The 65971-nt window shown below is 36.7% G+C and overlaps 1 protein-coding gene across 1 annotated transcript; it reads left to right on the top strand.

Moving 5' to 3' along the window:
• Window positions 1-5313: 5313 nt before the first annotated feature.
• On the top strand, window positions 5314-45842 carry mtnr1bb (melatonin receptor 1Bb). Its single transcript, XM_056467588.1, has 3 exons — window positions 5314-5579; window positions 5668-5909; window positions 44759-45842. Exons 2-3 carry the CDS (start codon window positions 5714-5716, stop codon window positions 45604-45606), a joined length of 1044 nt encoding a protein of 347 aa, XP_056323563.1. The 5' UTR covers window positions 5314-5579; window positions 5668-5713; the 3' UTR covers window positions 45607-45842.
• Window positions 45843-65971: the final 20129 nt, after the last annotated feature.

Genomic DNA, 65971 nt, shown 5'->3' with positions numbered 1-65971 from the left:
AAATCGACCTGCAACCACCCCCACCCCGGTCTTTAATAACAGTTGCAAATACAACCTCCCCCTTCAATATCAGTCAATAATACATGGTGCTTATATTTGCTTAGGGCCCCGGGTAGCCAAGAATCGCCACTGCAAATGCCGGCAGCTAGCTCTCCGCAACTCTAAGGAAGTGCTGCGCGTGGTCAGAACCTGAATGGGAGACCACATGGGAAAGCTAGGTTGCTGCCAGAAGTAGTTTTAGTGAGGCCAGCAGGGGGCACTCAGCCTGCGGTCAGTGTGGGTCCTAATGCCCCAGTATAGTGACGGGGACTCTATACTGCTCAGTGAGCGCCATCCTTCAGATGAGACATTAAACCGATTCTCTGTTAAAAATCCCCGGATGTCCTTTAAAAAAGAGTAGGGTTTTAACCCCGACATCCTGGCCAAATTTGCCCACTGGTCTCTGTCCAACATTGGCCTTATCACTCTGTCTCGTCTCCACCTATCAGGTGGTGTGCGGTCTGGCACAATATGGCTGCCGTCACATCACCCAGGTGGATAATCCAAGTGCACACTGGTGGTGGAGCCCCCCCCCAACCAAAAAAATAAATGCAAAGCACTTTAAGTGTCCATAAAAGCTCTATATAAATGTACAGAATTGTTATAATAATAATAATTATTATTATTGATATTATTATTATTATTATTATTATTATTATTATCAATTTAGTGTACATTTTCAAAACCTTTTAAAATTCCTTAAAAAATGTTAAGGAAAATTTAATGTTTTCAGCACAGTTTGGTTGCGTAAACATACAAAAACACAAGACTCAACATAGTGTAAAATACACTGATGTCTACAGATACTTTGTAACCCTCTAGTAATGCTCCTTTTTAATTAAAAATATTAGCTTGTGAATGTTTAAAAATCTTTATTTGTAATAAACTCAAGTTTTTTTTCCACCTGCCATGTGAACACATCTATAAACACAAAAAACTATGGATATAATTAGAAAAAATTAAAAGGTCAACATTGAAAATCTAAATTTGTATACTGTAGTTTTATAGCTTGAGTTTTTGCAATTAAAATATGTTTCTTTATTTCTCCCACTTCAACAATAATCTGCCAAGTACCTTTCTCAAAAAGAGATTAACAATATATTGAACAGTTTCCTTTTCTGACCTATGCTCAAAAAGTAGTTAAAGGGTCATAAATGGTTTATAACTACTACATGAATACAATTTATTACCATAACCCCCCTAAAACCCCTCTTACTGAACTTAAATATGGCACATTCATTTAATTGAAGTTGAGTTTGTTTTATGATGTGGTCAGTCATACCATTTCAGCTAGTATGTGTTTTACAGAGAAAAGCAGCCTACTAGGTAAAAACACAAGACATGGGGTGAAGTTTAATAAAAAGAGCTGGAGTATTTCTTTTAAGAAGCAAAGCATTTTCAGAACAATCTTAGAATAAAGAAGTAGAATAAAGGGTAACAGTTGAATTTCCTTTGAATTTCACTACACGATTTTAGAAAATTTCCGCACGGCGGTCAGACCCATTCACCTAAAGCCTGTTTACTTGAGCAACAACAGAAAATTATCAGAGCAACAATTCAACAATTACAAACAAGCCTCAAGCCTTTTGCATGGTGTGATGCATTAAATTGCTGTCGTAAGAGGTTCACCATGCATTTGGAAAATACTTTTTTTTTTTGTTTAAATGGGATCACAGCACCATGTTCTCTGTTCTTGTGTTTAAGACCTCTACAGATAGCAGTCTTCTCATTAAACCGATCTCCTGCAGTGACGGAGATTCATATGCCAGTGTGATTCAACTTGAGAACACTAAGCCCAACCATCCCTATTATCCAGTGCCGTTTCTTCAACCTCTAGGGGTTGTGCTTATAAACAATTGATGATTATGCCGAAAAAACATACGTAGCGCAGCCAGCCCTTGATGTTTATTGGATAAAATGCTTAATTAATGCCTTAAATTGTGAAAAGTCTCCAACAGATTCTTGTGGGGAGATTAAAAGGCACGGCACAGCAGAAACGTAGCTGCTTCAAATATTGCGCCTGCTTTCTCTTATATGTAGGAACTACCTTATGTTCTTCATTTCAACAACTTAAAGAGACTGAAACATAGAGCACAGTGCAGTCACATCTCTTCTGCTCCTTCAGTTTTTCTTGTCGAGCCGTCTCAGTTCGGAGTCTTTATGCTACTTTGTAGTGGGAATGAAAAAAAAAGCCCTGAGGATATTTTCAACACACCCGAGGGTTCACGGGTGAGAAGACTTAGATCAGTGTAGAGTAATTACATGTTTCCGTCCGGTATCACTGGAAAACAGAGGAAAATAATATTCTCGCACCCTGTCAGACTGCATGTCATGCTTGTCGGTCATAGTCTAGACACTCTTAATCAAATATGATTCAAGCTAAAGATGCTTTAAATAGTGGCTGCTTGGCTTGCTTTGATGCAGGACCCCTGGAAATAGACAAGCTGGACTGCAGATTATAGCACGTTAGTCATGTGACTGATCGATGTCAAAAGCAGACAAGGAAAAAACTAATTTCACACTTTTAGGAGGCCTAAAAACATTTTGTCAACATGCTAGACGTTGCTTTTCAATGGCGATCAGTGTTGAAACATATTGTTTAATTTTATTGTTTAAAAAAGCAAGCATTTTTTGTTTTTAAAAGATGTCTAATAGATGTCTAATAAACATCTAAACAGTCGTTTTGGTTAAAACAAGGCTAAATTTGGGCTGTCAGTGAAAATCTAATAGACGTCTAAGAATAGGCCAAAATTTGACTTGTCATCAAATAAACAGAAATGAATGACTACACATGTGAAGTCTGTCTAATCTGTCAGTTTGATGACTAGTTTTGGGCTATTTTTAGATGTCTATTATATTTTCACTGACAGCATAAGTTTAGCTTTGTTTTAGCTGAGCTGTCTAAATTTAGATGTCTATTAGATATCTATTAAACACAGAATTGTTTAACTGGGAAACTGGGATATCATCATTTTGTTTATTACTATAATTAATATATTATCATAGTTCTGGGTGATTTGACTTTGTCAGTGGTTGCTTGTGTCAGTAAAGTCTCTAAAGAAAATTCAATTAAGCTAATAAAAATAGCATATCAATAGTTGAGTTATTTTCATAACAGTAACAGTAAAGAGAATTTTTGTGGTGTTATCTTGGATGTTTTTTGCCTGTTAATTATTAATATGGCACAGAAACCACCAGCAGGTGACAGTAAGTCCCTGTCTTAAAGAGACAGTTCACCCAAAAATAAATATTTACTCACTGATTACACACTCTCAAGTTGTTCCAAACCTTTATGATTTCTTTTTCTGCTTAGCACAAATGAAAGATATTCTGAAACATGCTGGAAACCTGCAACCAGTGACATCCTTATTAGGAAAAAACTAACACTATGGATGCAAATAGTTACTGGTTTCCAGCATTCTTCAGAATATCTTCTTTTCTGTTCAACAGAACAAAGAAACTCACATTTGGAACAAGTGAAGGGTGAGTAAATGATGGGGGATTTTAATTTTATAGGTGAACTATCCCTTTAATGAGTAATTCATTGGTTTGTTCAGAATGGCTGATTCAATTAGAAACAATTAAAGAAAAAAACACTTTGATTGATGATTGGATCATGAAATCGCTTGATTTATTCAGGAACAATGCTCTGACATGTACTAATGTCCTGCTCTGGCTTTGTTTGGAACTTTCTACTCAGTTGGTGAAACAGATTAACTCACAATGTTGAGTCTAAAATTGTAACTTAATCAAAATGTATTCGAATGGGCAAATAAAAAAATGCCAGCATAAATAAGCCAGCATGAATTAGTTCTAAGTGAACATTTTTAAATGTGATTTTTTTTATGCTAATAGCTCACAGTAGTATTTTATTTTTGTGATTTCAGCTGCAAAACCATGATATGATGAGTTTGCATGACACTTTTTCTAACAAATAAGCAAAACTTTTTATGCTTTTTGAAAATTAAACTATTATTGTTTCAGTGAAAAAAAAAAATATTTTGTGAAAATTGACAACCTGTTGCATATAAACTGTGTTCATATGAACTTACTCAAAATGAAAAAAAAGAAGTATCTACATTTGGTTTACTAATTACCATTCTCATAATTTAAAGTGGTGACACGGTCCCTCAGTGGTTAGCACTGTCACCTCACAGCAAGAAGGTTGCGAGTCCCAGCTGGGTCAGTTGGCATTTCTTTGTGGAGTTTACACGTTCACGTGGGTTTCCTCCAGGTGCTCTGGTGTTCTGTCGATTTGTCCTACCATGTCAGATTGTCGTACTTCCCGTTCAATAAGTAACACATTTTGATGACACAATATGCTACCCATTAGATTTTGCTACCAGTGTAAATTATAACGTGGAGTAGTGTAATAGGAAATTGTAATATTGCCCTAACCTACCTAATCCCTAACCCCAACCTCAGAACCATTCAAATACAGTGTTGCTAGCATAATCTGATGGGTAGGATAAAATGTCAGGACATCGGTTTCCTCCACAGTCCAAAGACATGCGCTTTAGGTGAATTGAATTAACTAAATTGGTGTATGTGTGTGAATGGAAGAGTGTATGGGTGTTTCCCAGTACTGGGTTGCAGCTGGAAGGGCATCTGCTGTGTAAAATACATATACTGGATAAATTGGCGATTCATTCTGCTGTGGCAACCCCTGATTAATAAAGGGACTAAGCCGAAGGAAAAATAAAGAATAATTTAAAGTTTTAACAGCAAGAAGGATGCACGCTGTTTGCCCCCACCTCATTTAAATTAATTTATGAATGTTAGTATAGATAATAGGTTAACTAAACAGACCAATGATTATCTTGCATCTGTAAATACATGCGTGTTTTACGTTAAAACAAGTTTAATAGGAGCCTGCCTATGCATGAGACGATTTAGTTTAGAAAGAATTTTTTGGACGACCATTCGCGCCCCAAAAAGTACCCAAACTGTTCTAAAAACATAATTGTGAACCAAATGTTTATCACCAAATGTTTGTGACAAATAAAAGCAATTCATTTAAAGTCACCACGTGAAGTGAAATTGTGGTTACCTGACAAAGGATTTTCCACATCTCCTCTTGCTGCCTCAGTCATGCCGTGCGTATCTTTACTGGAGTCGCGCGCTCACGGAGAGCAGAGGTTGTTATGACAACTCCCGCGCAAATAAGAGATGCACGGCTCTCTGCATGATTTGTCTCAGTTCAGAGCGCGAGCCAATCATCTGGCCAGATTCCCCTCTGATCACGCGCTGGATTTACAATTCCGAGCAGCTGCTTAAAAAATAACTTGGAGCGAAAGTAACGGTCGCCATGGGGCAACACGGCGCCAACACTGTCTTGTTGTTTAGTAATTTTAAGGTGAGAGAAAAGCAAGGTGAACATTCCAGCTAGAAAAACAACTGGAAATGAGTTTGAGGAGCTGAAAAGATGTTAAATCGGACTCGTATTTCTGGAGAGAGGAATGAGAGGATCAGCCACACATTCATGGCTCAACTGTTCCCAACTTCTTCTGCAAGGATGGAGGAATGACTGTCTTTTACAAGTACGGGAAAAGAAACAAAGATACTCAACTACTTTTTACCTTAGCATGCACATTCCGTTGTTAATTTTATTTTATTTTTACCTCTCAGGTTGCGTGAATAACTTTTTAAACCTCGAAGAACGAGTTGGTCCGGGATGCCAGAAAACATCGCCTTTCTGACGAACAGCACAGATTTGGGGCACGTCGGTCGCGCGTTGGGTTCGAGCGCGCGCCCCGCCTGGGCGATAGCGGTGCTGGCCAGCGTGCTGATCTTCACCACTGTGGTGGATGTTTTGGGTAACCTGTTAGTCATAATCTCGGTGTTCAGGAATCGGAAACTGAGAAATGCTGGTGAGCTTTTGTTTGTCTTTTGGTTCACGCGCACTGTACTCTGTTCTTGCTGTACTCTGATAAAGCTTGACGTGCCATTCAGCACTAGTGTGGGAATGGGGGAAACAGTTAATGAATACTGCACTGACTGAATTAATTAATAGTAATTAGTCGAGTTAAGTCCCCTTTGTTTGACAGAAATCTTCTCTGACGTGATGCCTTAAGTGTAAATTATACATGTTGAAAACGCGCGCTTCTGTTCTCTAACACAGATGTCTGCTTTGAGGGGTTTGAGTTGATTTGAATGTAGACCCTTTACCCTTATGTGTAACTACTTACCTTACTCTCGACGTATGGGCTAAAAGCACAAAAAAATCGTTTTTATGGTATATTACATTATTACACTAACCTGAAAATGCCCTGCAAGTGGCAAAACAACTTATGTAACCAGCTAAAGAGCAAAAAAATCTGTAACCTATAAGCCATCTTTTTTAAACAATTTAGTAACCTTTGAGTTTGTTTTAATGAAAATGTAGCATTCGAGCACTAAATACGCTTATGCATAACAAACTTAACTTCTACTGTAGCAGCTGTATAAATATTTTTGTCCCACATAAGTTCATTTTTGTGAAGAAACACCCTGTTTCAGCATTTTTTCAAGTCTGAGCTTTTGGGTAGTTTTAAGATCACTTCACCTTGACCATGTCATGAAAAATTTACAGCGCCTTATCGCTCTCAGCAATAAGGCTTCAAAGACTTTCGACTGTAGTTGAGCATAATTTTTTCGTGGAAATCTGGCTCCCTCCTGTGCCTAGTTAGACCTTTTCTATAATTGTAAATGGAGGCATTTGATGCTTTGAAATTGATGTTGAAACTAATTACCCACTTGAACGACCCCCTAACAGCATGAACAAATGGTTTTTTTTTTACACATATAGTAATCTTGTCTGCAAAAGAAGTGTTTTTAAGAACACCTAGGGAGTGTGTACATTTATAATAGGATTTTTTTTTTGCTTCTGTTGGTCTGCACAAAGATTCGAAGCAAAAAAACAAAACAAACAGCTCTACTGATGTCTATTTTGTGAATGAACCTAAAACGGTGCTTTGTATTGGGCTTAATTTATTGTTCTATATTCATACATATGATGGTATTTTATTTGTAGGGGACGTATGTAGAGCTTATAAGACTTGTAAAGCACTTAAAACAGCACCAGATGTTTCTCTGTCACACAAAGAAAGATCTGCTGCAAGCAGACAAGCTTCAAGTACCTGTATTAAACTGTAATTGCCAACACTGCAAAAGAAATAAAAAACACAACTCAATGCTGTTGCTCTACTATCTAAAAAATAAAGGCATGCCTAAGCATTGTCCTTTATAGAGTTGCATCTTGCAACACCACATGCTTTTTAAAATTCATTTAGATGTCTTTGTTCAGTGTTGCGTCCAAGTTTCAGTCAAATCCCAGCAGAGTTGTTGGAAGTAGACTAAGAGCTAGTCTTTCAGCAGTTTCAATGCACTTTTTTGTGTTCACCAAAGTTCAGATGGCAGCATTTAACACTTTATCAAATAAACCACAGTAAAATACTCTAAAGTTCATCTGTACTCCAGTTGAACTATGATGTCAATCTGCTGTTGGACTTTTAATGCATGACTTTCAGCTCTTTCAGCGCATGTGACAATGAATGTACATATAATGTATGCGTGTTTGTGGGGTTTTTTCACACACCACTGATACAATTGAGCGGGACTGCATTCAGAACCCCTTGATAGTTTGTGCATCTGCCGGGACATACGCACGAAGAGCACTCACACAAGAGTGTACTTCAAAGCTCATGCTTTTCGTATTGAGCAAGAGCCAGACCTGTCTGCTTCAAAGGCGCTCTCGCACTCGTATTACACCCTCTTTCTTATAGACACTCCTGACTCTCTCTCTCTCTCTCTCTCTCTCTCTCTCTCTCTCTCTCTCTCTCTCTCTCTCTCAATGCCTTCCCCCTCCAAAGCTCATGGAGGTGGCATCACCGGCTCATTAGATTGTATGAATGCTGTCAAATTTTGTGCGTGGTTTCCCCCCGATGGCCATGACCACCGCCGCTGTCTTCTCGCCTCTCGCCTGAGAGGATCCTGTGTAAAGGAGGACAATTTTTCAGCCCTTTGTCATTAGCAGAGCCAATCAGGCATCTCACACAAGCAATAACGCTGTCACTAAGACCCAAATAGACATTAAAGCACTAGGAAACGGTGCATGGAGAAACGATAGTGCGCTCTGTGTCAACTAACAACAAGGGAAAGACAGATGAGAAACAATAGAAACTGAAAGCCGCCAAACAAGTGTTCCCACCTCCCAGAATCCTGATTCTTGTTAATCACACCGTACGAACATGCACAGGCGTGAAAAATTTATGACTGGTAAAAAAATCTCAGTCTTTTACATTCTGATGAGAGTATGGGTATGAAAGAGACTGTGTAAAAGGATTCTTTCTCTCCACGACTCTGTTTATGTTATGCAGAACAGATGCTTTATTAGTCTGACTTCCATGTCGAGTTCACATTCAGGATTACTTGTACAGCTGTCAGGCACATGGCGACCAGGGCTTCTGGAGTATCACTGTCCGCTGGCCTCTCTCCCTTTCTCCGTCCCTTGTGTGGTTATGTAATCGTTTCTGGAAAGGGGGGTGAGTGCCAAGTGAAGTCCCCCTGCTGTCAGATTCCTGGCAGGCCCCTGCTCAGCCACATAAGTGTGTATGCTACAGCGGTCAGCGGGACCGTCAGCACGTGTTTGTGAGCGCTGAGGTGTGTTTGTGTGGGAAATGGCATTGTAAGCCACAGGAGACTGTGAACATGAGTGGAGACAGATGGAGTGTTTCTGTGCTGTGACTGAGTAAGTGTAGTTAGATTTTAATTGAAGTCAGAAAAAATAAAGGACGTTGCGGAGTGTACCTGCGACCGGGGTGGAGTTAAAGTAGCTGTAGGGCCAGTCAGAATCTTTGGACATTGCTATTTCTGCACAGAAAATAACCTGCGGATTTATGTGGAATGATTTTATAGTAACTAAAAACTTTACCCATGAAAAAAACATAGTTTTTAAACTTTTATGTAAATTTTAAAAAGCAAAATCCAATTCTGTTGTCACATACAAACAAAGAGATAAAGAGATGATTAGCATGAACATTATATAAATGTGACACTGGACCACTAACATTTTTTTTTTATTAAATTGAGATTTAAACATCTCATGAAAGCTGAATAAATAAGCTTTCCATTGATTTATGATTTGTTAAGACTGGCCAATATTTGACAGATACAAAATGTGTGTGTATATATATATATATATATATATATATATATATATATATATATATATATATATATATATATATATATATATATATATATATATATATATATACATACAGTTGAGGTCAGAATTATTAGCCCCCCTCTGAATTTTTTTTTTCTTTATGTCTGATAATATTTTTTTCTTCTGTTCTTCTGGAGAAAGTCGTAATTGTTTTATTTCGGCTAGAATAAAAGCAGTTTTCAATTTTTAAGAACCATTTTAAGGTCAATATTATTAGCCCCTTTATGTTACATTTTTTCGATAGTCTGCAGAACAAACCATCGTTATACAATAACTTGCCTAATTACCCTAACCTGCCTAGTTAACCTAATTAACCTAGTTAAGCCTTTAAATGTCTCTTTAAGCTGTATAAAAGTGTCTTGAAAAATATCTAGACAACTATTATTTACTGTCATCAAAGCAAAGATAAAATAAATCAGTTATTAGAAATGAGAAATTATTAAAACTATTATGTTCAGAAATGTGTTGAAAAGTCTTCTCTCCGTTAAACAGAAATTGGGGAAAAAATAAACAGGGGGGCTAATAATTCAGGGGGCTAATAATTCTGGCTTCAACTGTGTGTGTGTATATATATATATATATATATATATATATATATATATATATATATATATATATATATATATATATATATATATATATATATATATATATATGTATATATATATATATATATATATATATATGTATATATATATGTATATATATATATATATGTATATATATATATATATATATATATATATATATATATATATATATGTATATATATATATATATATATATATATATATATATATATATATATGTATATATATATATATATATATATATATATATATATATATATATATATATGTATATATATATATATATATATATATATATATATATATATATATATATATATATATATATATATATATATATATATAAACAAAATATGACAAACGAATTAAAATCTATTAATTAAAGTCAAAACAAGAGAAGGAAGGTGATTTTTTTAAATGGCACTTAAAAGTACCAAGTGGAGAGCATGACCTGATATGTAAAGGCAGACCATGCGCAGACCATGCACACCCAGGGGCTGTGACAGAAAAAGCCCTGTCTCCTTTTGATATTAACTGTGATTTTGGTTTTCCGAGATAATTGGCCTCAATGAAGTGTGCCAGTGAAGAAGCTCACCAATGTAAGTAGGTGCCAGACCATTCAAACCTTTAAAAACAAACAACAATAACTTGTATTGGATCCTAAATTGAACTGGGAGCCAGTAGGGGATGATAAAACTGGTGAGATACTAAAAAATTTTTGTCCCACTGCAGGCGTACAATTGAAGCATGCAAAACTCCTGAATACAAAGAGTTGCAGTAGTTTAATCTGCACATAATAAAAACCTTGATGATGGCTCCCAACTTAAAAGACAGAAAAGGCTGCAGTTTAGTCATTTTAACCCATCTTATGTATTTTTGGCAAGAATACACTACCGGTCAAAAGTTTGGGGTCAGTTTTTTTTCATGTCTTTTTTTTTTCAAGAAAATTATTTTGATCATCAAGGTTGCATTTATTAAATGTGAAAAAAAATTAAATGGTTAAATATTTATTAAAATTAAAAAAAAAAAAACTGCTTTCTTATTGTTACTTCAGTCATTATTGCTTTTAATACTATTACCATCAATAATAATATTAAAAATAATCATCACAATAAAAATATCAGAGTGATTTCTGAAGGGTCATGTGACTTTGAAGACTGAAGTTATGAAGCTGAAAATTCATCATTAAAATCACTGTAATAAATTATTAAATTAAATCAAAAACTACTTTTGAACAGTTATTTTATAGTGTAATAACGTTTCACAATTTAACATTTTTTACTTTAATCTTACATCTTATGAAAGCTGAATAAATAATAAGTATTTGAAAATCTGAGGGGCCGAAAAAATCTTCATACAAATAAATTCGCCTTCTGTCAATAAATAAACCCATTTTTAAGAGGATTGGGGGGGGGGGGCATAATAAGCATATCCCTTATTATGGTGGCATATCCCTAATTTTTTATGGCATATCCCTTATTTTCACATCCCAATGATGACAGGTATGATATAAACAGCCCTCTGTCATGGATTGGTCAGGCTCTCACGACCCCCACTCACGAAGATCACCATCACCTGACTTCTAATGAGCACACAGCTGCATCACATTCACGAGCACCAGATAAAAGCACAGCACTCCAGTCGCTCATTGTCCGGGCTCGTCTCGACGAAAGCGGACAACTGAGCGACCACTCAGCGTAGTCATCCTCAGCTAAAACAAACGATTTACTTACCTGTTCTCTTTGTATTCCTCCTAGTCTTCCTGGTCCTCCCGAATCGTCCTGTCTTCCAGTCCTTCCAAGTCTGTGTCATCCTCTGTCAGCTGTATCTGGTGTGTGCTGTCCATCCTCGTGTATTCCTGTTACCCAGCCACGGAGGAAAAGACCCCAACATCATTCCTGATCCTCCTGGCTATCCTTCATGTGCTCCTTGTTGTCATTTAATAAACACCCTAACGTTTCCTTACCTCTGTCTCCTGTCCGCTTCATAACAGAAGCCCGGACCTATAACGACGACAACATGAGCACCCCCGATCACCTTCAAGAGCTGGTGGACCAGTTGAAGCGGATTCTACAGCCACCAGCTCCACTTTCCAACGCACCACCAGCACCGAGCACTTCCGCCTCCACAGTTTCTTCTTCGACCCTTCCTTCCAGTCCCATGGCCCGACCAGCGCCCTACTCAGGCGGAGCGGGGGAGTGCAATGGTTTTCTGTTACAATGTTCCCTCATATTCGAAATGCAACCTTCTCTATATCCCACAGATAAGTCGAAGATCGCCTACATCGTATCTCTACTCTCTGGACCTGCACTTAAATGGGCTGAGACGATCTGGAACCAAGCCGGGCCGGTCATGAATTCCATCACTACCTTCACGGAGTATTTCAAAGAGGTGTTTGGACGTTCTGATGGGGAAGTAGCCGCTGGAGAGCAGCTGTATCATCTAAAGCAAGGTACTCTATCTACACAGGAATATGCTCTCCGGTTTCGCACTCTAGCAGCTGCAAGTGGATGGAATGAGAGATCGTTGTTGACCACGTACCGGCTCGGCTTGGAACCCACTCTCCGAATCCAACTGGCCACATTAGATGATACAATGGGTCTGGAGAGATTCATCCAACATTCTCTCCGATGTTCCGATCGTCTCCGTTCCTATCAACAGGACACCATCCCCCCCTCGTCTGCACTCCTCCAATCGCCTGAGTCAACAGCCTCTCCAGAACCAGAACCCATGATAATAGAGTCTGGAAGACTGACATCAGCGGAACGACAGAGGAGGCTGACCCGGGGTCTGTGTCTATACTGCGGTGTCAGTGGACACACCCGTATGGAGTGTCCCCTTCGTCCCATTCGGACTTCAGTGAGTGTATTCAGTACGAATATTGAACAATGTAAACCACTTACTACCACCGTACAAATAACTACTGCCTCTATTTCTCTCCTTGTCACAGCCCTCATCGACTCCGGGTCAGCAGGGAACTTCATCTCCCAATCCCTCTGTCGTCAACTCCACCTCCGTACTGAGGCGTCCTCGCATATATACCAGATACAACCGATAACCCAGTGCACTCGATCTTCGACCCGTATCCATCGACAATGCGAAGACATCCTTCTTCAAGTGGGGTTGTTACATCAAGAGAGGATTCAATTTCTGGTTCTGGAGGGTGCAAATATGGACATCATTCTAGGGCGCCCGTGGCTGGTGAAGCACGATCCCATCATCTCTTGGGGCACAGGAGAGATAAAGAAATGGGGATCTGGATGTACACCTGCCTGTTTTCCAAATCTCCCTCTTCAAGGTCGGAACCCCATTTCTTTGTTTGCAACATCGGTCGAGAGCCCTCCTGAGAAGCAGTCTATCCACATTCCTAAGGAGTACAGCTCCTTTCATGATGTCTTCTGCCCCAAGAGAGCTTCCCAGCTACCGCCGCATCGGCCATGGGACTGCGCGATCGACCTAGTTCCAGATGCCCAGTTGCCAAGAGGTAGGATCTACCCGCTCTCGCTTCCAGAGAATCAGGCAATGGAAGATTACATAAGGGAGGCTCTGAGTCAGGGGTACATACGTCACTCAAAATCACCAGCCGCCTCAAGCTTCTTCTTTGTGGCCAAGAAGGACGGAGGGCTGCGTCCATGCATCGACTACAGGGTCCTAAATAACGGTACAGTAAAATACCGATATCCCCTTCCTCTGGTACCAGCCGCTTTGGAACAGCTCCGAGAAGCTAAAGTCTTCACTAAATTGGACCTCCGCAGCGCGTATAATCTGATAAGAATACGTGAGGGGGACCAATGGAAGACAGCATTCGTGACCCCTACTGGCCACTATGAATATGAGGTCATGCCTTACGGTCTGGTCAACGCCCCCTCCGTATTCCAAAACTTCATTCATGAAGTCCTCCGGGAGTTTCTTCACCACTGTGTAATAGTGTACATAGATGACATCCTCATTTACTCCCGGAGTGAGGCCGAACATCGCCAACACGTTGCGGAGGTCCTACACACATTGAGAGAACATCACCTCTACCTCAAAGCGGAGAAATGCTCATTCCACCAGAAGTCGATTCATTTCTTGGGATACATCATTGACCAAACCGGTATACGTATGGATGGGAAGAAAATTGAGGCTGTTCTATCCTGGTCAGAACCCACTTCCATTAAGGAGCTCCAGAGGTTTCTTGGTTTGCTAACTTTTATAGACGGTTTATCAAGGACTACAGCAGGATTACATCACCTCTCACTAATCTCCTCAAGGGTAAACCCAAAGGACTGGAGTGGACCAAAGAAGCAGCCGCAGCCTTCCGCCTTCTTAAGAAGGAGTTCACAAGGGCCCCACTCCTGACTCATCCTGACCCAAATCTTCCTTTCGTGGTGGAAGTGGACGCATCCACCACCGGCGTCGGGGCAGTATTATCTCAACATCATGATACACCGCCCCGACTGCATCCCTGTGCCTATTTCTCTCGGAAGTTGAGCCCGGCGGAGCAGAATTACAGCATAGGAGACAGGGAGCTTCTAGCAATCAAGCTAGCCTTGGAGGAGTGGCGTCACTGGTTGGAGGGAGCCAAACATCCGTTCCAGGTGATCACAGATCACAAAAACCTCCAATACATCAAAGAGGCCAAGAGACTATGTCCACGTCAAGCCAGATGGTCACTTTTCTTCTCACGGTTTGATTTCTCCATTTCCTATCGTCCAGGACCCAAGAATCTAAGAGCAGACGCTCTCTCTCGTTTACACGAGCATCACGATCATGAAGAACTCCCAACGAAGATTCTTCCCGAACACATCTCCATTTGTCCGATCACCTGGAACGCTCCTCCAGTCGTTGCCACTCCGGAAGCCCCTGCTCCGCCGGGATGCCCTCCTCATCGGCAGTTCATACCACCTGAACACCGGGTAGATCTGATCCACTCCTTACATACCTCGCTAGGCACTGGACATCCAGGGATCAACAATACTCTCTCGCTAGTATCCCAACGATTCTGGTGGCCAAACATGGCAAGGGATGTGAGGCAATATGTTCAGGGCTGTAAGGACTGTGCCCAATCCAAGAGCCCACGTCATCTACCCGCTGGAAAGCTCCATCCCTTGCCGATTCCGAACCGTCCCTGGTCACACCTAGGAGTGGACTTTATCACTGACCTCCCTTCGTCAGAAGGTAATACCTGTATTCTAGTCATAGTAGATAGATTCTCAAAGTTTGTCAAACTAATCCCTCTGAAAGGTCTTCCCACAGCCTTTGAAACTGCCGACAATATCTTTAATCAAGTCTTCAGGTCATTTGGTATTCCAGAAGATATTGTGTCGGACAGAGGTCCACAGTTCATCTCACGTCTATGGAAAGCCTTCTTCAAGCTCCTAGGTGTGGCCGTCAGCCTCTCTTCTGGATATCATCCCCAAACCAACGGGCAGACAGAGAGGAAGATTCAGGAGGTGGGACGGTTCCTGAGGACCTTCTGCAGTGGTCACCAGAACTCCTGGAGCCAGTATTTGGGCTGGGCAGAATATGCCCAAAATTCACTGCGGCAACCCTCCACCGGACTCACGCCATTCCAGTGCGTCCTGGGCTTCCAACCACCGCTCTTTCCCTGGGATGGCGAACCATCTGATGTCCCCGCAGTGGATCACTGGTTCCGGGAGAGCGAGAGAGTCTGGGACGAGGCTCATCAACATCTGCAGAGGGCAGTCCGTCGAAGCAAGGTAACCGCCGATAGGAGAAGGTCTGAAGAACCCAGATACACACCCGGACAAAAGGTGTGGCTATCCACCCGGGACATACGCATGCGACTGCCCTCTCGCAAGTTAAGTCCCCGATTTGTTGGTCCCTTCACCATCGTGGAACAGGTTAACCCCGTCACCTACAAACTACAATTACCCTCTCACTACCGTATTCACCCTACATTCCACGTATCACTCCTGAAACCCTATCACGATCCTGTTCTTCCCTCCACAGAGCCTGACCACGAAGAGGAACCCCCTCCTCCACTGCTCCTAGAAGAAGGAGCCGTCTACGCAGTGAAGGAGATCTTGCGTTCCCGACGTCGTGGTGGCCAGTTGGAGTACCTGGTGGACTGGGAAGGGTACGGCCCCGAAGAAAGGACATGGGTTCCCAGAGCTGATATTCTCGATCCTAGTCTCATGGTGGAGTTTCATGAGAGCCACCCTGAGTTCCCAGCGCCTAGAGGCAGAGGGAGACCACCACGGCGTCGGAGGTGTCGGCCCTCAGGAGCGGGCCCTGGGGAGGGGGGTACTGTCATGGATTGGTCAGGCTCTCACGACCCCCACTCACGAAGATCACCATCACCTGACTTCTAATGAGCACACAGCTGCATCACATTCACGAGCACCAGATAAAAGCACAGCACTCCAGTCGCTCATTGTCCGGGCTCGTCTCGACGAAAGCGGACAACTGAGCGACCACTCAGCGTAGTCATCCTCAGCTAAAACAAACGATTTACTTACCTGTTCTCTTTGTATTCCTCCTAGTCTTCCTGGTCCTCCCGAATCGTCCTGTCTTCCAGTCCTTCCAAGTCTGTGTCATCCTCTGTCAGCTGTATCTGGTGTGTGCTGTCCATCCTCGTGTATTCCTGTTACCCAGCCACGGAGGAAAAGACCCCAACATCATTCCTGATCCTCCTGGCTATCCTTCATGTGCTCCTTGTTGTCATTTAATAAACACCCTAACGTTTCCTTACCTCTGTCTCCTGTCCGCTTCATAACACCCTCGGAGTAAGAAACTAATATATTTTTGGCAAAAAATACCTGTGCAACATGGGACTGAGTTTTGAGGAAGTTATGTGGGTTTGATATAACATAACGGTGAATGATTTTCACTTTTGGCCAGAACTATTATTACTCTGAGTATCTTCAGAGATATATATTCTGTTTGATTCTCTCCTTGTTTGCATTTGAAGGGAAATTTGTGCATCTTGCTTTTTCCACAGCCACAGGGCTATGCATGATTAAACCTAAATGAGGTCAGTGTCCATCCGCAAAGTTGTCAAAACCTTTCAGCATCAGCTGCAGTGCCTCACGTATATGGTACATCTGCTTTTTCTCCAATTGTGTGATATTGAGTTTCTCCTTCTCAGTTTCTGAGCCTTGTTGATCATGTGCTATAGCTGACCCACTATTCACGCCACCTAAAAGGGTGTTCATGTCCTTCACAAGTGTGGAAACAACTCTCTCTGTTCACGCAAACACACACACATGCTTGAACACCAATAGCAAAGCACTTGGTTGTTTGTTTGTCTGACATTTAGAATCTGGAGAGGAAGCAGGAAAGAGAGGAAGAACAGAACCCTTCAAAGAAAGACCGCCAACAGCAACATAAGCACATACACCCGCGTCTCTCATGAGGAGAATAATGTGACTCCCAATACATATGTGTGACCCAGTTCAGCACCATGGACAGATCCAAATCCCTTCTATATCAGTCTTGAATGCGTTGTGATCATTCAGGAGAAGAAACTTATGTAACTGTCATTGAGGACCCTTGGGCAATTCCGTTTGGAAGTGGGATTGGGCTGAAGAGCTGTGGATTTCATGCACATTGCATGCTGAAGATGATCTAAATAGTCTTTTGAGAGAGAGAGAGAGAGAGCACCTCCCCTGCTGTTATTTAGTGCCTGCAGATCCTCCTTACTGGGCAGTAAAACTCGTTCCAGAAGTATCAAAGTGTAACATGGCTCGGGTCAACTCTGAGGGAAGGAATGCATGGATTTTTAGCTGGTTTAAAGACATCCAGAAGAATTTTAAACACAAGGCCTTTAAGGCTTTAATGCAACAGATGATGTGCTGTTCTGTCTTATTGTGTATGTATTCCTGAGAGCGTTAACCCTGGGGTCTCTTGGTAAGAAGTTAACCTCGATGTTGTTGTACTATTTTTAAAATAGTAGGGTCACTTCTGTTATACTTTTTGAGCTTTGTAACTCTGAAAACTCTGTGTACGAGTCTTTTAGAAGCAATCTGTTTTCAAGGTCAGGCATTTAAGCAAAAGTTGTTGAAAACAGTAGCAGAAAGAAAATCCTATTTAGAAGGAAATAAAGGTCCATGTTGGATAACTTGCATGAGGATGCAGAATTTAATTACGTTTTGGTTTGGTTTGTTTTGTTATATGACCTTGCATTCCTTAACATTTATATATAAACACATTTTAGAACAGGATGTATTGTTTTGAAGTGACATAAAAAAAACTAATACCACACAATATTGCATAAATATTACATAATCTAGTGTTATTCCTTCATTTGTTATTATGTCACTTGATATTCAGTGTTATTCATTCATTTTCCTTCTACTTAGTCCCTTTATTCATCTGGGGTCGCCACAACGAAACGAACCAACTTATCCAGCATATGTTTTACACAGCGAATGCCCTTCCATCTGCAACTCAGGACTACAAAACACCCATACACTCTCGTTCACACACATACTCTATTGCCAATTTAGTTTATTTAATTCACCTATAGCGCATGGACTTTGGACTCCAGGGGAAACTGGAGCACCCGGAGGAAACCCACACCAACACAAGGAGAACATGCAAACAACACACAGAAATGCCTACTGGCCCAGTTGGGACTTGAACCAGCAACCTTCTTGCTGTGAGGCAATATTCAGTATCACTATATTAAATTAAATGTAGAGGAAATTTTAAAATATGGAAATAAATGAGGCATAATGTAAAATAACGACGTAAATACAAATTGCACATATATGTAACACATTATTCATTATAGTTCATCAAACACCACTGTCAAACTGCACGTCATGATTTGCCAAGTACAATGTGACCTGGATTAACATCTATGTTGATCCTGGAACATCATTTTTGTTCCATACTTATTTCCTACCCCTAAACCCAACCATAACTGTAAATTATTCCCAAAATCAATGGAGAATAGCAGTTGGATAACAATCATGTAGAAGTGCATAAACCTAACCGTAAGCCTAAACTTTTTTTAAAATATACTGTATAACACAGACAGGTAAAATATAGGAAAACACAACAGAGAACAACACATTAGCTACGTCCCAAATGGCACACTATACACTATGGTCTTGCACTATGTACTTATGCACTCACCCACTCAAGAGTATAGCATATGTATGTAGTGTGATATTACTAGTGTTGCCCCAAATGGAACACTAATGTTTTTTACTAAGCGTTTTCCTGATGACGTTTGACGATTCCCAAATTAGTGAAATAAATGACCAAAGTACCAAATAATACCTGCCATGAGTATAATCGAATTAAAGATCGGGAGGCGGCACTCTCAATCACTTTCGTAGGAGAATTTTGTGTTCACACTCCAAAATAAATAAAGTAATCCAACATCAGTGCCCGACAGCTCCGCTCCTTCTGATACATGAGTAAAGCACCGACTGTTGAGTTTGTGAAGTGTCCAACATTCCACACTTCATTTTAACGGTTGAATAAATGCATCCCAGTGGTAATTAAAGTGCACTTATTGTTTTTAGAGTTTTCACTGTGATTGCACTACTTACACTATTTATACTACAAAATGGTGTGGAATAGTGCATAAGAATGCGATTTGGGATGCACTTCATTTTTTTAAACCCCAAGTTCAAACTAGAACTATCCAACTTTACGTACTGTACCCACACCCACCCACAAACCCCTAGGGAGGAATGAGAATCAAATGAGAAATCCATACACTCTTTTAAATGTACACAAAATAAACAATGAGACTATATATTATTGTGTATGGTACATAAATGTAAAAAGAGGAAAGAAAACAACATAAAAACAATTCAGGCAGAATACTCACACAACTAGATGACATAGAACAACATAAAGACAAGTTTACCCCTGACAAGCTCAGTCAGAATCTAGGAGGTCAAAGAGTGCAAACAAGTTAGAAAGCAGGTCCAGGTTTTATAAAATTTGTCAGTAGAGCCCTTAATGCAATATTTCACCTTTTATGGAGAAATCGTGACCTTAGAATGATAAGGTCTGACATCTTTGTCAAAATAGAATTATTCAGATAGTCTTATTAAATGACAACTTATTTACATTTTGTGGTTTTTTATAAGTTATTTACATTTTAAGATTTTTTTTTATTTAAATAACAACAAAGGTTTTATCTACAAAGTTGAACTCTAGCTTGGCTCTAAGGTTGATTCTGTGAGCCAGTCAGCATTTCATTAAAGAATTTGCTCATTGTCTGTTTTATTTTAAAGTCTTTAAATTTGATATTAAACAGTGAAGGGCAAATATTTAATTTAATTCATTGGACATATAATTCAATAAATGTAATTCAATAAATCATATAAAGCATTTAATTCAATAAATATTGCCATATTAATTACATAAAATTAACATCTGGACAAAATATTTAGCACAGCCTTGTAGGCTTAATTTGAACAAGAAAATAATAATCCTAAAGCATTCAATAAATGTGTTAGAAAGCAAAAATGTAACTTTCTCAAACATCAAACACCAAATAAGCAGACTGATTGTATTTGGTGAAAAGTAATGCTTCAATTAATGATCTGCAGATTGAACCTTATTATTCCAGGTGGAAAATGAGTTTGTAGAAGGTTCAATCTGCATTTACCCTGTTTATTTTACCCCGATTAGCAAATTTAAGAGAATTTAAGAGATCATTTACAGTACATTCATAGTACATTTAAGGTCTCTGTCATTTTAATGTATGAAAGAGAACTTTTACACACATATGGTTTACTATATGGAATGCAAAAACTTTGAAGCTCAATATCTCAAAATCATTTAGAATGCAGAAAGAACCTTAGGCTACGAAATGTCATAAGATCCATTAACCAGCTATTAAGAGGGGGGGGGGGGGGTAGATACTTCCTATGAAGCATAATGCGTCTTCTCGTGACCAGTAAAGCAAATGCAATAACATCGGATTGTTGTTTAAAGAGAAGAGAAGGTAACAAAGACAAACCAAAGCCTAAACTTAATATAAAATGTAAACCTACTGTATTCCTTAATTCTTATTGGCTGATTGGAATGTTGTTCCAGGATCAACATAGATGTTAATCCAGGAACATGTCGGTCAAATCAGGTTGGCGGTTCAAACTTGTTTATTGTAATAAACAGGACTGGTAACCACTCATCCAGCCACCAGAGCCCTCGCCTAAATTCTGACTACCAGTTCTTCATTGGTTACTTCCTGTTGGCCATATTAATCTGGCCACACCAAACACTAAGTGTGAAGTATTGCCAATATCTACTGCCTCACTGTCCCATTGTTTTGTACTACCTTTTTGTTATGAGCTTTGTATCTGTTGTGTTGACCACTGCTTTTTTGGTTACTGCTTTTGTTCACACTTTATTTTGATGGTCCGTTTGTTAAATTTAAGTTACATTGCATCTACATGCCAACTAATTGTCATTAGATTATAAATAGACTGTTAGGCTGTGGTTAGGGTTGGGGTTAGTGTAAGTTGACATGTACTTGCAAAGTTTCTTATAGTCAGTTAAACGTCTGTTTAGCAGCAGTATCAGCAGATATTAAGCAGACAGTCTACTAAAACTCAAACTGACCATCAAAATAAAGTGTTACCCTGATTTTCCCTTGACTGCCTTGTTAGACTTATTTTTTGTTACTCTGAATCTTGCATGCTTAACCGACTACGATTTAGCCTGGTGATTTGGATTTGTTTGCTGAGAACTATTAAACTTATTGCATTTGGATCTAATCTGTCTCCATGTCATCACAACCCCCATCGTCACATTTATTTTTTAATATTTTAAAAAATGTGTAATATTTTATTTAGTAAATCAGTGACAGTTAAGACTTTTTTTTAAAGTTTCAGACAATTCCTGATTGAAAAAAGACCCTTCTGAACTAATTTAAGTAAAAATCAATAAGCTGATTTGGTGCCCCAAAAAATAAAAAAAACAGTTGTTTTGGTCAAAAAAAAATTCAGTTTTGGGGGCACCAAATCGGCATATTGCTTTAAGTTTTAACAATATAAAAATTGAAGGAGTTCTTCATTTATTAGTTATTCATTTATTCAGTTGTTATTCTATATTTGTCATAAACTAAATACAATTTTTCAATTCAGTTCAGTTTATGACATTTCAAGAACAAACAAAAGAATTTAAAAAAATTTAATTGTACTGACCTTTTGAATTGCAGTGTACTGTGCGGGACATTTAGGGACATGATCATTTTCTTCATAGTGTGAATGAGTCTGTATAATCCGAATAATTTTTTTCCCTATTCCATCTTTTGAAAAGGGCTGTTATCACTCTTCCTGAATTTGACTTGTTTTGCCTGGAGGTTTAGAAGATCCTATAATTATCAATTCATTCATCCCAGCTGAGCTAGTGGCACTAGGAGAGCCGTCACGAGTGAATTCACCAGTCTAATTGAACTCTGCTAGTGTTTTCTATTCCATCTTTCACTTCTTTTTCTTCCTTTCCAGTCTTTCCCTCACAGATGCACCCGCAAAATGTCATTGCCCAGGGAGGAATTCAAAATTTAACGGGTGGAAAAAGAAAATCTGCACCAAAACTATTTGTATTCTGGTCTTCTTTGGCTCCACCACAGGATCAAATAGGAGACTTGCCCTGGCTTTCAGGTTTGCTTGATGGTCGGTTCACAGCAGTAGTTGTTTGTCTCGGGACAGCGGCTTCTGTAAAACTTCTTCAGAGATGTTTTGGATTTCAGTGCATAAAACAAAAACATGTCCACCCTTTCTGTTTACGTCCCATTTAACACATGCATCCCTGATTCTCACTGGACCATGATGTTATCGTCTCAAGATGTTTCATTCAGCAGACACTTTAAACCAAAGGTCTTGCAGTTGTATATTTGCTCTGACAGGAACAGTTTGCTTGAGCACTTTTTTCTTAGTTGTTTTTGTTTAGTTTTTTAACCCCAGCCAAAATTATTGTCATTTTTGTGTGTGTGTAATTGCCATAAAACCTGTGTTAAAGGAGAACTATGTTGTCTCTGTTTCTGCCCAGCTTAGTTTTTAGTTTCTGGTGTCATTGTTTATATGCAGGTTTCAGTGTGTAACATTTACTTTTTTTGTTGTACTTTATTCATATTGAAACACAGTTGGATGTATTGAAGCGTTTACAATATAACTTTCTTATGTATTTACAGACAAAAAACTCAAAATATTTATATTTACAAATGTTTTTATATTTAAAAATTATACCTAGAGTGCTCCAAATTATGATGAGTTCAATAGTTTTGTATGGTGTTGTTTAGTTTTGAATACAGCTCTATTGGGTTTTGTTTGAGGTGAAGATCACAATTTAAATGATTAGTGTATAATGAGGGGGCGTCATGGTGGCGTAGTGGTTTGCACAATTGCCTTACAGCAAGAAGGACACTGGTTTGAGCTTTGGCTGGCTCAGTTGGCATTTCTGTGTGGAGTTTGCATTTTCCTCAGGGTTTCCTCCGGGTGCTTTGGTTTCCTCGACAGTCCAAAGACATGCACTATAAGCTAAATTGGCCGTAGTGTATGAGTGTGAATGCAAGAGTGTATGGGTGTTTCCCAGTGTTGGGTTGCAGCTGGAAGGGCATCCCCTGTGTAAAACTTATGCTGAAAAAAGTTGGCGGTTTATTCGGCTGTGGCGACCCCTTTTTTAATAAAGTGACTAATCAGAAAAACTAATACTTTACATTTTTCCTAGGAGGATTGTTTAAAGACAGTTTTAATAAAACAGGTTAATGTCAAAAAACATAAATTTCACTTAAGCCAATATAAAAATTTACTTTTGAATGAAAGACACGGGGCGTCATGGTGGCGCAGTGGGTAAAACAATCGCCTCACAGCAAGAAGGTCAGTGGTTTGAGTCCTGGCTGGACCAGATGCCATTTCTGTGTGGAGTTTGCATGTTCTCCCCGTGTTCACGTGGCTTTCCTTCTGGTGCTCTGGTTTCCCCCCACAGTCCAAAGACATATGCTATAAGTGAATTGGATGAACACAGTTGGCCATAGTGTGTGAGTGTGTATGAATGTGTGAGTGTATGGGTATTTCCCAGTACTGGGTTGAAGCTGGAAGGGCTTCCGCTGCGTAAAACATATGCTGGAATAGTTGCCGGTTTATTCTGCTGTGGTGACCCTTGATAAATAAGGGACTAAGCTGAAGGAAAATGAATGAATGAATGAAAGACAGTAGTTTCACTTTTTTCATTATAGTAGTCAGTGAAAATTAAATATGATGGAAACTATTTATTTTCACCAAAAAAGTCTTACATATTTCACCTTTAAATTACACTGAACAAAACTAAACAGTAAATCTTTGCCAACTTTACTTTGCACTTCAGGCAAATGATCCCATGCTGACTATACCTTGGCACAAGATAAAACAGTGAGACAGGCAGGCAGGCAGGCTGAGGCACATCACCGTGATCTTCAAACCCCTCCTTCCTGATTTCACAAAACAGAGGGCCCAGCGAAAAAGTGCTGAATGCCCAGATTTTCAAGATCCATTTATTCATGCATATACTGAGGCATGATCTGATCACTTGACTTTAATGAAATCCTTCATTTTACCCCTTGCGACCAGTGATAATAATGCAAATCTCTGGACTAAATCATTTGATCATTGGGAATTGAGGGCTGAGGCACACAATTTGAATTTCATGAATCCCAATTTAGATCTGATCAAAGATCGCACGCCTGAAACATTTTAAACCCTTTAAAACTTTACTTTTACATCAGCATGAAATAAAAATCCACGCTGATCAGAAAAAAGAGAAAAATTAAGCAGACCTGAAAAAAAAAAAGATTTCACTGCCGCTGAAGCTCTGTGACGTTTATTCTGCTGTTTGCAGTTATGTAATCTGCGGCATTTTATTTACATTACTCCGTGACTCATCTGATTCACTTTGAAGGAGTCAAAGGTCGGCGTGTTGACATTTTGACAGAGGCCTTCAATGAGGATATTGTTTTGTGTGGGGCTCTTCAGAGGGCTGAGTGACGTAATAGTGTTTGGCTGGAAGGAAGGCTGAGGTTCAGAGTGGGTTGACTGATCACGGGGTTACTGGAGCTTTGATACAGGTGGGATATTGTCTCTTTCAGTTTGTGTAGGCAGAATGACGTGAAACATTTTCAGCAACAGTCAGGGAAGAGTATGATTTGAATGTGATCAAAGCTTGGTACATATTTTGACGGCATAGGTTTTTTATATATTAATATACTTAATTTATAGTACATTCAGGTGAATGTCACAAGGAAAAGCTAGAAATGGTGGTCAGTTATGAATAAATCCATGAGCTTAGTTTGGGATCATCTGGAAAATTATATGAGAATGTACTGGTTTTAACACTTGTATGGAGTATGGAGATGAAAAGGAACTGCTTATGACCCTAAGCAGTGAAACATGGTGGTGGCCATGTATGGCTGCCAATGAAACTGCTTTTATTGTATTTATTGATGATGTGAATGTTGACAAAAGCAGCAGGATGAATTCTAAAAGTTTTGGGCAATATTGTCTGCTTATATACTGCCAAATGCTTTATAACTTGAACGGCGCTTCACAATGCAGATGGACAATGGCCCAAAGCATACTGCAAAAGCAACCAAAAAGTTTTTGAAGGGAAAGAAGTGGAATTTTGGAAATGGCCAAGTCAATCACCTGACCTGAATTCGATTAAGCATGCGTTTCAATTGCTGAAGATAAAACTGAAGGGAAAATGCCCCAAGAACAAGCAGGATCTGAAGAGATTTGTTGTAGAGGCCTGGCAGAGCATCACCAGAGATGAAACTGTAATTGACTGCAAAAGATTTGCAACCAAGTATTAAAAAGAGAAAGTTTGATTTATGGTTATTATTATGTCCAAATACTTTTGGTCCCTTAACAAGTGGGAGGCACATGTGCAAACTGTTGCAATTCCTTCAGCGTTCACATGATTTGGATGTAAATACCAAATTAAGTTAATACTCAAATTAAAGCCATTTGGTGTATAGAGCCAAAAATGTTGGAATCTAAATTGATAGATAGATAGATAGATAGATAGATAGATAGATAGATAGATAGATAGATAGATAGATAGATAGATAGATAGAAAGACTGACTGATTGATTGATTGATTGATTGATTGATTGATTGATTGATTGATTGATTGATTGATTGATTGATTGATTGATTGATTGATTGATTGATTGATTGATTGATTGATTGGCTCATCTGTTTATTTCTTTAAGTGTACAGTGTATTTAAGTTTATTTATTTATTTACTTAAGTACACAGTAATGTCTGGCATTGCATACACTATCTAAAGATAATACCTTCTATAAGCAGTAATAGCATCAGAGAGACACGACAGGACACTTACATGCTCTGGAAGTGAGGGCAGCTGTTTGAAGCTGTGGTGGCAGTGGCCATGGCTCAAGGGCACAATAGTAGTGCTTGTCATTTGGTGCCGCTGAGAGTGAACGCTTCCGGGTACCATTAAGATTAGCCCTCGGTGCTCCATTTGAGCCTCAGTCCAGTTTTTCATCATTTCTAGTTCTCATATCCCCAAGGACTAGACCCCTGCCACCATTTGCAACCCGTAAAAAATATACAACAAAAAAAACATGTCACCGTCCTCATCTGCATATCCCAAAAGTTGCAACAGCCCTATAATGTGATTTGCATATTTTACCTAGTATGAAATGACCTTGTGAATATATCACTCCAAAGGAACAGAACCGCTTTTCCTCAGTGATTTGCCTTGACCCGAGTTCTTCACCCTGCTGCAAGTTGTAATATAGGTATAAAAAATTGAACTCTTGAATGGAGTCTAAAACCTGGGAAGGTTAATGTCGATAAGTGCTTTAACCTTTTCAGGATCAAGGTTTATACTTTTAAACATGTAACCTACACATTTAATGCTAAGATCTTCTCTGATGAAAACCTTTGAAATGATAAAAGCCTGTGATCAAAGGCAGGTCATTTTTTTTTTTCTTTTGAGTGGTAAAGCGGATCATTTTTCACTCGAGTTCTCCTTTGCACACTTCATAGAAAATACATTTTATTCCAGAGCTCACCCACTAACATCTAAATGTCTGATTTTATAGATTTTTTGTGTCCAAATGCTCCCTTTGTGTGTTTTGTTTTATGCTTAAATAAGTTGTCCAAGGTTCTGCTGTCCCGCCTATGGTCCTTTAGGGATTTTTCCAGATTACGCAGAGTGTTATGTGATTATGTAAACTTTGGTTCCCCTTAAAAACATACTGTAGTTCACCCCAAAATTAAAATGTTCTCACTATTTACACACTACTTCTTACATTTTTTTGACTCAATTAAACACTTAAATGCTGAAAAACCTCTAGGGTGACACGGTGGCTTAGTGGTTAGCTTTGTCGCCTCACAGCAAGAAGATCACTGGTTCGAATCCCTGCTGGGTCAGTTGACTTTTCTGTGTGGAGTTTTGAGTGTTCTCCCCATGTTTGCGTGGGTTTCCTCTGGGTGCTCCGGTTTCCCCCACAGTCCAAAAACATGCGGTACAGGTGAATTAAATAAACTAAATTGGCCATAGATTGGCCATAGTGTATGTGTGTGAGTAAGTGTGTTTGGGTGTTTCCCAGTACTGGGTTGCAGATGGAAGGGCATCCGCTGTGTAAAACATATGCTGGATAAGTTGGCAGTTCATTCCGCTGTGCTGACCGCAGATGAATAAAGAGACTAAGCCGAAGGAAAATGAATGAATTAAAACCTGTAACCATCGACTTTCATAGTAGGAAAAACAAATACTATGGAATTCAATAGTTACAGGTTTCCAAATTTTTGGCGTTCAACAGAAGAAAGAAAGTCAAACAGTTTTGAAACAACTAAAGAATAAGTAAACGATGACAGAATTTTCTGTTTTAGGTGTACTATCCCTTTAACATTACCTTTGCCAACCACAGACCTAGAGCATGAGCCCCTGACCAGGCTACTGATCCAGAGCCAACCCTGTGACCATTCTGGAGCCAGCTGTCATGGCAGTCCTCCAGTCCAGCTTCTCCCTGTGCCATTCTGGAACGTTTTCACACTGCACTTGTCCATCCTCAAATCAAAAGCCTTCTCTGCCTTTGTGCAACTCTCAAGCTCTGCCATCTGCATTCCAATTCCCAGCTCACTACAGTGTTATAGTGTCCCCCAGGTTCACCTCAGGCCTTCATGCCCATGACTCCACCTTGGCTTGTCAGCCTCTTGTCTCTGCCCTGGCTCTGCTATTCCTCGGCTCCATCATGGCCCTTCATTGGGATTTTCAATCCCTTCGGCTGCCTCTCCTCACAGTTGGATGGTCATTTATGGTGTGAGGATGTGCTTATTATGTCCTGTTGTTAGGTTTTAAAGTCACATGCCCTTTAGCTGGTGTATAAATAACTGCAGTATCATGTTGCGTGTGTGAATGTGATATTAGATATGTTACATAAATTAGTGCTACCAATCAAAACACATGGTCATTCAAACACACTTTGTAGACTTTGGCATTAGACAGTCCCTTTCCCACAATTTTTCTTGTACTCATCAAATTTACATTCACACATTTGGAAGAGGCTTTGGACCATGATTTACAGTCTCTTCAAAGTATTTAAAATATATAATGCAATGCTCTACCAGTCATGCTGCACAAATTCTTGATTGTTAATAAAAGAGCAGAATAGGCGGCTTGGTGGCTCATAGCACGGTCACCTCACAGAAAGAAGGTTGCTGGTTGGAGTCCTGGCTGTACCATTTGGCGTTTCTGTGTGGAGTTTGCATGTTCTCCACATGTTCGCGTGGGTTTCCTCCAGGTGCTCTGGTATTCTCCACAGTCCAAAGACATGAACTATAATGGAATAGAGGAAGTTAAATTGTCCGTAGTGAATGTGTGTGTATGTGAATGAGTGTGTATAGGTGTTTCCCAGTACTGGGTTGCTGAAAAGGCATCCACTGCATAAAACATATGCTGGAATAGTTGGTGGTTCATTCCACTGTGGCAAAGGAAACTGAATGAATGAATAGCAGTATAAGGAACTTTTAGGGGCTGTTTACACCTGTTCACCTAATGTGTTTTTTTCTGATTGGATAGCTATCTAATTGTGAAAAGACCAGGTGTAAGTGCCCTCTGAAATACATTCGAGATGGATATACTGCAAACGAAATCACTATAATCGCAGCAGGAGGTGGTCAGGGTCACATTCCAGATTCCAAACTGGAGAAGTTTAAGCGATTGAGCCCCAGTTATTACTTGTTAAGCAATGAATTTAGAATGTTAAATTAATCTAAAATGGTAGCATTAACAACAGAAACCTTGCCTTGTGCATTTAAGATGATGTTTTACTGGATCATGAGTGAAGTACAAAGCCTCCTGCCGTGTAAAACTGGTTGCCTTAAAATTTTAAGCTGAATCAAATTAACCTTATGAGTCCATTTAACTTATATTATGTTAAACTGACTTAAAACAACTTGTGTAACTTATCAAATTAAGTAAGAACATGCTTAACTTAGTTTAATGACTGATGACTGAAGTACAATGACCAAAAAACATATGCTGTCAGGATTAATTGATCATATAGATTTTAGATTTTTGTGGAGCCTCCATAACAGATATTTTGTATGTCAAATAACATACATCTTCTGTTTCTGTAAAAAAAACAATGAATAAATAAATAAAATAAAACAATTTAATAATAGCTGTGTTTCTGATGCTTAAGTTTAAGTAACCAAGTTAAATTTGCATATAGAAGGAATATATGTCCATTTAGTACAGACACATTTATACGGCCCAAAATCCCAAATCAGATAGCTATCTAATCAGATACAATGAATGAAGTGACCAGGTGTAAACAGAATCATAGAGTTTACTAAACTCTCTTATTGGTCACACAGTTGTAGTGGACCATACTGTTCTTAAAGGTGCCCTATAATGAAAATCTGTGTATACCAAGACATAGTAGAATAATAAGAGATCAGTATATGAAAATGGGCATACTGTGAGCCTCAGACACACTGTTTCCTCATTCTCATGTAAAATCCACGAGTGTAAAACCCCAGTGGACAACAGGCCAATCAGAAGACAAAACAAACTGTGACTCTTGGGACATGCCCTCCGCATTTGCATGTACAGTATGCCTACTTTTGATCATTCATCCAGATGTGATGAGCAGCTGACGTCATCAGAAGAACAAGATTATCCAGCTCTAAAATCTCTGAAAATCTAAAATCTAAAAAACTCTGAGATCATCAATATGCACACCTCAGGATGTGTTTGATAAGCCAAACATTTTCTAGTGATAAAACAGTGATAATTTTCCGCCATCAGTTATTTTAATCGTATATTTCACTGATGTATGTTCACTAACTGAACAATTTCAGTATTGTCTACAAAACCGGCAAGTTAAAAAACTTAAATATGCAAGTTTTGGGAGACTCCATTACTCAATTAAATTGAGGCAACGAGTTTGCTCAATTAATTTAGTCCAGTCAACTTATTAGGGTTTTCAGTGGATGGCATCTTTAAGTGTTTCCACTTAATTTAGTTCTTAATCTCTGTCTAGTTTTGGATTATTTCTTAATGATTTCTTTTGTTATGTTCTCTCTGTTTTGTGTTGCATCTGTTTTGTTCTGTTACACCTGCTGGCTTTGTTTTCATTTATATGGATGAATATACCACTATAATATCCTGTGTGTTCATTGGCTAAAGTAGACTGTTTATTTGTCTTTATGTAGTGTATAATAAGTAACATTTAATGTAATTCTAAGTATTTTCTGAATTCATTACTTATTTTACTTGGTCCTTAATCATGTGGGTCTCCATGTGGTATCAGCTTTTATCAATTATGAGTAACAGCACAGATGCTGTGCTAATGAGCACATAAATTAGGCTGCGTGTGAAGTTCCTCAAGGTCATCCTCCTCCATTAGTAATTACACTTCTTGAACTTAAGAGGAATTGAGCTCGAAATGAACCATAAGCCACATGCAGCAAGAACAGTGCTTTCCATCAGAAGTTCAATTTCCTCTAATTACACACGGATCACCTTTCACTCTCTGAAAGACCAAGAAGTTTTATTTTGGGCAGAATCATTCAAAGCTAGGCTTTACTTTTTGGGTTTTAATAAGAGAAACATGAAATAAGTCAAAGCAGAAAGCAATCCTGTTCATCTCTTTTGACTTCCAATTAGCTGATATTCTTGTGTAATGAAAGAAATAAAATTGGAATATATATATAGAGTATAGTGCTATTTAAAAGTTATGGGTCGGTTTTATTTTTTAATACTTTTTTTTTTGTTCAGCAAGGATGAATTACTTTGATCAAAAGTGAAAGTAATGATCAAAAGTTTTCTCTTTCAAATACATTCTCTTCCTTTGAACTTCCCATTCTTTAAAGAATCATGCAAAAAATGTGTACCTTTCCCCACACAAAAATCAGTTTAAGAATGCAGTAATGACTTAAAATCCAGCTTTGTTATCAAAGGAATAAATTCAAGAAATTAATAAAATGTGAATATACATTAAAAGAGAAAACAACTATTTAAATTATAACAGCATATGTAAGACTGGAAAAAGGTAAACAGTAAAGACTTTTAAACTGCAGTGTAGTGTTGTTCATAAGACTACAGGTATGTGAATATGTAATGGGCTATATGCAGAGCTAGTGTTTTTCAGCCAATTCTTCAAATGTTTATGTGACTATTTTCAATTTCATAAGGTTCCTTATACAGCATCGATGTTGTAAAGTAATTCAAATCAGTTAAATAGACTGTGAAAAGAGATGAAAGACTGTTTAAATGCAGGCCCGGTCATTAGCAGCAGGCAAGTGCAGAAACTCCGTTGAAAATACTGAGGTAAAATTAATTTCCATTATTTTAAAGACATTGTGTGGAAAAATATAATTTAGTGCAATGCTTCTTGTTTGGTCTGATACTCATTTTATATGGTATATCGGCCAGGCAGTGACGATCGCTGTTTTTTTTTTAAAGAAATCAGATCTTATCCCTCCTCATATAATGAGTATAGTCTTTGCTGGACACTATTTGTATGGAACTTTCAACAGCGCGCATACATGGAGCTCAGTCAAAATTAGATTATAGCTTTTGATATTGTCAAATCTTTTGTTTCTACCTTCTAATGTACAGCTTTTCTGTTTATATGTACCTTTTTATATCTCATGATGTAATAGTCATTTATTTGTACTTACTTAACTTCTACTCTTTATTTGATTTAACATTAGTCTTGTTTTTTTACAGCAATCTTTTAACTTTTGTTACTATAGATCAAGTCTACCTGGGTGGGGGTGGGGATTCGGGGTTGTTTTATGATATAGTCAAATGCTGTATCCTTTTTTATTAAATAAAAACTGAAATAATAAAATCAATTGTTCACAAAAAGAAATCAGATCTTAAACACGTTGATTTTGAATGGGATGACAATTAAGCTGAAGCCCTGGGGCTGGCTGACTGAAATTAAAAATATGTGTGTATATATCTCATTCTGTCATTCACATTGACATGGCTTGAGTTTGGTTTCAGTACCATGGACAGCTCAACAAAACTGTTCAAGCTAAAATACAAGCTGAAATTTCATATATCAGTCAGAAAGGACTACTTGAATTGTTGCTTACGATATGGCTTTTAGTTCTGTAGTTACATTTACTGAACCTTTAATTTCCTCAAGGTTCATTTTGCTATTGCATTTCTGGTTAAAACCTTACAGGCTTTTTTGATGCAGTGAATTTATCATACTATCGATTGAATTTCTTTAGAAGAAAAGATCAAATATCCATTAATATGAGGAATGCACTACTGCATCCCACTGGCTGTCTTTCACTTTTGTTCTGTTGATTTGTGTGGTCATTCATTCCCAAGAGGCCCTATACCTATCTTGATGAACAGCCTGGAAACAGTGAAGGATTTCCTCGATGGCGATTTGTTAGAAACTGCAAGGTCAAGATGTTTATTATACTCGGCATGGCTTCAGAAATTCTTTTTGCAAAGGTTGTCTAGATCTTTAAGGAAAAACGAAAAAGGCTACGTGTCTTATGGGCATGTCGAAGCAGCAGCGTCTGTGTCTCTTGCAGCTGTAGCTCTGTGTTTCTGTTCTTAAAGCCTTTGACAGGTGAGCAGAGCATGCATGTATCATTTTATACTGCACTCTGAGGCATTCATAACCCCGTCTGACCCTGTTCAAGTGCTTTTATAATGAGCCTTAGACAGGGAAAATGGACTCTCTCCTTCTGTTCTTTCCTTAGAACTTTTCCCCTGCTTCCTCTGTCAGCCGTTCCTTCACACTAACTATTTTAAATAGGAAATAACAAAGACATTTGCCTTAATCTTGCTGAATCCGTTTGCCTTTTTTCTCACTCTTCCTCTTCATATCACCATAAATTACAACCAATATGCCATTATTCATGAAAAACCTAGAATTATCATCTGCATTTTAATTAACTATTGCCATTAAAATGTTGATATGCTTTACAGGCCAGGGGGGCTCAAGTGGTTCAAAAGACTCACCCCTCACTGACAAAGGTCCAAAATTTGTCCTATACACAAGCTCATTTGTACTATTTTGACTGCTATGCCATAATGAATCGTGAAAATAACCATCGAAGAAGGCTTTAAGACCAAGAAGAATCCTCTTTTGGCCGTTGCTTCAGCGTGACTGAGGAAATTTGAATGTGCTGGCCAGTTTGTGCTTGCAGAATACACGACAATAGGCTAGTTTTTAATTTCAAACTTGAACAGCATCTTTTTTTCTAATTATGTAATAAATTTGTATTTGAAAAATAAGTTTTATTCTAATGTTTTTTTTCTACTAAATCTTTAAGAAATGTTTTTGGTACATCAAAAAGTGTGGTTGATGACCATCCGACAAGCTAATTCAGCAAAAGATAGTGTCTAAAAAGTATTTAAACCTCATAATTAAATAGAAAATTAGGCTAATAACTGCAAAAAGGCCCATATTTAAAAAAAGACAAAGAAAAAAAAGAACCATCCCTGACTGGTGGCGACGGGTCTGCTTTACAAATCTGTTTAGGATTTAAATCATTTAATTTGCTATCACAAGCTGAAAAATTTGACTATTCTATTTTAGCAGAACTCCAAAAACATACATCACAGAAATGTCTATTTAAAGTGCACACTTTCTTCTGGAATTTCTGTTTTCTTATATACTTTTTGATATGTTTCCTGCAACTTAACTTATGGCTATATGTCATAATATATACATTATTTCATTTTAGGTGCACTTGTTCTCCTAATTAAAAAAAATAGTAGCATCTTATGAATCTATTATGAGATGATATTTAGTTTAAATTACATTCAAGGAGTTTTTTTTTTTTTTTTACATTTTTACCTTTTTAAATCTGTGTCTTGTTTTAAATATCTATGTACATGTTTAAAATTGATTGAAAGAGATTAAGACAATAAATTAGGTTAAATAAACACAATAAACACAAAAAGTTACCAATAAAATAAAATAAAACTAAAGTAAAATCAGTATATGTGCTTCAGAGGTGACACTGTGGCATTTAGGTATATTTAACAAGATTACTGCATAACTGAATAAAAATGCATAATCATAACAAAATGTTACACTGCGAAATAGTTTTTTTTAAGTGTTTAGCATGCTGGATTCACTCTCCCTCCAGCCCAGTGCTGGCGTTAAGGTGGGGACTCATGGGCCATGCCCCCCCAAAGAGCTTGTTGTGCCCCCTACACAGTTTTTTAAAGAGTAATATATCAAGAATAATATAAATAAGCATTGAATGTTCCATGATGTGTAATGTAATAGAAATTAAAAACTATAGTCGATGATGTGTGCTTTTTTATGAAGAGACCTGTTTCTCTAATTGGATGCATCTTGTGCATCATTGTGTCTTTAGAATGTGTACATGAAGTAAAGCCTTAATGCTAACAATGTGTTTTTTCCAACCCAGGCTCATTCTGAAAATGTATCGCAATATAAATATCTGGAGACGTCCCAAGAGCTAGGTTTTTATTTATTTATTTATTTTATTTTTATTTTTTTGCAGTTTTTGCTTTCACCAGAGGCCACTGTATGCTTATTTGAGATCTCAAATATTTCTTTAAGGTGTCATTTGTACATGCTGTTCTCAAGTAAATCCACCAGAGGCCGCTGTTTTCTGACTGTTTGACTGACTGACTGACTGACTGATTAACTGATTGACTAACTGACTAATCGACTGACCCACCCCACTTCTTCCCTAAACTTAACCAATAGTATTTTCAAAAGCATCAATTGACTCGCCCACCCACCTCCCTTAACCCAACCGACAATTTTTAAAAGCAATCCAGAAAAAGAAAAGCCCTCACCTGATTTTTACCACATTTTCAGATTTTTACCACATTTTCAGATTTTACCACCTTCTCCTGGCTTAAATTTGGAGATTGGGAGTAATGGAGCCGAGGCAGAATTTTCAAATACATACATGTTTTTAGCAGCCACAAATGCTCAATGCTTCTCAAATGAAAGGCCCATTGACTACAGCTAGCCTTTAAAAGGGACCTTTCTCGAAAATGCACAACCTATTGGAAGGACACTGTTTAAGGAGGTTTAATGTACGCATGCACCGCCTTCAGCATTTTTAAAAGGTTATGCGTTTATTACACACGCTTAAATGTGACTCTTGGCTATTCCAACATTATTACATCTAATAAAACTCAACCTGTTTTGTTAGTAATACGTATTTATTCTGTATAACCAACAAATTATTAGATCTTTTTAGTTCAATTTATGGGAAGCTGACAATATATGAGCTGACAGTATGAGCTGATCTATACTAGTTGTTGTACAGCGCTCACACTTAACTGTTTTTTCATGCCACGTTTTTGCAAATTATGGTTGCTGATTGTGTGCCCCCCAGTGGGACGTTGTATGCTCCCCTGTTAGTTATGTTCTGACGCCGGCTCTGCTCCAGCCATAGTGACTGCACTTTCACACTGGACAAGGAGAACACTGCACTATGAGACCCATTCATTTCAATCACTTGTGCAATCAATGCACTTTATTTTGAAACACAATACACCTTTGCTTTTCAGAAACCAGTGTAATAATGTCTAAAACATGCAGTCTCATTTATCCGTTAATAGGGCTGTGCAATTAACCGAAAATTCAGTTTTGATTTTGGCTTCTAACAATTATGAAAACGCATTAATCGAGATAAACGATTATTGCATTATATACCGCCCCCTTTCCAGTTGTACACATTTTTGCTCTGCAATGTTCAGTTTCACGTTAAAATTACTAAAAGCATGTACTGTAGTGTAAAGTTTGCAGCACCGGATGTGCATCATTCATTGATGTACATTCGAATCTTAGAGACGAGCAGAGCACACACATCTAAAGTCATCTTAATGTGAGCGCTTCAACGGTCAAATAGGTGTCAAAACGTGGTGTTTAGTGATTATTCATATTAACCCTCAGTTGTGTAATAAACAACGCGTTGAGAATCAAAAGACACGTGAATCCAAAACCATATATCAGAGTGAATCACTCACTGCTCTTGACTGAAGGACTTTTGTAGCTATTATTAAAGTTTTTTTTCTTACAGTGAAGATGCAAAAACAGTTTGTTTCATGTTTTTATTATATTGTATTTATTTCCCTTTCCTTATTTACAGGGGGGAAAATAACTGTATATATATTATTATTAGAATTATTAGCCCTCTTAAATTATTAGAGACCCTTTTCCCCCAATTTCTGTTTAATGGAAAGGAGATTTTTTTTACCCATTTCTAAACATAATAGATTTAATAACTAATTTCTAAAAACTGATTTCTTTTATGTTTGCTATGATGACAGCATATAATATTTTACTAGATATTTTTCAAAATACAAGCATTCAGATTAAAGTGTAATAGTAAGTAGTTTCATCTACAGACAATCAAAAAATATATGGCTTAATGGGGCTAATAATATTGACCTTAAAATAGGTTTCAAAATATTTAAACCTGCTTTTATACTAGCCAAAGTAAAACAAATAAGCCTTTCTCCAGAAGAAAAAATATAATAGGAAATATTGTGAAAATTCCTTGCTCTGTTAAACATCATTTGGGAAATATTTATTAAAAAAAAGTTTTAATTCACAGGAGAGCTAGTAATTTTGACTTCAACTGTAATCGTTTTGAATAATCATGATTACAATTATGACCAAAATAATCATGATTATGATTTTTACTATAATCGAGCAGCCCGTTTTAGCTTGAAAACTTTGATATTTTGCTTTGAGATGTACATGAAACATTCAAGAAGCGATTCAACATCTTTTTCTTTTTTCAAAAGTGTCTTAACAGGCATTTATTTTTTTATTGTGCCAAGGTTGGGAGAAAGATGAGTAAAAATCTTGTAAATGTACTGGTCAGAGGTGTGAGAGCCCTGGTGTGCAATCTTCAATGTGGAGCATGTGCACAACTGAATGGCAGTTTTGATTTCTTTATAATCTTAACTCTACATAGACATTATTCATGTCACGTGCTTTAGACTTGATTGCTGTGTGTATCATTCTGTCACACACACACACGCACACACACAGATAGCATTAATCAAACACAGGCCCATTACTCATTAGGTTCTCACTGTCATCTTTCTAGCTGTCATATTTTGATTTTGAAGACAGCGAGAAAACTAGACCTAGAATAAAATTATATTTTAACCTTCAACTTATTATTATGCTAAATTGAAACTTAATTATTGTTCTTGCTTAGAGGGCATCACTTTTTTTTAGGTTTATCTCAAAGCACATCAGGATTCAGAATAATTATTTCTACATAATGCTCAGTGTGCAGAGATGGATTAGATAAAAAGAAAGAAAGAAAAAAAGAAATATCAATAAGAGATTATAATATGACCAAAGGCATTATTCAAATAAAAATGCCCTCGTAAGAGGTTTATATACGATGTTGGATAAAAAAGACAAAAAATAACGTACTTTCACATTACTTTTATATTGCTTAAAGAGCCCCGATTATGCATTATAAAAGGTCATATTTTGGTTTTAGGGGTCTCTAACCACAGGCTGATATGCATGCAAGGTCAAAAAACACTTTCATTGTCTTATAATATGCAATTATTTTTACCTAATTATCCCAACAACTCCCATATGATTTATTTGTTTCCAAACCCCTCCTTTGCGTGCGGCTAATCTGCAATGATGGTCTGATAACCTGGTGATTGTCTGTTGTGATTGGTTGACTGAATTCAGAGCGAGACAGAGAGAAACGCCTTGGAGTATGAAGTAGCACAGAGTAAGTTTGAGAGCCCATTGCAGGAGTGCATTAAAGACACTTTTTTACTTTTTTACTCTTAACGCTAACCCCAAGTAATAACAGTGACACACATTCAGTATTAATTCACACAGTGGCAAAAGTTGAGCTATTTTGAAAATTGACCGTGTTGCATGTGTGTAGGAACAGCCGATGGTGGCGATAGCAAAGGCAGAAGATTGCGAGTTTAGAAACGCATCTAAATCAGTAAAGAAAGTAGCACGCATCGCGTTTTCAATGTGGTTTTGAACTCGATATGTGAATAGCCCATAAAGATTTAACCTGAGAGATACAGTACAAGCACTGATAATAGATGGGATTACAAGCCGCCAGAGCTATTACAAGTTACAACACACAATTAAACACATATTTTGCAAACTACACAAAACTCAGCAACAATTTTAATTACATTTACATGTTATGATTCAGAGGAAGAAGAAACTGGACCATATGAACTGTAACAGTTACTGACAAAGTTCCATCCCAAAGTACCTTCATCAAAGGTACAAATGTGATCCATGAAGGGACCACTACAGTGACAAGACACTCTGTACCTTAACAGTGTCAAACATTATTAAACAATGTTTTTTTTTTAAGTTTATTTTTGTGTAAATTCACCTTTTCCATTTACAATAAAGAATAAAAAATACTTTAACATTAATCAAAAGATCTATTTTTTGCTAAACGTTTCACAACACTATTCACAAAAATGTTACAGAAATACATTCGCCCATGTACAGTATAAAACATTAGTTTCTCCAGTTTTCACACAATAGTTTTGTAATCACTTAAAAGTTAATTTCATTTACTTAATGTTAAAATAGAAATAGAATTATTCAAAAGTATTGTAATGAGATATGCACAATGTTTGATTCATTTTACAATAGTAAAATGTCTGCATGAACACTTTGCATTTGCAGGACTTTTGCCAGCTCACATGCGTTGTGGAAAGCAAACGCCAAAAAGTGCGGATATCAATAATGAAAATGTATGTATCAGAAAATGCTTACCAAATGCTTATAAAAAGAAATGCCATAAATGTTCATTTTACAATACCTAAAGTTTTGTTTTACCAGTTGTTATTAGAACTTAATAATTAATGTTTATGAGTTTCTTTAAACATATGCTTTTAAATTATGATTCATGTTTTAATATGGAAATTATTCATAAAATCACTTTCCAGTAATATTTATTTTCAATAGATACTGTAATAAAGGAGTTGTCCAACACTTATGTACCTTTTTATGAGAACAATTGTGTGCGTTCATTTCAATTATACCATAAAAGGTACAGAACATTATCATAAGAGGCCTTTTCTGTACCATATAATATACAACTTTTACAAAAGTACAAAACTGTTCCTTAAGGAACATTATTCGTGTGTACCTTTTTTCTGAGAGTGTATATATATCAGTTGCACCATTCACGAAGTTAACACAATAACCAGCTATAGAGATTTTTTCAAGTACAGTATGCATACTTGTTGCAAGTTACTTATTCACATACAGCATGTGAATGCAAAAATGGCATTTACAAAAGCCGAGGCTCACATTGTACATTATTTCATGATACATTCATCCACGGAGCAGCAGTATGACCTTGAATGCGCTTCATCTCAGGTTGAATTATAATAGCTGGGGATAAAAGTCTAAAGAAAAGAGAAAAAGCAGGCAGAAGAAAGGTTGGGCTCAGGTAGGTCAGGGTAATTGTGTTTATCATTTCATAGACTTCAGCTTTAGCCTGCGAATAAAGCTAAGAAAAAAAAGAGTAGCTGAACAGAGAAAAGTCAGCGTCGTTTCATGAAAGACGGAACAGTTTTTGGGTTTTTGGATCATTTTTAAAGGCCACGGTGATGAACAGAAGAGAATATTGGGTTATGATCTTTCTAATGTCATGCTGAGAAGTGCTTTTTGGCATTTGCTGAAAAGGACTGCGAGCCTTTTTTTGTGAAAGCAAGCATTTTTACTTCGGCTTGTAGACATTGCCATTGGTGATGTATGCTGAAAATGTCTAAATGAAATGTTTTGCATGGCTTTCAATGGGGAAATCTGATTAATGGGGCTGCTTGCGTATATGGATGTCACGTTTCCGCCGGAGTCTTAGTGCTGGGAGGAGCAAAACACCAGCTGAATGTTAAAATGGTCTGGAGGTCTGAAAAGCTGTGGGCGATGAGGGGAAATGTGTGGCTGATTGAAGCTGTTCTCCACTCATGTCTTTGATACAATCATTTGTTATTCTTTTAAAGGTGAATTTCATCAAACTTTGCAGGAATATGTGCTGATCACATTAACGTTTAAAAAAAAAAGAGAAAAACTGTTTAAAATGAAATAATTATATTGTAAATATATATATATGGTCACACTTTACAATAAGGTTCATTAGTTATTGTTAATTAATGCGTTTACTAACATGAACAAACAATGAACAATACATTTACTACAGTATTTGTTCATGTTAGTTCACGTTAGTTAATGAAAATACAGTTGTTCATTATTAGTTCATGTTAACTCACGGTGCATTAACTAATGTTAACAAGCATGGACTTGAATGTTAATAATGCATTAGTAAATGTTCAACTATGATTAATAAATACTGTACAAGTGTTGTTCATGATTAGTTCATGTTAGTAAATGCATTAACTAATTAACCTTATTGGAAAGTGTGACCATATATAGTTTTTATTAAATTTATTTGTGGTATATAGTGCTTTTTATGAATGTTTTTACATATTTTAAGTTTTTTTTTTGTGACACAATATTAACATGAGTGTACTTACAGGTATCAAAAATGCATGTATGAGTGACAAGAAACAAAATGTGTGCAGGTTGCCATGACAAAAGATTTTTTCAAAATATTGGGCTATTATGTCAAATTATTGGGTTTAGAAAGAGATTTTAACTGAATATTTGTTTTTGTACATAATAATAATATATTATTATTATTATTATTATTATTATTATTATTATTATTATTAGTAGTAGTAGTAGTAGTAGTAGTACAGGTCGTAGTAGAAGTTGTAGGTAGAAGTATCAATGTTGAAAACAGTTGTGCTTCTAAATAATTTAATAGATAGATAGATACTTTATTCATTCCAAAGGGAACTTCATAAATTTCCAAGAGCATCCATAAGTGATAGATAAAAACAATAACAGAATATATACACACATACTCAGTAAATATATGAGCAATATCACACGAGTAGCAGTGCGATATGGCTGTATATCAGCACTATTTGAGGGGTGTGCTTTGGCTCGAGGCCGCAGACTGAATGCCTTAGTGCCCCAAAAGTGCCAATATACAGATATATTGCACTGCTACGAGTGTGATATTGTGTTATACAACAGTTTGATGGCATAACTGTGTGTATAAAAAAGAAAATCCAACACAGTTTTAAAAAACCCTTTTGTGTGAGGAACTACTTTCTTCCACCATTCACGTCTGCAGCTGACCAGCAGAAACCGTTACTACTTCACTAACGTCACTTTAGAGCTAGTATTAGAATGATTCTCTAGCATAATGTCTAAAGTGAAGACAAAGCAGGTGATTTTGCTGACTTTTTGCTGACAATTATAAGCCTGAACAGCATGGATTGCCATCTCAGAGATTTCCCAGTATTTCTGATGCAATCTGGATTTCACAAAAATTAACCCAGAAAAAGCCAAAATGAAGCAAACACTATTAGATTACTAGGGTATAAATACAGCACTACAAAATACAAAAGAGAGAAATCAACTTATAATGTCACTTACCTGTTCTATAATGATTTGTTCAGCTCTAGTTTGAAATTTATGCTGAGAAAATGCTGAGTTTTTCTTCCCAAGGACTTTTTATGTGGTCTCTGTTGCCATCTTGTGGCGGAACGTCATGACAAATTCTTTGCTCTGCTCAATATTACATGTTGATGGCTGCTGACATGCTAATTTCTGAAATTTTGTAAACAATAAAATATGCATTATCTTTATGAATAAACTGCATAGTTGCAATCTAAACAACTACATTCTCACCTTTAAAAGCCTCAAAAGTATATTATGTTGTCCAACAGCTGCAATATTTGTCTGTAGTGAGTTAATTCTTCTGCTTGGCACTCCATGTCAGCGGAGTAATACACTAGGGTGAAGAGGCTGTACGAGTGCTGTTATCGCAGAATATTGCACAGCTAGCAGCCAATCAGAACTGTTGTATAGACATACATATATACAGAATATATACATACATATATGCTGAGTGCATCTTAGTACATATACATATATAAACATGCAAAGAAAGTAAAATACATCAATCACATAGATATACACATGCTGTACATTATAAAATATTTCATTTATTATTTTTTTTGTGTTAACTGAAATTTGTTTTAGGATTTTCTGTCAATAAAATAGATTTTTTAAATCATATATATGTCATTTTATTTCCTTATGTATTTTTTTATTTCAATATAGAAAATAAATTATCCATAAATACAATAATATTTTACAATAAATACTATAGTAAAAATCACATTATGTTAATTATGTTAAGGTTATTTTTGTCATATAAAAAAGGATATTATTAAGCAAAAACTATATTAATGCTAACACACTTGATTATTTTATGCAAAACACGTTTTTTAGCATTTGACCAGAGCATGTGCTTGTGAGAATAAACACATTCTTCTATTTTCATTATTCTCCCTGGAAAATCACTTTCTGAAAATTACACTCAAGCATGCAGTTGTCAGTGTGCAGATATTTACCAAGCAGTAATATGAAACGAAAGGCTATCTGAACTCTATGCTAATTAAACGACCCAGTCAACTGTTTCCGCATCGTCTGTAAACATCTGACTGTTTACCATGAGAATGTGAGTAAATGGATGGGTCGACACAACACAAGCTTTAATGCATGCATGAGATTAATCTGCGAGGGCAGAGGCTAGAAGAGAGAGCATTGTTTTCCAGAGCGATGTGTTTTCTGCTGTCACAGTCTAATCAAAGGCTTCACACTCCCTGGGGATCCTGCTTTTGAAGTCGATGTGATTCGCTCTTTGTCTTTCCTTTGTGCTCTGTAGCTTTGTCATTCTTCATTTTTGTTTCCTCTCTCATTTGCACTCGGGTTTTCAAGCTGTCGTTCATTTGACTTTAGCCCATATTTAGTATAAAAGTCACAGCAGAGGCTTTGAGGGGCAAAGACAGGAAGGGGAGCATTGTAGATGGGATGTGGATACAGGGAAGTTGTGTTTCTTACAAGATAAAATCAACTTGAGTGCAGAAATCAGGAATCCATGTATGACAGACATGTGTCATACACAGTAAAAAACTATATGACAAAAAGTCATAACAATAAAAAAAATAACGTTTTTTATGTTACTTTAACTTATTTTAATTAATGAATCAAGCTTCATTATTTTTTTATATTAAGTTTAACTTAATACATTTAGTAATTTTGATTAATGTAAATAGAAAAGTTCAAGAATTTATTACAGTGTGCAAAAGAAATTTTTTTGTAAAATATTGGTGGTATTTTATTGTAAATATGTGAAGGTGGTTTTAAACTTGGAATCTTTGTTTATTTACATATTTAATGTTATTATTATATTATTATTATTAATTAATATTATTATATTAACATTATTATTATCAATATTGAAAACAGTTGTACTGTTAAATATTTTTGTGTAAACTGTAATACGTTTTTAAGATTTTCTATTAATATATATGAGAAAAATCACAAGTAACAGTGTGAAATGTCTGTATATCAGCACTTGTGGCTCGAGGCCGCAGGCCCCCATATACAGCCATATTGCCCTGCTACGGGTGTGATATTATATTTATACAACAGTTCGACGGCATAATCATGTGTATAAAAAAATCAAACACGGAGAGTCTTAAAAACCCTTTTGTACAAGAAACTACTTTCTTCTGCCATTCATTCACATCTGCAGCTGACCGTCAGAACAGCAGAAACTTTTGCTTATTTACCATCGTCACTTTAAAGCTAGTGTTTGAATGATTCTCTAGCGTAATGTCTAAAGTGATGACAAAACAGAACATTTTTTCAACACATTTCTAAACACATTTCTAAACATGATAGTTTTGCCATGATGACAGTAAATAATGTTTGACTAGATATTTTTTAAGACACTTCTATACAGCTTAAATTGACATTTAAAGGCTTAACTAGGTTAATTAGGTTAACTATAGGCAGGTTAGGGTAATTAGGCAAGTTATTGTATAACGATGGTTTGTTCTGTAGACTATCGAAAAAATATATAGCTTAAAGGGGCAAATAATTTATCCTTAAAATGGTTTTATAAAAATTAAAAACTTAAAAAAATGTAAAAACTGTTTTTATTCTAGTCGAAATAAAACAAATAAGACTTTCTCCAGAAGAAATAATATTATCAGACATACTGTGAAAATTTCCTTGCTCTGTTAAACATCATTTGGGAAATATTTAAAAAAGAAAAAAAATTTAAAAGGGGGCTAATAATTCTGATGTCAACTGTATATATATATATATATATATATATATATATATATATATATATATATATATATATATATATATATATATATATATATATATATATATATATAAGAAATAAAATATAAAAAATAAAATATAAAAAATCTTTCCATAGTGTAAATTTATATACTTTTATTTGCAAAAAATCTGTCCCTGACATCAAACTGCTAGGAACTATCAAATTATTAACAAGTTCTCTTTCTCTCGCTCTCTTCCTCCCAGGCAACGTGTTTGTGGTCAGTCTGGCCTTCGCTGACCTGGTGGTGGCTTTCTATCCATACCCACTGGTGCTGTACGCCATCTTCCACGATGGCTGGTCTCTGGGGGAAATGCAGTGTAAAATCAGCGGCTTCTTAATGGGCCTGAGTGTGATTGGCTCCGTCTTCAACATCACAGGCATCGCCATCAACCGCTACTGCTACATCTGCCACAGCTTTGCCTACGGACGTCTGTACAGCTTCCGAAACACGCTGCTGCTTGTGGCCCTAATCTGGGCACTCACTGTACTTGCAATTCTGCCCAATTTCTTTGTGGGTTCGCTGAGTTATGACCCTCGCGTTTACTCCTGCACCTTCACGCAGACTGCCAGCAGTTCCTACACTGTGGTGGTGGTGGTGGTTCACTTCCTAGTGCCCATCGCTGTGGTGACCTTCTGCTACCTGCGGATTTGGGTTCTGGTGATCCAGGTGAGGAGGAAGGTGAAAAGCGAGGAACGCTCAAGGGTCAGGCCCAGTGACCTGCGCAACTTTGTCACAATGTTTGTTGTGTTTGTTTTGTTTGCCATCTGCTGGGCTCCGCTCAATCTCATCGGTTTGGTGGTGGCCATCAATCCAGAGGTCATGGCTCCACGTGTTCCCGAGTGGTTGTTTGTCGTAAGCTACTTTATGGCTTATTTTAACAGCTGCCTCAATGCTATCATTTATGGCCTTCTGAACAGGAACTTCCGGAAGGAGTATGTTCGGATCATGACGGCGGTGTGGATTCCTCGAAGGTTTGTGACTGAGACCTCAAGGGCCGCCACTGATGGCATGAGAAGCAAACCCTCGCCAGCCATCAATAATAATGAGTGACTTTTGTTTTTCAGCTGATTACTGTGTAAAAGAATCATACTGGGTGCATGAAGCTAGTTTATACACTGGGGAATTTTGACTTTTTTTAATGCTACAAAACCATTGCACATAACTCAGGGTGCTTGTTTGTGTTTGATGTTGTGATTCATTTAAAAAAACAGACACATCTCTACATTCAAATTCTGCTATCGTTTTCTCACCCTCACGTGTTTGGAAATTCAGATGAAAAATGTTCATCTTTGGAACAGACGCTCTTAAAGGGATAGTTCACCCAAAAATGAAAACTCATTTATCAGTGTTGCCAGACATACGATAATTATTGTATTTGTATGATAATTTCGACCTCTGTACGATGTACGATCAATAATATAAAAAATCCTATAATGTACAATAATTTCTGAATTTTATGGCATTTAAAATGAATTTCATTGTTATCTTAGGGCTTCTATACTCATTTTAGATGAATCTTTTATCTACTGTCTGTGAGGTGAACGTGAAGTTAGACACGTTTTCTATCTCATCTTACCTTACATTTTCTCAGCCAATCAATGTGGAGAATGGCTCTTTCTTGTGAGTTAACATTCCTGGTGCACGCGGCCGTGCTTAAGTCAGTCGTTTTCAGGTTGAGGTTGATTGTTTAAGCAATAAAGTTTTAAAAAGTAGTGCTGAAAAGGAAGGTGAGAAAAACAGGAGAGTTTGCCCTTGATGTTTACGTTTTTCCCTAATTAAATGCGTCATCTGAACGTGTTTTCCAAAGGTAATCTCATCAAAACAAAGCCACGAAATTGGCTCATTACAGATACCCTGAATGGGCTCGTGCTTACCTTTGAGTGTGTTAAAAATTCGGGAGAGTGCACTGCTTTCAAGCCAACCAGCACTATGTTGCGGTCCATGACGGCATCCAATTTGTACCCTAAAATTAATCCCTTAACATCTGGCCACACACGCAGGACAGCGACTTGGTGGTGGAGTTTGAACCTTCCCACTGAGGTACACCTAGTTTTTTTTATTTTTTATCATGTTGCGTCAAAACGCTATTTGTCTAGATAATAGCTGTACTGTATGACTCGTGTACAATAATTTTCCTCCAAATACAATTATTTTGAAGTTCTGGTACGACAGTTTGACATTTCCAATCTGGCAACACGGTCATTTACTTACCCTTTAGTTTTTTTTATTTCTGTTAATTAAAAAAAACATATTTTGAAGAATGTTGGAAGCCTGTAAACCCTGACTTCCATGATTTTGGCTTTTCCTACTATTTAAGTCAATATCCCCTTTCCGGCAATTTTCCAGAAAGGGATCATGTGTCAACAGGCCCTTTTTTGAAAATACCGGTAAATTCGTTCTAGCAATTATCTGGAAAGAGAGGTTGTAACATTACCAGAATTTTGCTGAAATGTTGCTCTGTGTGAACGCAGAAAGAAAATTGCCAGAAATAGTGCGTTCACGAGGCATGAGACGTCTACTTCAGCCAATCAGAACATTCAGACGCATTCACACTGTTCATCATCCGTGCTGTTTATGAAAATAAAAGCCTTTGAATATTTTTCCAGACACATTTAGCTGCTAGATGTTAGTCAGATAACGTTTCTATGTTCCTTCTTAATGCCAACTGTGTCAAAAATTATCGATAAAATGCTTATGATATACCGCTGTTTGTTTACCTTCAAGCTCTGCTTCAGTTGCTTGACGCGTGTGCATGTGAAGAAGCCGGTGAGCACCAGCACACAAACGTATTATGTACATCTCAACATGCGAAAGTGTTCCTCCATACATTTTCATCGAAGTTGTTCACAATACTTATCCATCCACAGAATATGTAATGTAGTCAAACGTGTGAACATTTAGCTGCGTTTCATGTTTCTGCCTTTGAATGTCAGAAACAGCTGCATGAATGCTGAAACGTTAAATAAAAGCGAAACCCTTAACTAAAAATTTGGTTACATCAAATATTACAGTACTTCTCATTCAAAAACAAAATACTCTTGTTTACAACCCTGTTCCTGAAGGCACATCAATAGTACACATTTTAATTCTTTTCCTGTTTAAACCTAAATTAATTAATCAGATCAGTAAAAGAGACTCGAAAACCTTAAATGAATGGGTCAGATAAGAAAGATATCCAACATATTGCCTCGAGGAACATGATTGGGAAACACTGTTTTAAACAAATGTTGCCTGTAACATTTTTCAGGAACCAAAAAATTTGTTTACAACATTTAAAAAAAAAAATTAAAACCTGTTTTTGTAGCTTTCATTTTCAAGAGTGTAAGTGAAGGCATGTGTTTTAATGAAATCTGAAAGTTTTTTTTTCCTGCACTGAAAGTCTCTTCACACGAAACTCTAATGCTTCATATAGAGATTAAAAAATAAATCCATTTGAATCAAAAGCTTTAATCCAGTTTGATCCCTAATAGAAGTCTTCTGAAGAGACAGTCACATAATGTGATAAACAGATTTAGTTTAGACTTTTATTCAGACAAACATTGATCATTTAACAATTCATTCAGAGTTGGCCATGGAAGCTCAGGTACCCCTGATTGATGCGTGCGGTTCTTTCTCACATGTCACATGACACTTTTTTTATCTATAAGTGAACATTTTGAAACATCAGAGTTTTTGCGAGCCTTTCAATGAAGGATCAGAAATCGGGTTTAATAAAACAAATAGCTATAAAAATACCACAAATACACTTTAAAGTTTCAGGAGTGACAACTGCATTTAAATACGGGAGTGAATGCCCAGTTTGTGTATAGAAAACAAATCACTCCTGATATTGGTATTTGTGAGTATGTTTTATATGGACACCAATAGTCCGATTTTAATATGATTAAGACAATACCCTGATTAAGAGTCCACCATGTAAACAGTGATTTTTGATTCATTTAATTCGATTAAGCTCATAATTAAACTAAACATAAATGGAATAAAGACATGTGGAGGATGCCGATTTTAGTCACATTATTGAAGTTCAGTACAGACATGTAATCACCGTAAACAAACTATTACCGTCCTTTAGGACTTTTTTTGCCATGTTTTGCGACAGGATAGTCTGTACACACACAGCTGTTTGACACTATACTCTGCACCTACCAAGTCAGTGAAGGACCACAGACACCTGCATCACAAAATGCGGAGGTTTTTTCCCATTCAGCGGTCGGTATCAAATTGAATTAAAACAACACTTTTCCAGCAGTTCATACTGACATCCAATATATAGTTTGCCATGGGGGCATGCATGAAATGTTCCTGAATGAAAGTGAAAGTGCCAAACTGCAGTTAAAGTTGACAAATGAAAAATGAAACACCTGAAATTATGTGGAACTCCAGAGAAAATGTGAATAGCGCTGTAACGCAATGATGTTAATCTATCTATGTGCTATAACATGATCATGAAAGGAACATTCAAAAAGCAAGTCATGTAAACACCTTAATCATATTATTGTCTAATTCAGATTAAGGCAAATAATTTGATTACTGATGTCCATGTAAATGTATTCAATGACACCGGTAACCTGAGGTATATGTGACATTTTATTTAAAAAAAGGTGTATATGGACTTGTTCTTATTTGCAATTTTTCCTAGCAATATCTGGCAAAACTAATGAGTGAAAACATACATTATTCCATGTGATTTTTTTGCATTGCACAGACAAAAGAAAGACACAACTCTAATAAGCTTTTAAATGAACAACTGGTTAAGTTTGATTCCATACAATGTGTGGAGTTCTTGTAAATGCGTTTTTTTTTTTAACTCAATTTTCCAGGAGTTAATCTGTTTTTGCATGTGGTTGTCTCTCCTGTAAATTACTGAACTGTTTGTGTACAGAAAAGGATTAAGAACGGAAATGGGAACTGACAACCCAATTTAGCTGCAGTATGTACATTGCGTCTGTTCCGAAGATTAACAAAAATCCTATGGATGTGGAATGACTTGAGGACGAGTAAACAATGACAGAGTTTTCATTTAGGGGCTGAACTAACCCTTCAAGAAATATGTAACTTGCAATTTTTACTGACAACTACATTTTAAATCCTTATGCATATATGGACTGTTTATGATCCATGACTATTTATTGAAGACATTTTGTACAATTTTGTGGGTCTCTTGTGTATATGTTGATCTGTATATGCTTCACATTTTTTTGTGAATATCATTTTAAATATTCTGCCTTACACTTGAAATTTCATGTGATAAAAAATATGTCTATTATATTTATACAAGGTGCCAAATGTTTAAACATTAAAAGTGAATATCGTAAATACCAAATAAGATAGTCGTATTGAACCAAATGAGATTCGGAGAGCATCCTAATTTAAATGCAACATCAAACAGCGTTTTAATGAGCGAAGAGCTTCCAGCACAGCAAGATAAAGCACAAAATTTCAATAAAAAATGCACCTCGTGCGGATTCCGCAAAGAAAAAAATCCACCTTTCAAAGTGAAAGGTGACAGTGTGCGGTCAGTCAGTCATCAGTTTCAATCTGTGTTCACCTCTTATCTTTCAAACATTTAATGTCACTCCTGACTTTGGGGTTATTAGTGTGCCAGGAAATATGCATGACTCTCAAACCGTAAATTCTCTTCAACAAATGATGTGTGAGCAGAACACCACTGGAATTTCGATTAAGAGGAGTGGGTGTTACTGGCAAAAAGGGAAAAGCATTAATGGGAACTGTTTCGAATGTATTATTGTTATCTGTGCTTGTTTTCACTTGATTTGACAATGTGCAATTTAATCCTCCTGACATGATGAGCCGTTCCATGCAGTGGGATTGTATACTGTGTGTGAACATGCTTCGCCATTGACCTCAATAAAAGAAAGGAACCGAACTGATGAAAGCCATGTCTATGGGTGATTGCGCAACTATGTGATACAGTATGAATGGGCTGTGGAGGGATTACATGGAGAGATTGGGATGAGCTCGCTCCTTATGGCCACATCTGCACAGGGAATTATGGGGGATGTGTGGCTGGCGTCCCAGCAGATGGTGGACTGAGGTGGTTGATAACATAAACACTTGGCCAAGTTGAGAGCGATCTTGTCTTCAATTAGATGAATGCGTTATCCTGAAGGGCTGAAAACTGTAGAACTAGAACAAGGATTTTGAAAATGAAAAACATATTTTTGTTTTATGAAAGAAGTGTGCCGTGGGTATTTTCAGGGTATTTTGCAGCAAGCTATGTTTGATTTTATGATTGACGTTTGATTTCAAGTAGTTTATTTAAGTAGCAATATTTATTTATTTAAGTATATAACTATCCAACTATAAAATCCAATCAGAAACATATTTTTCAGGCGCAGAAGCAAATTAAGCTTGTTAAATAACCTTAATCTTAATTAAAGTGGAATAATATAAATTATTGCACATATAATTACTGTATAAGTGCAATTCAAAAGCAATATAGTTGTTTTAAAATTAAAACTAAACATTACAATTTGTAAATTGCTTTTAGTTACCTATTAATATGGCTGATTAACTTCCTGAAAAAAGTTCCTGTGTGGGTCACTTCTAGGCCAAAAGTGGGTTTGAGTCCTTGACAAATAGCACTAAGATGCTATTACACATGTATATGAACTACATACAAACAAAAATAAACATAAATTGTTATGCACTTAATAAAAAATACTAGTAGTTAATGGTATTAGGATTTTTAAAAAGACAATTCAGTAAAATTGGGTGTCACGGCGGTGTAGTGGGTTGCACAACTGCCTCACAGCAAAAAGATTGCTGGGTCAGTTGGCATTTCTGTGTGGAGTTTGCATGTTCTCCAAGTGTTCGTGTGGGTTTCCTCCGGGTGCTCCGGTTTCCCCCACAGTCCAAGCACATGGCTATAGGTGAATTAGGTAAGCTAAATTGACAGTAGTGTATGTGTGTGAATGAGTGTGTATGGATGTTTCCCAGTGATGGGTTGTGGCTGAAAGGGCATGAGTAAAACATATGATGGATAAATTGGCGGTTCAATATACTGTGGTGACCCCACATTAATAAAGGGACTAAGCCAAAAAGAAAATGAATGAATGAATAATTCAGTATTGGGTTGATATTAACACATGTGAAAGGAGATGATTGAAACATGATACTTCCAGCTTTGATATCTGCAAAACTACCAAATGCAGTGGATTTATGCTAGTCACATGTACAGTATCATATTTTGAGATGAGATATCCCAAGCCCAAAGCTGCAGTCACATTGCACTTTTCTCCCCATAGACTTCCATTCATACGCATGGAGTCAAGTCGTACGTCGTGCGTCAAGTTTCACAGATCGCTGAGTTAGAAAGTTCAAGCTTGGTGAACTCTGACCTGCGAAATCGCATCACTTGACTTTTTTTGCGGTGTTATTGTTTGAACTGCAGCTTTTATGAAACACTTTTTTCTCTTTTTCTCCACCTCAAAGTTTTTTTTTCTCATACTTCAAAAGTTCAGTTCAAGCTAATTATAAAGGGATTGTTGTCCTCATCCTTTTCGATTTAGGGTTTGACCAGTTGGTTCTCCATTATAGTGATATTCTATCTCTATAGTAATTCTTAGGTCTTGTTCCTGTTGCAGTGTTTTTCTTATCCTTCTTGTTTTCTTCCTTTTTATGTCCTTGTCTATTGTCTCTTTCAATTGTAGAGGGCTACGCAACATTCTTAAGCGTTAAGCATTTTTTTTTATTTCTTAAACGTTTTAATACAGATTTTTGCTTTCTTCAAGAATCTCATTCAACTGTACAAGAAGTTAATTTATGGAGATCACAATGGGGGTCAGAAATATGGGTGTCCCATGGAAATGAACATTCTGCTGGAGTCTATATTTTAAAAAATTATTTTAGGGGAAACATTTTGGCTAGTGATTGTGATATTAATGGTCACTTCATTTTACTAGTTTTACAGTTTGCAAACCTAACATATGTTATTGCCAATATTTATGGATATAATTCTCCAAAAGATATTAAACTTTTTTTAGTAAATTAGAAGCACGGTTATCTCAAACTATATATCCAAACTCTTATTTAATTGTTACGGCCATACCACCCTGGCAATGCCTGATCTCATCTGAATTGTTGGTGGTGACTTTAATGTTGTGTTTAATAACAAATTATATAGATGGCCCCCTCATCCCACCAGTGGTAATAATGATTATTTATTTTCTTTTGTACAAAAGTTTTCTGCTGTAAATGTGTGAGGAGAAACTCATCCTTCACAAAAATTTTGACTTGGAACAATAACTCACTTTATAATCAATCCTGACTTGACTTTTGGTTAACTTCAGCAGAATTATCAAACAAAAAAACTGACTTTATTTTCTGATCATAAAGCCATTATTATCTATGTACCACTATCTTCTACTTGCCCACATACAAGATCATCATACTGGAAACTTAATAATTCAATTTTAAACACAATGAAGTTCAAACTAAAATTGATCATTTAATTTCTTCATATTGGGATAAAGCTAATAAAGATAATTTATTTTGTAGTAATTGGGAATTTCTTAAATTTGAAAATATAGTGGTAATATTGGTAAATATTGTAGAAATTATTGTAGTCTGTTAGCAAAAACTCGAAAAAATAATGAAGATCAAATTATGGCTAGAATTTCTGTAATATCACATAAAAATATAGAGGATCTTACCGACACAGAGAGATCTGAGTTTATAGATCAGAAACATTTTTAGAAGATATATATATACAAAAAGCTGAAGGTGCCTTCATAAGGTCTCGTCGAAAATGGCTAGAAGAGGGTAAGCAGAACTCTGCTTATTTTTTTAGGCCTGAAAGGCAACGAGTTAAAAATTATTTTCAAAAACTACGTATTGATGGAAATATATCTGAAGACTTCAAAACAATTGCAGAATTTTATGCCAGATTTTATAAAGATTTATTCCCTTCTAAATTTTGTCAGGCATCAGCCACGCATTTTTTTTATTCGTTATCCCACATAAATAAAATCAGTTCTGAAGAGTGTTTTCTGTGTGATGCACCTATTAGTCTTACTTAAATTGCTGAGACAATTGGTAATCTCAATAGAAATAAATTCCCAGGAACTGATGGGTTCTCTGCAGAAATGTATAAATTATTTTGAAAAAACTGGCTCCTGTTTTACACAAAATGTTTTAGAAAGTGTTGAGAATTTAATGCTCCCTCCTACTTTATGTCAGGGACTAATAACTCTATTACCCAAGTCCAATAGAGACCCACTTTTAATAGAAAACTGGTGTCCTTATTGAACACTGACTATAAAATTATTGCCCTAGTCTTAGCAAAAAGGTTCAAATCTATTCTAAATAGTATAATAGATGAGTGGCAATCAGGTTTTATACCCCAGAGACATATATCTCATATATTCGCTTGATTTTAGATTTATTGGATTATTCAAATCTTATTTCCACTGACAGTTTTATTCTTTTTTTGGATAATTATAAAGCATTTGATGGCCTGGAACATTGTTTAATGTTACAGGCCCTGCGTAAACTTGGTTTTGGGAATCTTTTCTGTAATTGTATTAAAATGCTTTATAATAATGGAAATAGTTCTATTCGGCTTAATAATGGCACTTCTCCCAGTATTTTTTTTAAAGCGTGGTGTAAGACAAGGATACCCCATTTCCCCATCTTTTCTTAATTGCTACACTATTTTTAAGTTTACATATTAAAGAAAGTCCTCTAAAGGGAATTTCTGTTGCTGGAACAGAATTAATAATCAGCCAGTTAGCTGATGATACTGCTTTGTTTTTAAAAGATGTCTCTCAGATCTCAATTGCTTTAAAGTCCCTACAGTTTTTACTGATGCTTCTGGCCTTCAGCTTAATATTGACAAGTGTGAGTTACTTCCATTTAAAATGTGCTGCCACCTCTATTTATAATACTCCTGTCATAGGGAACATAAGATATTTAGGAATTAAAATAATAATAAAAGACGTTAAACTAAGATGTAATGAAAACTTAATACTTAATAAAGCTTAATACAAGTGCCGATCAAGACAGCTGTATGAATTCTTTATTTTACGTCAGCTGTTACGCATGCGCAATTTGTGACAGCGAAGCGCGGATGTGTGAAAAATGAGAAGTGGTCAAACAGCAACGTGTTATGAAGTGTGAGGATTTTTGCGATGTGGCAGCAGAAGGGCTTCGTTCAGTACTACTTAGGTTGGCACCTGAAAGTGTAACACTTCAGAATACTGTGTATTCTCTGAGGTAAGTCACGCAAAAAGGCAATATATTAAAACACGGGCACTGTAATGGAGAGCAAGCTTGTAGCTGGGTTTGCTGTATTGTTTACATGGTGCCACTTGTCATCACGCCACTGTAAATATAAATAAAACTTAATGTCACCGTTTTAATTAATGAGATTGTGTACATGTTTGAGCAACCATTGGTAATGCAGCAAAGGTGTTTACATGCCTCTTTGCGATGAAAATCTGCACGTCACATATTTTAATACCAATATGCTTTCTGTCTGAACTTAATCCCATCAATTGTAATATTGCTTCAACATGGCAGAGATTTAGATGATCGAGAACTATGCTGGTTTACTATAATCTTGCACAAAGCTGAGCTGTGTAATAAGAGACATATTTAGTTTGTATATTTTGTGAAAAATGATAATTATGCTCTTAACAACAGATTGGACTTTGATTGGATGCTTTCTTGATGGATTACATATCCTAACATTTAATCTAAAAAACATAGCCTACTAGTGTTTTTATTTATTTATTGTACGTTTTATATTTTAAGCCATGCTAATACCTTTTACATTAAGTAAATATTATTCAATATATTAATATATAATATATGAATATATTCATTAATATATTCATTAAATCAATGGCGTAGGTTTGCACTTGACACTGGTGGGGACGGGTAAATCGAACTATATGTATATATATATATATATATATATATATATATATATATATATATATATATATATATATATATATATATATATATATATATATATATATATACTTTTTAAATTTATTTATTTATTTTTATATATATTATTAATTAATTAATCCTCTCGTCATACAATTTATTAAGTTAAATTGTATGAGTCAGACCCATAAGCAAGGGGGGTTCGAAAGACCAAAAGTTTTATTATTATTATCATCATTATTATTATTATTATTATTATTATTATTATTATTATGTTTTAATTTTTCTTATTATTCAAATAGCCACATTCTGACTAAGGAAAGTTGAATGAGCTGGCCAGTTTGTTTTTTGCCTAGGCTTCAGTTTTTAATTTAAAGTTTCAACAGATTTTTAAAAAAAAGTATTTTAAAAGCAAGTATCTTTTCATATTTCCTTATTCTACGTTTTCATTATGTATAAAACTGTAAAATAAAACTTAGTTTAAATTCACATTTGTAAATAAACACTTAATCGTAAAATAGTATGCTAAGCAATATGACAAAATGGTAGCAAATATTTTTAGTACATCAGAAAGTGTGGTTATGATAACTATCCGACAAGTTAAGCCAGCAAAAATGTTTTCTTAAAAGTCACTAAAATGCTATTTTTATACCTCATAGTTTTTAAAAAAATCCTGCGAATAACTGCAAAAATATTCAGTTTTCAGAAAAAAAATAACCACCCCTTTTCAATAATCTGTCTACGGGCCTGATAGTCTGTTCAAAGAATGTTTATTAACTCATAAAAAGAGAGTTTAATAAAGACTTCCGTTTATTTTAGCTATAGTGCAAATGAAACACGTCTTATATATCAGTATTAATAAAAGAGCGCCGTTAATATACTAGTTTAGCAATTACTTTTAAAGTTCACTTCACACTTCATTTCTAGATCTCATTTATTTAGATACTTGTACATATTATACTAATAAATATATATTAGTAATTGGGTGCTAGTATGAAGTACATTCATACTAGCAGTATGAAGTAGTATATAAAAATACTTTGTTTTATGAAAAATAAATAGTTTAAATCGTATTAAAATAGTGGAGTATTATAGTTCAAATTAGAAATGTCTTTAGATTAATTGTTAAAATGGCTCGCCACAAAGTTATGTATATTGGAATCGTTTTAATAATAATAATAATAATAATAATTAATAATAATGCTGGTGCACTTTTAAGGCATATATCTGACAGGACAGGTATCAACAGGTCATGAATTTTAAATGACAGATTGGATTAGTGCATGAAATAACTTCAATAAGGACAATCCTTGATAATTGTCACTAAAAAAATTGTTACTGTCAGTAAAATCAAATTGAGGATCTTGAACTAGACTGAATATCTGCAAAAAAAAAAAGAAAAACCAGAACAACCACGGATATTTGTACAGATAAAAGGGATTTGGTGTGTTAAATCCAATATTTACAGGGAGCTATTCTGCCAGCACCATCATAATGAAAGTAAATATTGTAACAAATAATTTTTTTAACTTCACATTAAACCATAAAGCGCAGCATGAAATGAGAGAAGTAAACGGCTCCCTCAGCAGATGAATCCACCCTGTGGGAAAATGATCACAAAAAAGCCCGTCTAATTTACCTTTGCTTTTGCTTTCATCTCTCAAAAACACGCACACACTCACAGCCAAACCTTATTTTAAAAACATTTATGCAACACACTTTAACGCCCCTGGTAAACATTCACACATACACCGATATGCTTGCTTAAAGAAACTATTTACATTTAAATCAGCATGAATATAGAGACTAATTGCATATATGAACGCAAAACACAAGAACAAATCGTGCGTTTTTGCATCAGTCACTACTCAAACACTATTGTACAGTAAATTTGAGAAAAGCACTACACTGTAGGCTTTTCTGAATGATCCCGGAATGATTAAGGGTGTTAAATACACATAGGGGTGTATGGGGTTTACATGCATTATTTAGTACTAATTACTTTTATATCCTGTGCATTCAAATTTATTTTTAAAATTACCATTTTAAACAGCCACCTTTCTTATAACAATACAGTAAGTGTACTTCATACACAAAAACATGCTCGTATGCACTCGAAAGCACTGCCATAGTTACTCGCATAAGTGTTTTTCCCTTCTCATTAGCATATGAATACACCTTTTTTCATTTCAACTAAGCCAGAATAAAATGTACACACATTTTTATATTAGACATTCGTGTTCATTAGCATGGTTTGATTATATCTCGATGTCAACTGTGTGATCACAACAGTTCTAAATTAAAAATCAGCTCAGGACCTTTACCAGTCCATCACACAACCCTCAGATGGATAATCCCCTGCCATCATACACAAATATTACAAATTATATTTCCCCCATGCTTAAAATCGTCTAGACAGCCTGCTGTTTGATAAGTTCTGCAGGGCTAAAAAATGCATGTGTAGTATGAAGACATTTGCACACTGTCAGTTGTGCAGAGATTTTCCTTATTATATTAATTATGATATTGCTATTTAATATTAAACATATTAGCTAATAATAATACACATGTATGGAGGAAGATTATGAGGTAGGGCTGCACAATATATTGTTTTAGGATCGATATCGCAATGTGAGCATCCACAATAGTCACATTGCAAAGATATGCAATGTGTCTGAATCATAGTTGACTAGGAGCCACAGAATTGTATTTAATCACTGTATTTATTTGGAATTTATATGATTTATGCAAAAAAATTAATTAATTTCATACTTAGAATTTTTGTCATGTTTTTAGTCCAAATATCTACATTTCACATCAAAAACAAGATTATTTCACGTACCCCACTGGCAGAAAAACTTCATTTTCACTTATTTCTTTTGATGGAGGAAACAAAACGATATTTTAACTTTTTTTATATTTCACTCTTTATGTTTAGATTTTTTTAAATATTTGGACTAGAAACAAGAAAAAAAAGAAAAAAAAATGTTTCCATTGTGATTATTCAGTCTCTATACCTGGATACTGCTAGTCTCCCTAAAAAGAGTCAAATAGTGCTATTCAAAGTCAGTCTTGTGAAACCGTATTCATATCGTGATATTTATCGCAGAAAAATAAAATATCACAATATCAGATTTTTACAATATCGTGCAGCCCTAATTTTGAAGCACAATATATAAAATAAAAAAAGGTGTTAATGTCATAAAGGCAAGTTTTTATGTCTCAATTGTGAGATATAAACAAGGCCCGCACAATTTATTGTTTCTATTTTGAAATCACTATTTGAAAGGGTGCATTTTTCAAATGGCAAAACCTGCAATTATTTCAATTCACTATCAACAGTTTGTAAGCATGAAGGTTTTCTTGTTGATCTTTTGGCTTTAGAATTATTCATGTTGTTTGCGAAAATGTTTGCTGTCATTGTTTCAACATTAAAGTAGGCTTTCATCGCCAGTGCTTTACTAATGTGAAATTGTTTGTAGTGTGTTTGGATCAGTCCAGTTTTTGTCTAGTTGTTAGTCGTAAATTCACGAAGAAAACGTGAAGCACTGTAGCCTTTCAGTTCTCTTTCAGTTCTTTTGGTCAAACTTTTATATCATTTCAAAAATACAATTTTTATAAAAGCTTTACGCAGCTAAAAATAAATACGTCATCATTACGCCATCATTACGTCAAGGAAAATAAATAAAAGGATTATTCTAATGCACAGATTGCGCCGTTATTCCTGTACGAAATTTAGTCATTCTTATTCCTGTAGTACGATAAGCAATATTACTTTTATATGATATATTATTGCTTCGAGTTTTTTCAGATATGGTGTAGTTTGTAATGGCTTTATCTGAAGTGCACATTGGTGTGAATAGTTCTCATTGGTTTCAGTGAGAACTAAAAACAATATATACCTAGAATGGGTTTTATAACCTTGTCTGTGTGGCAAAAAAGTAACAAGTAACAAAGACTTAATTGTTTTATGTTCAATCTGCTTATTTTTGTTAAGTTAACTTAATTGATTTGTGTTAGGACAACATGAATGAATTGTGTGGAACCCTGCATTTTTTTCCCACAGGGTAAGCAACAGCATAACGTGCATTAATTAAAAAAAAATGCAAGTCATTAACCATCCCCCTTGCGTCATGTTTAGTATATGCCACTAAACACCAGGTCACCACAGAAAGACTGTCTATGTAATGAGTGTGTCACTTTGGATTAAAGCATCTCGTAAACAACTGCTTACAAACAAGATTTTATGATGCCTCAGGGTGACCCTCGGTAGCACAGGGTTAAACAAACCCAAACAGACACACAGGAGAGAGTCTCGTAAATGACAGGCATCAGAAAACTCTCACACCATGCGTCATGACATCCGTTAGCTCTCTCTTGCAAACTTTGGATGTCACATTTCATGACCTTGTCTTTCCAAAATCACAAAGGACGTTATCGGGCTTGTGAAAACGTGATATTGAATCGTAAACCCGCAGACAGGAAACGTTCTTTGGCCACAGACAGGCACTGATGGAAAGCGGCTTCTCATGAAATGTCACATGCATGCATGAATAAGCAAAACACTCAAGCGAACACACACACACATGCGCACACACTCAAATCGCCCTGGGTCCAAGCACCACCACCATCAAATGTTGATCTGAATCTTGCACGACATGATAAAAGCTTCATCCTCAGCTTCCATACCAATTCATTTCTGGCCACAGAATGTTTTTTTGCATTCATTTTTCTTCACCCTAATGACTACAGAGGCATAATTTATGACATAAAGGCGTGGACGAGGCACGCAGAGCTGCTGTTTTTTCCTAATGAGAACATTTCAGCAGATCATGGGCATGCACTTTGATTTGGCCCTTTGAAACAATTCTGTGTCCTGCTGGTTTTGGTAGCTTGTAGCTTGAAGTTGACTGTGATCCATTAGCTATTGTGTCCTTGGAAAAAGGGCTTTCAAGAGTTCACACTTAGCTGATGATTGATTATAAAGCTTGTTTTGCATGCTGTCCCGGGAGAGAGCCTGAGCTCATAAGATCCTCGAGCCTGGGGCTCCCTCCAGTTTGCAAGGCGAAAGGGGAGTTTGAGCTCAGGTAGATTGCGAGAACTTCCCTGCTGTAGTAGCTAATGAACAGATAGTGATTGCACTTAAGAGATAACTACTTACTAGGAGCATGTCTATTGTGCCAATTTGGATTAGTCAATTAACTTAAGTTGCATGTTTTTGGACGGTGGGAGGAAACCGGTGAACCCACATGAGCACGGGGAGAATGTGTAAACTCTACACAGAAACGTCGGCTGGCTTGGTAAGGACTAGAACCAGTGACGTTCTTGCTGTGAGGCAACAGTGCTAACCACTGGGCCACCATGCCACCCATCTAGGAAAGGGGTGGAAGGGGGGATTATTCAAGACGAAGATGGCTGTTATATGGAACTTAGGGTATTTATAATGGCTTAGAATCGTCTGATTGGTGAATCATAAATTGAATAATGCGGGACCAGCCGCAAGCAATCATAAGCACGTGATTCTCTCGAAATTAGTTCAAAAATAAACTTCACTTAAACTTGGTGAGTAAAGTGTAAGTTGCTTAGCATAAAGGCATTGGGTAGATGTTCATGTGTTTTAAAATAGACTACGTCAAGAGCTGTCCACATTTTTCAGCAGCGCTGTTTCTGGAAGTCATTTCCACATTCAGTTTTCCCATAAGGATTAAAAAACTTTGTAGAAGCCATGAACTAAACCAACTACTGTCACGATCCTTTGTTTACCTGTGTTCCGTGTGCTTTCTGTTATGTCTTGTTTAGTTTTCCCACCATCCGCTAGTTTCAATAGTTCCACTGTTGTCACACCCCTGTTTATAATCTGTTTAATCATGTCTTGTGTATTTCTTCCCCTGAGTTCAGTTTATACCTTGTCCAGTATTGTATTGTTTCCTGCTGTGTCCCAATTTGCACACTGAAACTACACCCTAAAAGTATGTCCTTTTTTTTTTTTTTAAAGAAAGTATATACTTTTGAGTCTGAAACAGAAGAGTATGCAAGCTTTGGGACATACTACTTCCTCGTTAACAGATCGTTATGTCGCTTTGTTACATCACCTGTCAATCATCTGGACACATCATCCACATTTCTTTCATATTTAATCATCTACCTTATGCCGTGGTCACACTAGAGTTTGAGCATGCAAAATTCTGCAGTACGGTGCTGCGAAAAGGAGCGGGATAAAATAAGGTGATTAGACATTTAAAATAGCAAGTGATTGGTCCATAATTAACATTTCTATACAGAGAGGTCGTGTTTTGATCTTCGATTGGTCTTACGCAGGTCAGAAGCTGCTTCCCAAAATGGCACACTATACACTATGCACTACTATGTACTTATGCACTTACACACTCAACAGCATAGTCTATGTATATGTAGTGCAGGGGTGTCAACGTCAATTCCTGGAGGGCCGGAGCCCTGCAGAGTTTAGTTCCTGCCATACTTCAACACACCTATCTGTAGGGATCAAACAAACCTAAAGCACTCAATTAGTTTGATCAGGTGTGTTTAATTAGGGTTGGAACTAAACTGTGCAGAACTGCGGCCCTCCAGGAACTGGCTTTGACACATGTGATTTAGTGTCATCCCAAATCGAACACTATTGTTTTTTACTAAGCGGAAATTCAACCGTTTGCCAGATGGTCTTTGACGGTTGCCAAATTAGTGAAATGAACAAAGTACCAAATAATACCTGCTGTGAGTATTACCGCATTCTCCATCGGGAGGCACTATAAATCACTCTCGTAGGAGAATTTCGCTTTCACAATCCAAAATAAATAAAATTATCCAACATGTGCGCCTGTTAGCTACGCCCCTTCCGATACGTAAGCAAAACTGCAGTCATAGAGTGCGTGAAGTGTCCAACATTCCACACTTCATTTTACCGGTCGAATGAGTGCATCATCCACGTAATTGAAGTGTGAACGCACTACTTACACTTTTTATACTACAAAATGACGTAGAATAGTGCATAAGTATGCAATTTGGGATGCACCTAGAGTTCACAAAGCTTGAACTTTACTCTGCAGTGAACTGCAAATTGCATGACCGCGGCTTTATTTGAGAAGCAGCAGGTTAATTTTTGATTCGCGAGTCTTTCATGCAGAGAAATCTCAGCTCTTTGGGTAATTATGCATTCTGAAATTAATGTCCAAATATATCTTGATTTAAGTTCACATTGTCATTGCAAATTAAATATAACATGTGAAATGCGGTATTGATATTGATTCAAACATCAAACAGCTTTATCAAACCTCTCAAAAAAGCCACTATCCAACACACTTAAACATCATGGAAAAGCTGGGAAAATTTTTTAAACTACTCCGAGTGTGTTTGTCTGACAGAAAAAAGTCATATACAATGAGGATGGCCTGAGGGTGAGTAAATAATGGGGTAATTTAAATTTTTGAGTGAACTATTCCTTTAACAGCTTTCATAAGGAACATAACTATACTATGTTCCTATGAAGCATTACGAATGCACAGAAATATGTAGCTATTCATACTTTATCATCATTGGCAGCAACAGTGATAGTTTATGTTCTCACTGCTTTGGTTTGTGACGTGGAGGAGGAGGAGGAAGCCCACAGATTTCTTCATAAGGTTGACTTGATGTGTGTTAGTCACTAGTGAGTCACTACTGTAGGAGTATGTAGGCTTCCCACGTGACGCCAAAGTGTGTTAGGTGTAAAGCCTATTCTTCTCAGGGCTTGCTAATTCTGTACCCCAATGTCCTAGGACTATTGCGTCTTCTAGTTGGGCTTTCCAACATAATTAATTCATTCATTTTCTTTTTGACTTAGTCCCTTTATTAATCTGGGGTTGCCACAGCAGAATAAACCGCTAACTTATCCAGCATATGTTTTATGTAGCTGATGCCCTTCCAGCCGCAATCCATTGCTGGGAAACATCCATACACACTCATTCACATACATACACTACGGACAATTTAGCCTACCCTATTCACCTATAGCATGTCTTTGGACTTGTGACCCACACGAACACAGGGAGAACTTGCAAAATCCACACAGAAATGCCAACTGACCCAGCCAAGGCTAGAACTAGTGACCTTCTTGCTGTGAGGCGAACGTGCTAGCCACTGCGTCGCCAACATCATTTCAGACATTTACTATTTCTTTATTCAACATTTGAAAATAATTTATTAGCACTGTCACCTCACAGTAAGAAGGTCGCTGGTTCGAGTCCCAGCAGGGGCAGTTGGCATTTCTGTGTGGAGTTTACATGTTCTCTCTGTGTTCGCGTGGGTTTCCTCCAGGTGCTCCGGTTTCCCCCACAGTCCAAAGACATGCGCTACAGGTGAATTGGATGAACTAAATTGGCCGTAGTGTATGAGTACTTGTGTGAATGTAAGAGTTTGCCAATACTGGATGGAAACGCTGCTTTATTTGCATGTGGTTAATGCAATAATCCAGTTTTGCACAAAGTTAATTTGTATTTTTGGATGGAAACATAGCTACTGACATCCAGAGTAGTTACAAAAATGCTATAGAAGCCAATGTATACCTTTCTTTGTTTTCAGCAGAAGAAAAATTTACATTTTTGGGTGAACTATCCCTTTTAATTTGAAACATTACACACATGTAGACACAGATAGACAGGTATACAGTCAAAAAGGTGTACACATAGTTTGACTGTTGGTGTAAAATTATTGTAGGCAATATTGTTTTAAGTAAGAAATGAAAATGAAAAGAAACATGAAAGCAATATAAACTAAATTACATTTAAAGGACATAATTGAAAATATCACACTATTAGTAATTTACTATTTTGGAATTATCGTCAAATTTGACAGTCCATCTGGCCTTCCTGAGTACATGCATGTTTGTTAGCATCTACACTGTGCACTTTTCTGTATAACAACATAACAACCACAAGAAAAAGTGTGAAACTGCAACCTGAAATCACAAACCTCACTTTCTCAAGTGACCTTAAATCAACTCATGCACCGTCACCTCGCAAAAACCCAAACAAACACCCAGAGCTCCAACATGCCTGCAGGTCATAATAGTGACACGGCGGTGTAGCAGCACCACCATCTGCACCACCATAAAATAATAACTCAGCTTCAGCTTCTTCTGGAAAAATGAATCTGCTCGTTATGACGAAGCCACTGTGCTGGTGGCGTGGCAGGTTTCTGAAAGGCGTACGTCCTGAAGGACGGAGTAAATTACTGTGTATCTGTGCGTCTGCCAACTGTCAGCTCAGCTCGTTGCCAGTGACCTTCAGTACTACTGTTGTTCCTTCGAACAGACTTGAGTAATTGCGATCAGAGCTTGTAAGGACCGTGTGGTGGGGAGGGCGACTTCTGAAGACCAAAAACATCAATCTGTTTCAAGATTGTGAAATCAAGATGTCGGTGAGAGATAGAGAAATGTACAGTATAAGCACATAAGTGTGAATGTACATACAGTCTTTTGAATATGGATGGTGTCTCCATAAAAAACGGAACTGAATTAATGAATATGTTTTATTTATACTTTGTGTTTTTATAATTTTTTGTTATATAGTATGTAAAATGTGTGGTAAATTATATTAATTACACTACCTGACAAAAGTATTGTCATCGTTCCCAGTTGTAAGAGCAATAAATAATAACTTGATTTCTAGTTGATCATTTGGAAAAGTGTCAGAAGGTAGATTTTTCCGATCTGTTGAACTGCATCCCAATCATCACAAATACTGCAGAAGACCTATTGGAACCCGCATGGACCCAAGATATCTGTCAAGTTTGGTGAAGAAAAAGTCATGGTTTGGGGTTACATTCAGTATGGTGGCATGCGAGAGATCTGCAGCGTGGATAGCAACATCAACAGCCTGAGGTATCAAGACATTTGTGCTGCCCATTACTTTACAAACCAGAGGAGAGGGCAAATTCTTCAGCAGGATTGCGCTTCTTCTCATACTTCAGCCTCCACATCAAAGTTCCTGAAAGCAAAGAAGGTCAAGGTGCTCCAGCATTGCCAGCTCAGTCACGAGACATGAGCATTATTGAGCATGTCTGGGGTAAGATGGAGGAAGCATTGAAGATGAATCCAAAGAATCGTGATGAACACTGGGAGTCCTGCAAGAACGCTTTCATTGTCATTCCAGAAGACTTTATTAATCAGATATTTGAGTCATTGCAGAGATGTATGGATGCAGTCGTCCAAGCTCATGGGAGTCATACACAATATGAATTCTTTTTCATACCATGACTTTATATTCTATACTGTACATTATTTCTGTTAAGTGACAAGACTTTTGTCTAAGCCTTACAGTGCTAATTAAACAAATAAAAATCAAGGCATGATCATATTTTATTTTGGTAAAATAAGTGTAATATAGAGGCCTTTGCCTTTCATATAAGCCACTTTTGATACCAAATGATCAACTAGAAGTCAAATTATTATTTGCTGTTCCTAAACTTGGATAAGCAGCAAGAGTTTTGTCAGGTAGTGTATATG

The sequence above is a fragment of the Danio aesculapii genome, chromosome 10, assembly GCF_903798145.1.
Source record: "Danio aesculapii chromosome 10, fDanAes4.1, whole genome shotgun sequence".
NCBI classification, from domain to species: domain Eukaryota; kingdom Metazoa; phylum Chordata; class Actinopteri; order Cypriniformes; family Danionidae; genus Danio; species Danio aesculapii.
This window is presented reverse-complemented; position numbering and strand designations above follow the sequence as displayed.

What these genes read in the sequence shown, in the direction of transcription:
- mtnr1bb (XM_056467588.1), top strand. Translation starts at nt 5,714, where the DNA reads ATGCCAGAAAACATCGCCTTTCTGACGAACAGCACAGATTTGGGGCAC. An exon ending in TCGGAAACTGAGAAATGCTG is followed by an intron (nt 5,910 to 44,758) that starts GTGAGCTTTTGT and finishes TCTTCCTCCCAG; the next exon opens with GCAACGTGTTTGTGGTCAGT.